We start from the raw sequence: 72,089 nt of genomic DNA, 5'->3' as shown, positions 1-72,089 counted from the left end.
TTTTTTTTTGAAACCAAGGAAGGTCTTGGAACATGTGGGTCTGAGCTTGTAGATGAGACCAAGGTAAGGAGAAAGATGGCATGGATTTATGAATAATTTTGGATCTAGTACTGGAACTGGTGCTTCTAGGTACCTTCCTGGTGGTAGCAGGAATATTCCAACTCCCTTCTCCCTCTGATAATAATATTTCTTAAACACCATGTGATGAGTGCTCAGGTGGTTTGAGATAATCAGAACAGAAACAGTCCCTGTCCCACACGGGCTCAGAGTCTGTGGAAGGGAGAAGAGGTAATAAATCCCCATTTTGCAGATGAGGAAACTAAGGCACAGAGAAATTAAGTGACTTGCCGAAGGTCACACAACAGACAAGTGTCAGAGGCAGGATTGGAAGCAGAGTGACCTAGTGGAAAGTGTGGAAAGAGCACAGTTCTGAGAGTCAGAAGACCTGGATTCTAATTTTGCCTCCACTTGTCTATTGTGTGAACTTGGGCCAGTCACTTCACTTCTCTGGGCCTCGGTTTCCTCATCTATAAAATGGGGATTCTATATGTGTACTCCTTACAACTTAGAATGTGAGCATCATGTGGGACTTGATTATCTTGTATCTACCCCAGTGCTTAGTAGAGTGCTTGGTACATAGTAAGTGCTCAACAAATACCACTATTAATATCATAGAGAAGCAACGTAGCTCAGTGGCAAGAGCCCGGGTGTGGGAGTCAGAGGTAATGGGTTCGTATCCCGGCTCTGCCCCTTGGCAGCTGTGTGACTGTGGGCAAGTCACTTCACTTCTCTGTGCCTCAGTTCCCTCATCTGGAAAATGGGGATTAACTGTGAGCCTCACTTGGGACAACCTGATGACTCTGTATCTCCCCCAGTACTTAGAACAGTGCTCTGCACATAGTAAGCACTTAACAAATACCAACATTATTATTATTATTATTATCAGAACCCACATCCTCCCAGGCCTGTGCTCTTTTGATGAGGTCATAGTACCTTTCCTTATCTTTCTTTTGCCCAGGTGTATATTCTCTTATATACTGAGCTTCTTTATTTAAACACCTTCTATGCGTTTGTCACCTCGCCGGGGAACGGAGGCGCTGGTAGAAGAAACAAGTATTTTCCTACAATACAGAGATATCTCGGCCTTTCCTCCGGAATGGTAGCCATATTCTACCCCAGAGCACTCTGTATTTCAGCAGTAGCCACGTGTGCTATGAGGAGCCTTTATCTCTCTCCTGATTTAAGGATCCTTTCCAAATATCTGTCTATGTGGTTGGGTGGCACAGCCAGGTTTTCCCAATGTTGGAATTCCCAGAGATCCGAATAGCATTATCAGAGGTGCATCTGCGGGTGTCAAACTTTTGACCAACATGATTCCAACACAGAAATGTGAGGCTTTTCCAGGTGTTGCCTCCTGTGTGACCTTGGGCAACTCCCTTCTCTTGCCCTCAGTTACCGCATCTGTGAAATGGGGATTGAGACTGTGAGCCCCATGTGGGGCAGGGACCGTGTCCATCCTGATTTGTTTGAATTTTCCCCATTGCTTAGAGTGCCTGGCACATAGTAAGCGCTTGACAAATACCAGTTATTACTATTATTATTACTATTGGGTTCCAAGTTTTGTATTCATTAAGACAGGACATCCATTGGTTCAGAAGCCAGGACATCCTTGTATTCCTTGTTTTAGTCTCACTCTCAAAAGAAGGGCAGCATGGCCTGGTGGAAAGAGCCGGGCCTGGGAGTCAGGAGACCTGGGTTCTAATTCCAGCTCGGCTACTTGTCTGCTGTGCGACCTTGGGCAATTCATTTAACTTCTCAGTGCCTCAGTTTCCTCATCCGTAAAATGGGATCCAATACCTGTTCTCCTTGTAACTTAGACAGTGAGCTCAGTGTGGCACAGGGACTGTGTCCAACCTAGTTATCTTGTATCTACTCCCAGTGCTTAATACCTTCCTCAGTTCCCACCCTGCAAATTGAGGATTCAATACCTGTTTTCATTCCTACTTAGACTGTGAACCCCAAGTGGGCCCTGAATATCTTATATCTACCCCAGCACTTAGTACAGGGCTTGACACATAGTAAGCACTTAGCAAATCCCACTATTAGTATAACTAACAGTCAGGGAGATGGACGTTAAAGTGAATTATGGGCTCTGGAAGCAGGGGAATAGAAGCAGATGTACAGAAGTGCACAACTCCCTTCTTCAGGACGCTCAGTGGGAATGATTTGGAGGGTTGCTTGGCCCCGTGAAAAGCCGGGAGACTCAATGCGGGCTCTCAGTCAGTGCTTTCATGAGGTCCATTTTGGCAAATTAGAGGCCTCATTCCTCCACACGTTTTAAAAATCAATTTTTATGGACCATTAGCATGTCCAAAATGCCAAAAGAGCCAATGCTTAGGAAAACACTTGGGAAGTATGTTCTGTAAACGCCTCTGGTGAGAACCAGCAGGAGCCAGTGTAAACACATGGATTTTCTGGCACTGACCATTTCCTTCCCTGCGGGGGCATTCTCCAGCACAGTGTGTAGAATCATCAAGCCGTAGCTGGGCTGGGAGGGTCTTGGAGACACTATCTCACTCAAACTCCTGCCTTTGGGCAGAGAAGCAGTGTAGTGTAATGGATAGAGTGCAGATTTGAGAGTTAGAAGGACCTGGGTTCTAATCTCAGCTCTGCCACTTGTCTGCCCATGTGACCTTAGGCAAGTCACTCGACTTCTCTGTGCTCGTTACCTCATCCGTAAAATGGAGATTAAGAATGTGAGCCCCATGAGGGACGGTGTGTTCAACATGATTAACTTGTATCTCAGTTAGAAGAGTTTAGAACAGTGCCTGGCACATAGTAAGTGCTTAAAATGTGCCATTATTATCATTATTGGAATGGATCTGCCCCGATATCAGTGGGTTTCAAGTCCCCTGGGGATCCCCTCATTTCCAGGGTTTGCATATCCGAGACATTCTTTCTGAAAAGAAGACAAAGTGTTTTGGATATCTTTTAGGGAATCTGGACAACTATTTACGCTTCCTGTCAACCCCACCCTTGGCCTAAGAAAGGAAATCAAACATGCTAGGAGGGGGAAAATCATAGTAGGGAAAGTAGGAAAAAACGTAATGTTCACCCACACACAGAAAACTATATAGACTGTCTACCCAGGGCAAGTGAGCTTTTTGAATAATTATGGTTATGTTTATTGTTAAGCACTGTATTATGTTGTGGAATAGATACAGGATAATCAGGTTGGACACAGTCCCTTGCCCACGTGGAGCTCACAGTCTAGTAGGGAGTAGGATTTAATTCCATTTTATAGTTGAGGAAACTGAGGAATAGATAAGTGACTTGTCCAAGGCTCTACAGCAGACAAGTGATGGAACTGGGATGAGAACCCAGGTCCCCTGACTCCCAGGCCCATGCTTGTTTCACTAGGCCAAGGTGTTTTGGATCTCTGAAGAACAATAATAGTGGTAGATGCAATGTAAGCATATTCCCACCTAGGACTCACAGTCTAAGTAGGAAGGAGAACAACTATTATTCCTCCTCTAGATGGTAAAATTATGGTGGGCAGGGAACATGTCTGCTAACTTGAATTGTACTCTCCCAACTCTCCAACTCCTTAGCACCTAGTAAGGGCTCAATAAATATCACTGATTAATTTTATAAATGGGGAATCTGAGGCAAAAAGTTATTTGCCCAAGATCTCACGATACCTCAATCTCGTCTCTCATGTCCATCACCGACTGTCGTTAAAATCCACTCTTTCCCTTCTCTTCCCCGCTGCCACATCAATACAATCACTTATCCTCTCCCGACCTGATTACTGAATCCGACTCTCTTTGCTGACCTCTCAGCCTCCTGTCGCTCCTCACTCCACTCCAAACTCTGCTGTCTGGATCATTTTTCTACTAAAACATTCAGGACACGTTTCCTCATTCCTCAAGAGACTCCAGTGGTTGCCCATCCACCTCATCAAGCAAAAACTCCTTACTACTGACTTCAAAGCTCTCCATCACCTCCAGCCTTCCTACCTCACCTCTCTACTCGCCTGCTACAACCCAACCCTCACACTTCACTCCTCTAATATCAACCTTCTCAGGGTACCTCAATCTCATCTATCTCACTGCTGATCCCTCGCCCACATCCTCCCTCTGGCCTGGAACACTTTCCCTCCTCAAATCTGATAGATAATTACACCCCTCCCGCTTCCTCCCCGACATTCAAACCTTATTGAAAACACATTTCCTCTAAAAGCCCTTCCCTGAATAAGACTCCCTTTCCTCTTCTCCCATTCCTTTCTGCATCATCTTGATTTGTTCCCTATATTCATACCCCCCTCCGAACCCCACAGCACTTATGTACGTATCTGTAGTTTATATTAATGTCTGCCTCCCCTTCTACACTGTAAGCTTGTTGTGGACAGGGAATTTTTATATTCTACTCTCCCAAGTGCTTAGTACAGTGCTTTGCACACAGTAAGCGCTCAAAGAGGATTGAATGAATGAAAATGTCTACCAACTCGTATATTGTTATAGTCTACTCTCCCAAGTACTTAGCACGGTGGCCTGCCCACAGTAAGTGCTCAATAAATATGACTGATAGTAGGAAAGTGATAGAACTGGGATTAGAACTCAGGTATCTGACTCCAAGGCCCAGGCTCTTTTCCCTAACATGTGCTGCTTCTCGAGGTGTGCAGTTGGATCAGAGACATAGAGGTGAAATATGACAAGCCATCATTAATAATCTTTGAAAGTAACCTTCGGTAGAAAATTAAATTTGAAGTGTAAATCTGCACAATGTGAGCATAAGCTTTCACGAGAACAAGAGACTATTAAGTCACAGCCTTGTTACCATCTAGCCCAGGACCTATAGCATGAGATTTACCTGGGTGAAGATTTGTCAGAGAGCAGACTTCACCTTATACGAAAACTGGTTGTATCTTCTCTACACAGTAATAAGAGGATGCTTGGGGAACCAGCTTGATAGTTATTCTTCTTGACAATCCAACCCATCGACTGTACTATTATCCTGCATTTTGCCAGCAGCATATTTTTTGGTCCTTTTTCTCCTCTAGAAACCCATTATGAACCTGCCAACTATGCTGTTTTCTTTGGCCTCCACAACTTCCTCTTTTCTCCCTTTAAACCGTAAGCTCCTCGAAGGTAGACGTCATGCCTTCTACCCATACTTTACTTCATACAGAGCTCAGCAAATGGAATGTGCTCAATAAATCTGCTCAAGAAATCTATCGAGTGATTCTCTCCTACTCCGAGGCCATAGATTGGAGTCCCAGCCACCACCAGAGCAGGTCTCTTCCTTGATGGAGACGCCAGTGAAGGGAAGAGAGATTTTTTTTTTTTTTTGCCCAAACTTACTTTAAGCCAGTGATCTCCAACCATGCTTAGATACTTACCATTTGTTTTGTGAAGAAATGTTTCCTGTGACAAGCAATTCTTGGGCAGTCAAAGCCAGCTTGTTTGGCTCCCTTCATCAGCAGGTCTGCTTTAAAGTCTAATCCTTGATTCCTCTTCTTGGGAGGCAGTATGGTCTAGTGGAAAGGGCCTCGGCCTGGGACTCCTTGGGGTGTCGTCCCTTCTCTGTTCTCTGGACTGTTATACCATCCAGGCTGAGTGATTTAACCTCCGTGAGTATCTGCGTTACCTAATCTGGAAACTTGGAATTATGATACGTGCCTTTTACTAGAAAAAATGAGCACGATGAAAGAGCGATGAAGAATAGGATTTCTCTAATAATAATAATGTTGGTATTTGTTAAGTGCTTACTATGTGCAGAGCACTGTTCTAAGCGCTGGGGTAGATACAGGGTAATCAGGTTGTCCCACGTGAGGTTCACAGTTAATCCCCATTTTACAGATGAGGTAACTGAGGCACAGAGAAGTTAAGTGACTTGCCCACAGTCACATAGCTGACAAGTGGTGGAGCCGGGAGTCGAACCCATGACCTCTGACTCCCAAACCCGGGCTCTTTCCACTGAACCACGCTGCTTCTCTAAATGTACAGTTGTACATATATGAATTTTAGATTCTACCAATCAGTGGTATTTGATAACAATGTCTGAAACTCTGTAAATTTGGAGCTCTGTATGAAGTTAGTATGGATTTATCTGTGAATTGCCCTCAGAAAAGACTCACCCCTTGAGGCCAAGGTAAACAGCTCAGTGCAGTGTTGAAGTTAGGCACGTTATAACTTAAACCCCTGAGAAGTAGATGGAATAGTGTGGCTCCCTGAATGGGAAGACTACGTTCCCATCCCAAAAAGGGTTAGGAAGTTGTGAGGAAAAATTTACCGGACTTTCTCCAACCGTAAATCTTTGATAGTCTGCCTAGTTCAAGAGTGTTCGAAAGGCTTTGATAAATATCACTGCCAAGTGACCTAATTTCCTGCATCAGGAAATGCAGAAGACTTTCTTAGAAACAGGCTGATGGAGACAATATCTACCAGAACTACCACATTATGCTTCTTTCTCAGCTGACCAGGATGATTGTTGGATAGTTATAATAATGATAGTATAACAGTGCTTGGCACCTAGTAAGCACATAAAAAATACTAACATTATTATTAAAAATAATGATAATTAGCATGGCATTTCTTAAGCACTTACTAGAAGACAAAAACTTACTGAGTGTTGGGGTAGGTACAATAATAATGATCATGGTATATTTTCAGTGCATATTATATGCCAGGCTCTATACTAAGCACTAGGATGGATACAAACAAATTGGATTGGACACAGACCCTGTCCCACATGGGGCTCACCGTCTCCATCCCCATTTTACAGATGAGGTCACTGGAGGCCCAGAGAAGTGAAGTCAACTGCCCAAGGTCACATAGCAGACAAGGGGGCAGAGCCAGTATTAGAACCCATTACCTTCTGACTCCCAGGCCAGTACTCTATCCGCTGTCCCATGCTGCTTCTCATGAAGGTCCTATATAGAACTCACGGTCTAAGTAGGAGGGAGACCCCGGTGTTGAATCTCCATTTTGCAGATGCAGAAACTGAGGGACAGAGATGCTAAGTGAATTTCCCAAGGTCACACAGCAGGAAAGTGATGGAGCTGAGATTAGAACCCAGGCCCTTGGACTCCCAGACCTGTGCTCTCTCCACTAGGCCATGCAGCTTTTCAGACTTGGAGAAGATCAGCCTTTTAGAAATCTTCTCATTTTGTGCTTTCAAAGACCACCTACACTGAGCTTTGAGGGAGATTAATAGGAACTTTTAGTCCTTCCTTTCCTGATTATTAGAATTCCTGACTTTCTCTACAGTGGAACCAGTTGATCCAAAATGGAGTAAATAGAATGGGGTGGAGCAGAAATAGGGTTTGTCACTGTCTAATCTGTTTCGATCTATGATATTTTTCTAACTACAGGACTCTGCAAAGATTAGATACTCAGTAAATGCCTTCTGAGTCAGAGCAGATTGTGTGCTGAGTTATTAGTTATGTTATCGTAATTATTAATTTATTCAGTCACTTTGAGTGTTTACTGCGTGCAGAGCACACAGTATTCTACTTGGTACTTGTGTACTCTACTTAGTGTAGTACAGTGTAACAAACACACACATTGCCTGCCCTCAACGAACTTGTAGTCTAGAGTCATAATTATTATCATTATTATACATTATTATATATTATTATAGTCTAGAGTCGTCATTTATCTAATATAGATAATATATCATAATACATCTAATCTATATATCTAATATATTATGTCTATCAATGTATATATAATATATCATAATATAGATTAATTATCATAATTAATTATGGATACTAATTAGCAATGCTTGTGTGTCAATCACTGAAATATGTACTGTAGGAATATAATAGATCAGTCATGAAGACAGTAGCAACTGATTACAACAAGAAGCCAAAGTTCACCCCCAGTGGTATTTATGGAGCACTCACTACGTGCAGAGAACTGTATTGATCGCTCGAATACAGTAGTACACATTTGGTAGAAACATTCCCTGACTGCACCGAGCTTACAGTCCAGAGGACAATTGTCAGACCAAGATTGTTAGGGTGGCTGACATTGAGTTGGATGACTGAGGCCCAGAGAAGTTAAGTGACTTGTCCAAGGCCACACAGCAGGCAAAACACAAAAGGATGAGCCCGGAGCAGTTTTGAGCACAAAGGAGAAAGGACAGTAAGGTTGCAAACAAGAATAGACAATTCCATCACCACCAGGAACTCTAGGACTAATGGCCCTATTGAAGGTGCAGGAAAACTCCCCCTATCCCGTGCCCCACTTTCCTCCAGCAATAATAATAATGATAATAATGTGGGTATTTGTTAAGCGCTTACTATGTGCCGAGCACTGTTCTAAGCGCTGGGGGAGACAGAGGGGAATCAGGTTGTCCCATGTGGGGCTCACAGTCTTAATCCCCATTTTACAGATGAGGTAACTGAGGCACCGAGAAATGAAGTGACTTGCCCAAAGTCACACAGCTGACAAGTGGCTGAGTCAGGATTCGAACCCATGACCTCTGACTCCAAAGCCCGTGCTCTTTCCACTGAGCCACGCTGCAATCAACCTGAGAATGTCAAGCTGACACTAATCATGACCCTTTTGCCGGGATTTTATAGATTCCTGATTAGGGGACACCCCAAAATATGTGGACGGACCTTGGGGACACCCAGACTGATGTGAAAGGTGAGAGACACCCCTTCCAAGGCAGAACTAGAGGGGGGCAAGGAATATTAGAGGGTGTAAAAAGGGGTAAGGGGTGGGGGGATTTATTTTCTTTCTAAAGGCCAGAGTCCACTGGAGATTCCCAGTGTGCGGTGAGGCAGAAAACGGAAGAGTTGTGGACCCTTTGAGTTGTCATCTTGTTCTTGGATTGGTAATCACAGCGGGGCGACAGATGGCTTTCTTCTCCTCTGAGATGGTTCCTTTACTGGAACCCAGGTGTATTATTGACCGGAGATAGCTATCAAGCATGGGTTTTGTATCAGCCTCTCTACTGTTCCTCGAAAATCAGTCAATAGTAAATAATTGAGCACTCCACTTTGCAGATCACTGTACTAAGCTCTTGGGAGAGTACAGTAGAGTGAGATAGGATCCCTGCCTTCAAGGAGCTTTCATTCTAGCAAGTAATCCATTCTGGAAGGCAGCGTGAGTTCACAGCTCCAGCACTGGCTTGGCAAAATATGTGGGAGTTGTCCCTCACTTTGTCACTTGATTGGAATTTAAGGAAATACCATTCTTCTCCTTCAAAACAGATGTTGTCAGCCTTCCCTTTGGTTTCCGGGGGATCCAATCTACTTATTCACTGCTCTCGGACTGCCCTTTTAACTTGCGTGTACGCTGCTAAGCCCCATATTAATAATAATAATCACAGCAACAATAGAATTGTGGAATTTAAGTGCTTTCTATGTGGAAAGCACCTGGGTAGACGCCAGATAGAGGAGCTATTCATGCGAGGGCGCATAATGTTTCACACAGAGTTACTGTATTTTCCTTCAGTTCTGAAGATAGCGATGTCAACAGAAATATAGATTTTTTTCAAATAGGTGGGTGCAGATGTGGTTCTTAAGGCCGTCTGAGTGACCCAAAGTCCCTCCCATTTCTTGGGCTTGTAGAGAAGCAGGGCCTGGGAGCCAGGAGGACCTGCGTTTTAATTCTGGCTCTGCCACTTGTCTGCTGTTGTGACCTCGGGGAAGTCACTTCACTTTTCTGGGCCTGTTACCCCATCTGTAAAATGGAGGTTGAGTGAGCGCCCAATGTGTGATTAGTTTGTATCCACCCTAGCACATAGTGCAGTGGGGCACATAGTAAGCACTTAACAAATACCATTTTGTATCAAATACTGGGTGCTCTGCTCACAGTAAACACTCACTGAATACAGTTGATTGAATGAAATACCACAACTATTAAGATTGCTGATGTGTCCCAGTGGGAAGACCAAAGGACAGGGAGTCTGGAGAACTAATAGTAATAATGCATTAATTGGACTCTTAACAATTCCTATATGACTCTGTGCTCAATCGATACCACTGATTTATTTGATTAGGCACTTACTAAATGTCAGGTGTATACTAAGAGCTGGTGTAGTTAATCACATCCATAGCAGTCTCTATGCCACACACGGGCCTCAGTCTAAAACCAAAGCTCTAATCTCAGATCTTTCATTTGCTAGCTGAGTGACCTTGGGCAAATCACTTAACTTCTCTGTGTTTGTTTCTTCATCTGTAAAAGTGAGGATTAAATTCCTGTTCTCCCCCCCCTTCAGTCTGCCAGTTCCATAGGGGACAGGAGCTGTTTCTGACATGATTATTTTAGCTCTTAGTATGGGGCCTGACATTTATTGAATAATCAGTCAATAAATCACTGGTATTTGTTGAACACTTAAGGTTTTCAGAGCACTGTACTTAGCCTTTGGGAGAGTTGGTAGACACATTCCCTCCCCATAAATAGTTTACAGTTTAGATGGGGGGGGACCATCATTAAAATCAATTATGGATTTGTATATGTGTTATGGGGCTGAGTGTGTAGTGAATAATAAGTGTTTTAAGGGGTACAGATCTAAGTTCATAGGCAATGGAGCTTTATCAGGGAAAGGCTTCTTGGAGGAGATGCAATTTTAATAAAGCTTTGAAGGCGGGGAGAGTGGTGGTCCATCAGATATGAAGGGGGAGGGAGTTGCAGGCCACAGGACAGACCTGAGAAAGAGATCAGTAGTGAGATAAACAAGATCAAGGTACAGCGAGTAAGTTGATGGTAGAGGAGCAAAGTGTGTGACCTGGGTTGTGGTAGGAAACCAACAAGGCAAGGTGGGGGGCTGGCGGGGGGAGCCGGTTGAGTGCTTTAACGCCTCGAGTAAGGAGTTTCTGTTTGATGTGGAGATGGATGGGCAACCACTAGAGGTTCTTGTTGTGAAATGAACACTTCTTTAGAAAAAACATTGGGGCATCATAGTGAATTAAGGACTGGAATGGGGAGAGACAAGAGGCAGGGAGGTCAAGGAGACTGATGCAGTAGTCAAAGAAATAGCAAAATAGTATGATGATTATTATAGTCACCCCATTCCAGGACATCTTAGATCACCAGTTTGGGTAACCTGCTTTTGTCCACTCTCCTCACCCATCCTGCCCGGTGAAAGTGTTATTGAGACAACACTGCTTTCAGCGCTGCTGAATTGAATGCATTTTTTGTGATATTTGATAAGCACCTATTATGCGCCAAGCACTGTACTAAGCAATGAGGTGAGTATAAGCTAATTAGGTTGGACACAGTTCATATCCCAAGTGGGGCTCACAGTCTCCAACCCCGTGTTACAGATGAGGTAACTGAAGCGCAGGGAAGTGAAATGACTTAACCAAGGCCACATAGAAGGCAAGTGGCAGTGCTGGGATTAGAACCCAAGTCTTTTTTTTTTTTAATGGTATTTTGTTAAACTCTTACTATGTACCAGACACCATACTAAACGCTGGAGTAGATACAAGCTAATAATTGCAGTATTTAAGTGCTTACTATGTGTCAGGGACTCTGCTAGTCTCTGGGGTGGGTATAAGCAAATGGGGTTGGACACGGTCCCTGTCCGACTTTGGAAAGTCCATGTCTCACGTGGGTCTCACGGTGTTAATCCCCATTTTACAGATGAGGGAACTGAGGCACAGAGAAGTGAAGTGATTTGCTCAAGGTCACACAGGAGACAAGTGGAGAAGCTGAGGTTAGAACCTGGGCTCTATCTACTAGGCCATGCTTCCTGTCACCCTGCCTCCCACCAAGGAAGCCACGCGGGGTCGGGGGAACTGGGGTATATTGCTGGTCTGTTCCACACCTGGCCCCCCAGAGAAAGGTTTGACCCCAGTAGTTCTCACAGGCTGTCCCGGACCACAAAAAACCACATTTTTTTGGCCACCTTCCTTTCGCAAGTTCCTGTTGTATTGTACTCTCCCAAGTGCTTAGTACAGTGCTCTGAACCAGCTGCCTCCAGACTTTTTCCCCCAAAGCCTTATCGAAGGCACATCTGCAAGGCGCCTTCCCTGACTCATTTCCTCTTCTCCCACTCTCTTCTGCATTGCCCTGACTTGCTCCCTTTATTCATCCCGCCCTCCCACTTCAGCCCCATAGTACTTCTGTACGTATCGATAATTTATTTGTATTAATGTCCATCTCCCCCTCTAGTCTGTAAGCTTGTTGTGGGCAAGGAATGTGTCCATTTATTGTTGCATCCCAAGTGCTAAATACAGTCCTCTGCACACAGTAAGCGCTCAATAAATGACTGAGACTGATTGTCGTGCTAAGAGAAGCCACTTTCCTCCAGAAACAGTTGTTGGTTTGTTTTTTGGTATTCATTAAGCGCTTACTATGTGCCAGACTCTGTTCTGTCATGCCATAATGGGGAAGGACAGGGACCCCATGGACCTGCCAGCTTCCAGTTTCCCTCCCCTCGAGGACTCCTCCAGAATTTTTTGGTCCTGGGCTCCCCAAAGAGGTAACGGGCACGGTTCTTAAACGGCTTGAAGGACTTGAACAGCTACTTCAATCTGAGTCCTCCCAGATCTGGGTAACTCATGGAACCACAAACTCATTTCACCCTTCAAGAGAACCCAAAATATCCTCAGATTCTTAGGATCCCCCAAACCTCAGACTGCTCTGCATCCCCAGGAGTACCTCAGAAACATGTCTGATGTTACTGCAGAAACACGTCTGATGGGTTTCAGTGGAATTGAACACTTTTACAACCCCAAGGAGGAAAAGGATTCCACATTGCTCTGGGTGCTGGGATTCCTGGTTTAACACTGTGAAGCATATTATAGTCTAAATGGAGAAACAACATAGCCTACTGGACAGAACATAATAATAATGATGGTATTTGTTAAGTGCTTACCATGTGCCAAACACTGTTCTAAGCACTGGGGTAGAAACAAAGTAATGAGATTGTCCCACACGGGGCTCACAGTCTTAATCTCCATTTTACAGATGGGCACCGAGAAGTTGTTACTTGCCCAAAGTCACACAGCTGACAAGTGGCGGACCTGGGATTAGAACCCACGACCTCTGACTCCCAAGCTCTTCTGCTAAGCCACGCTGCCTGGGAATCAAGGGACCTGGCTTCTAGTTCTGTTCCTGCCAATTTCTTGCTGTGGGACATTGGACAAATCACTTAAATTCTCAGGGTCTCAGTTTCCTCATCTGTAAATTAGGGATCCAACTTTTTCTGCCTCCTATTCAGAATGTGAGCCCCATGAAGGACAGGGACTAAGTCCAACCTGATAAACCTGAATCTACCAGTGTTTGGAAGATAATAAGCACTTAAATATAATAATAATAATAATGCAATATAGTGTACCAGCAAGATTCTCCCTGTCATTCATTCACTGATTCCTGACTTTCCCTAAAATGTGTATCTCTTGGCAACCTGAAATTTTGTTACTAAGCTGTCAAGAACCCCAGGTGAAAAAATTGTTGCATCAAATGAGTGACCTAGTAGAAAGAACTTGAGCCTGGGAATCAGAGGACCTGGGTTCTAATCCCAGCTCCACCATTTGCTTGCTGTGTGACCTAGAACAGGTCATTTCCTCATGCCTCAGTTTCATCATCTCTAAAATGGGGATCCCCCTCTCTGGACTGTAAGATCACTGTGGCAGGGAATGTGTCTCTTATATTGTTACATGTTACTCTCCCAAGGACATAGTACAGAGCTCTACGCACAGTAATCGCTCAGTAGATATAGAAAACTGACTTTTGGGGATTGAGTACCTGCTCTCCTTTCTACTTAAACTGTGAGCCCCATGTGGGACAGGAACAAGTTTAACCTGATGAATCCGTTTCTAAGCCATTAGTGCGATGTGTGATACAAAGTAAATGCTTAACCGGTGCCACGATTATTAAAATGACAAAATCTGTAATGTGCTGCTTGACCTCTGTAGGCTGTAATGATGAAGCACCCTCCTTAGACCCATCCACTAGAGCCATTTGAACCCCCAGTTCATACGGAAAGCCCAGAAACTTTCTGCAGCTCGGTCAGTTACTTGAGGCAGATTGGCAGGAGACAAAAGGAGAATTCAGCTGTAGCTCCCCAAGAAAAATAGGGTTTGTTCCACAGAGGGATTGCCGAGCGGTTTGGTGGAGTGAAATCTTCCCTCGAGTGATGTTAAACAAATACCGACGAGCACAACACACTTGCGTAAAACATTGGCCGAGGTGGAATGAAACATCTCGCTCTTTCTCGGTCTGAACAACCGTGACCGTAGCTGAGCAGATTGTGTCAACAGTCACTAAAATGCTCTGTTCCTTGCTGAAGAGTCACCTGTTGTCATAGCCAAAACTAATAAGCCGCTTCTCCACACAAGCTACTCCAAAGTCCCTCAGAACAGCAGCATCTCTCAGCTCCTACTGCAAGCCCTACCCTCGTGCCATAAATAGCAGTAATCCATACTTGGCTGTAAGGGCTGTTTTCAACCGGCCCATTAAAAACCATACCAGGCCTGCTGTGGATGAAGAGTTTTTATTCCTTGGAATGCATGTTTAAAGGAAAAAATGCATAGTGCTTAGTATCTCTTAAACAAGACCATGAGTCTATTAAAAAGCAAAATATGGTTTGTTTTATAAAGTCATCAGGCACCCTTTCCAAACACTCCTTAGACTTTTAGCATAGGCTAAGATCCCAAACTGGTAAGGCTAAGATTTGGTCTAAAATTTTCACAGGCCGATTTGTTCCCTAAAATCTTCCCCTTGCCCACCCAATATCGTAACTCTCACCCTTCTCGACCACCTCTCCACGAGAAATCTTCCATCTCTTTTCACAGTCGATTCCTTTGATTTGCATCCGTTCAGTCCTATTTATCGAGCACTTACTGTGCTCAAAGCGCCGTACTAAGTGCTAAAAGTGACCTAGCAGCTTGAGCTATGGTGAAGACATGAGTCGTCTACCCCATCTCTGCCCACCTTCTCAAAACACTAATTCCCACAGTTCGCCTTTCCCAACTGCCGCCTTCTACAACTCACACTCTGATGGCTCCTTCCCCTCGGGCTTCAAACATACTGAATGTCTCCCCATCCTCAAAACAAAACGGGAAGCCTTCTCTGGACATCACGGCAACCAGCTGTCATCCCATCTCCCTCTTCCCATTCCTCTTCAAACTCCTCAAACAGGTTGTCGTCATCGTCGGCCTCCATTTCCTTTCCTCCAACTCCCTTCTTGATCACTATAATCCGGTTTCCAATCCTTCCTGTCATTCATTCATTCAATCATGCCTATTGAGCGCTTACTATGTGCAGAGCACCGTACTAAGTGCTTGGAATGTACAATTCGGCAATAGATGGAGACAATCCCTGCCCAACTACGGGCTCACAGCCTCTGAGACTACCTTTTTTTTTTTTGAGGACAGCAGCATGGCTTAGTGGCAAGAGAGGCTCGGGTGTTGGAAGACTTGGGTTCTAATCCCAGCTCCACCACTTTCTGCTGCGTGATGTGGGGCAAACCACTTCTCTGTGCCTCAGTTCCCTCATCTGTAAAATGGGGGTGAAGAGTATGAGCCCCCCGAGGGACAACCTGATGATCTTGTATCTACCCCAGTGCTTAAAACAGTGCTTGGCAAATAGGAAGCGCTCAACAAATACCATAGTTATTATATTGCTATTATTATTGAGCTCCAACGATCTCCTTGTTGTCAAACCTGATGAACTCTGCTCTGTCTCCATCCTCCTTGATTTCTCCACAGCTTTCTGGTGTTTTTCTGACACCAGCATATCCTTTTATCTCTCTGACTAATTATCCTTAGTCTCTTTTGTCCAATATTCCTCTGCCTACCACCCCCTATTTGTGGATGTCCCTTATGGTTCTGATCTGAGTCTTTTTCTCTTATCATTTTATATCCACTGACTCCTTTGAGGAACTCTTCCTGTTTCATAGCTTCGACCACTACCTCTGTTGTATGACTCCTCAATCCTGACCCTTCTGTCTCCTGGGCACCTCCCAGGGAGAAGCAGTCTGGCCTAGTGGATTGAGCACAAGCCTGGGGGGGGTGTCAATCGATCAGTGGTATTTATTGAGCACTTACTGTGTGCAGAGCGCTGTACTAAACACTTGGGAGAGTACGCTATAATGGAGATGGCAGACACGTTCCCTGCCCAAGATGAGCTCAAAGTCTAGAAGGATTAAAGTCAGAAGGGCCTGAGTTCTAATCCCGGCTCCACCAAACCCGTGTTCTTCCCACTAGGCCGTGCTCTTTCTTCTGCTCCTACTGTTTGAAAATAATGTGGGTCTATCCCCCATGTGTTGTAAACTCCTTGAGCGCGGGGAACGTACCTTTGGATTCTGCCACACAATACTTTTAATAAATTCCACTCATTGACTGATTGATTGGCTCTGACTCAAAAGTCTTCATCCACATAGCTGTATGAATTAAGAACTAACTCATCTCTGCCAGGATCCTATTAGATTGGTAAATTAGTTTTTACAAAAAGCAAAATGTGAGATTATATGAAATATCCAGCTAGATCTTCTGCTGATGTCATAAATATCTGTATTAATGACTGTCTCTCCCCTCTAGATTGTAAGCTCATCATGGGCAGGGAATGTTCCTGCTAACTCTGTTGTACTGTCCCAAGTGCTTAGTACAGTGCTCTGCACTCGATAAATATGAATGAATAAATAATGTGGCAGATACTAGTTTTTTGGCATTAGTAACTCCAGGTGCATAATTTTTGCCCTCAATAACATTTGAGCCATTAATCTGTGTTGAGCACTGTACTCAGTGTTCAGAAGAGTACAGTAGGTTTACTAGATATGGTTCTTGCCTTCAAGGAGCTTACATTCTAGCTGGAGACACACTAAAATAAATTACAGGTAGGGGGAAATGCGAGATTAGTCAGAGAGAGCTTCCTGGAGTAGATGGAGATAGTAGTGGTCAGCCAGATGTGAAATAGGGAGGGATTTCTAGGCAGGGATTCACAAGAATTGTGGAACCTTGTTTAGGTCAGTGATCTCTGACACCTCTTCTTTCATTCGTTCAGTCGTATTTATTGAGCGCTTACTGTGTGCAGAGCACTGTACTAAGTGCTTGGGAAGTACAATTCAGCAACAGATGGAGACAATCCCTGCCCACAACGGGCTCACAGTCTAGAAGCGGGGAGAGAGACATCAAAACAAGTAAACAGGCATCAGTAGCATCATTATAAATAATCATCTCTTCACATTATATTACTAGGTTGTCACAAAATCTTCTGGAACAGCGGGAAGAGCATGGGCTTGAGACTCAGGGGACCTGTGACCTTGGGTGAGTCACTTCACTTCTCCGTATCTGTTTCCTCATCTGTAAAATGGGGATTTAATTTCCGTCTTCTCTCCCTCTTAGGCTGTGAGCCCCTCGTGGGACAGGGACTGTTTCTGACCTGATTATCTTTTATCTACCCCAATGCTTAGTACAGTGTTTCACACGCAGTGCATAGTAAGCACTGAACAAATACCGCAATTATTATTAATATTACTATGAAGAGATCGTATAATCTCCCTCGTCCCTCTTTTTCACCATCAACTATTAAAGTGTGGTCAGTATCAAACCCTACGAGAACGGCATTGAAAGACAAACCTGCAAGTAAGCATTAAATTTACTATCAGTCGACACGTTAATCAGTGCTATTTATTGAGCACTTTCTATATACAGAGCACCGTAGTGAGCACTTGGCAGAGTACGATACAACAGAATTAGCAGACATATTCCCTGCCCATAATGAGCTTAGCCCCCAGAAACATTTTATTACCCAAATTAGGTACACATAAGTAGTAAAATGAATGAAATCAGCATTTTGGCTACTTTCCCGGATAGGGTTACGTGCTCTGAGCAAGCGTGCTCTTTTCAGGCCCATTCCAAGCATCGTTCATCTCGCCTGTCCTGGGTGGAATATGCCTAGGTAACCTGTACTTTATTCATAGAGACGGCCCCCGTGGTTTTTACAGGACCAGTGAGTGCGGCTTTTAAAATTGGCATAAAAGGTAGATGAACATCCTGCTGTTTGCTTCTGAGGAAGTGCTTCCACCGATATTCAGTTCCACATCTACAGAGTGCACCATTCCAGCCAACCAACCATCCCTCAACACACTGTGTTGGTCACGGGGGCATAACAATAATAATAAGCTTAATAATAGTAATACTAATAAGGCCCAAGGCCCGGTAGCGGGCAAATAGCAGAATCAGGACTACAACACGGTTCACCTAGTTCTATGTTCTTTCCACTAAAGCTTCTTCTGGAACATTCCGCTCAGTGAAAGCTTGTGGGAATAGGCTTTCTGATGAGACCCACATTTGTTTCAGGCCTTTCAAACTTCCACAGAGCGCCAGTAACCTTTTCTTCGCTATTCAGATAAAATTATAGAACAGTGCTCGGCACATAGTAAACGATTAACGAGCACCATCATCATGAATTGTACATTCCAAGCGTTTAGTACAGTGCTCTGTGCATAGTAAGTGCTCAATAAATACTATTGAATAGTCATAGTAATATAGTAGTGGTGTAACACTTACGACTGTGTTGTAGAGGCCTGCACACAACAGCATGTAAATAATTGTGAAACAAATTAAGACAGCTAGTATACTTTTTATGGGACTTAAATTTTAATAATAGTAATTGCGATATTTTGTTAAGGGCTTATTATATGGCAGGCACCGTGCTAAGCTCTGGGGTAAGTACAAGGTAATTGAGTCGGACACAGTCCCTGTCCCACATTGGGTTCACAGTCTCAATCCCCATTTTACAGACGAGGTAACCGAGACCCAGAGAAGTGAAGTAACGGGCCCAAGGTCACACAGCAGACAAGTGGCGGAGCAGAGATTAGAACCCAGGTCCTTTTGACTTCCAGCCAGTGCTCTCTCCATTAGGCCATGGCTTCCCAAATGAAAGTTCGTCAGTTTCAAACCCATGTGAATAATTCTGTCCATCACCTAGGTTATTCAATTCATCTATTTAACTATAAGATCTCATCTTTAAGCCGTTTATTCAGCTCTCTTCCTCCTACCTTACCTTGCTTATCTCCTACTACAACCCAATCCCCCCATTTCACTCCTTTACCGCCGATGTAATCACTGTACCTAAGTCTCACCTATCCCAACACCGATTCCTATGCCCACATCCTCCCTCTGGCTCGGCAATCTTTCTCCCTTCGTATCAGACAGTCAGTCGATCAATCGCTGGTATTTATTGAGCACTTTTTATGTCCAGAGCACTGTACTAAATGCTCGGGAGAGTACAATACAACGGAATTAACAGGCACATTCCCTACGTATAACGAGCTTACGATCAAAAAGGGGATCCCACCTTCAAAACCCTCCTGTAATCACACCTCTTCCAAGAGGCCTAAATCCTCAATTCTCCTACCCACCCTCCCCTCTCTGTCATTCATTCAATTGTATTTATTGAGCGCTTACTATGTGCAGAGCACTGTACTAAGTGCTTGGAAAGTACAATATCTAAGCACTTGGCTGTATGCCTCTGAAACCCTTTGATACCCCAGCCCCAACACAGTAATGTCTATATTCTTATTCTTTACTATTTCCCCTATCTGTAATTTATTTTATTGCCTGTCTCCCTCTGTAGCCTGAAGATTCCTCGTGGGCTGGGATCCTAACAATTCTAGTGTATTGTACTTTCCCAAATCCTTAGTACGATGTTCTACGCACAGTAAGTGCTCAATAAATTCCACTGATTGATTGACTGATCACAGACACATCTTCATTATCAGTAAAGTGCTTCCTAAGCACAGAGAATGTAATAAAAGTAATTTTATTTTAGTGTCGGTTTCTGCCACTATAATGTAAACTGGTTATGGGCAGGGATCATGTTTACCAACTCTATTAAATTCTCCCAAGGGCTTAATATAGTGCTCTGCACACAGTAAGCGCTCCTATGGCATCGAGCGATTGATTGGATGAGTCGTGCCTGACTTGTAGAAAAGTTTCATCAACCCGTCTGCCTTCCATAATAAGCCTCAAAAGGAAAGACACTGAAGTCTTGGATCGCAGTTACTCTATCATTGTTGAAACACCACCTCATCATCATCTTTGTTGGGCGCCCAAAATGAGAACGGGTAGCCACAGGACACCTAAATGGCTGCTACATGCAGAGTTACAACGGAAAAATACTAAAAAGGGAGAACAGAAGAAGTATTTTGAAATTCACAGTGAACTGCACCTAAATCAATAAATCAAATCTACATCTCCAGCCATGATCTCTCTCCCTCTCTGCAGTTTTACATTTCCTCTTGCCTTGGAGACATCTCTACTTGGATAGCCTCCAATCAACTCAAGCTTAACAGGTCCAAAACAGAACTCTTTATCTTCCCACCCGAGCCCTGTCCTGCCCTGACCTTCCCCATCCCTGTAAGATGGCGCCACCATCCTTCCTGTTTCCACAAGCCCACAATCTTAACCGTATCCTTGACTCCTCTGTGTCATTCAACCCACATTTTCAATCTATCACCAACTCCTGTCGGTCCCACCTTCTCATCATGGCTAAAATCTAACTTTTCCTCTCCCTCCAAACCGCTATCCCATTAATACAGTCACTCATCCTATCCCGCCTGGATGACTGCATCAGCCTCCTCACTGACCTCCCAGCCTCTTTCCTCTCCCCACTCCGGACCCTACTTCACACTGCTGCCCGGATCATTTGTCTACAAAAACATTCAGGATTGTCACCCCGCTCCTCAGAAAACTCCAGTTGTTGCCCATCCACCTCCGCATCGAACAAAAACTCACCATTGGCTTTAAAGCAGTTCACCACCTTGCCCCCTCCTACCTCACCTCGCTTCTCTCCTTCTACAACCCAGTCCACACACTTCACTCCTCTAATGCTAACCTTCTCAACGCACCTCCGTCTCGCCTATCTCACCTCCGACCCCTAGCCCATGTCTTGCCTTGGGTCTGGAACGCCCTCCCTCCTCAAATCCGACAGACAATTACTCTCCCCGTCTTCGAAGCCTTATTGAAGGCACGTCTCCTCCAAGAGGCCTTCCCAGACTAAGCCCCCCTCTTTCATTTTCTCCCACTCCCATGTGGCCCGTGTGTGACTTGCTCCCTTTGCTCCCCCCCACCCCACAACACCCCACAACACATATCTGTAATTTATATTGTTGTCTATCTCCCCACCTCTAGACTGTAAGTTCTTTGTGGGCAAGGAATGTCTATTGTTGCGCTGTACTCTTCCAAGTGTGTAACACAATGCTCAGCATACAGTAAGCACTCAGTAATTACAATTAAAAGCCAGTGACAGTGAGGGAGTGAACGAATTCAGGCCACCTTGATTTACGATGATCAGAAATTTGGGGATTCACACTTGTACATATAAACTTTGACAGGAGCACAGGGCTGGGAGAAAGGAAGCCTGGGTTCTAATCCCAGCTCCTCCACTCACCTGCAAGTACCTTCACCTCTCTGTACCTCAGTTTCCTCATCTGTAAAATGGAAACTCAATGCCTGCCTTTCCCACTTCTTAGCGTGTGAGTACCATTTGGGACAGAAGCTGTGTCTGACCAGATTATCTTTTGTCTATCCTTATGCTTAGTACAGTGTTCGACACATAGTAAACACTTAACAAATGCCACACTTTTATTATTACTTAACTTCTCAGATCCTCAGTTATCTCATCTGTAAAATGGTTATTCATTCGTTCATTCAATCATATTTATTGAATGCTTACTGTGTGCAGAACACTATGCTAAGGAAAGTAAAATTCAACAGTAGAGACAATCTCTGCCTACAACGGGCTTTGTAAGTACGTATTCTTTCTTTCCTCTTACAGTGTGATCCCCACGTAGGAAAGTGACCGTATCATCTTTGTTTACCTTGTTCTACCCTTGAGCAGAGCCCAGTACTTGGCGAATAATAAACACTGGGTAAATACCACAATTATGATGAATAAAATCAATGGGTTAAAGAAAATGGTACCGACCACTGTAGTTGACATACGCGATGGTGAAGCAGGGCTCAACTGGTTGAATGGACTCAGATGAAAATGAGTGTCTGTCACAACTCTGTCACTCTTGACCTTAACGTTAAGCTGATTATCTACAAACACAAAGACCGTAAACATGTAATATCATCATTGACCATATTTGTTGAGCCACTATCATGTAAATAGAAATGTAATGGTAGTGTATTGAGTGCTTGGAAACCAACAATAAATATGAGATAATAATAATAATTGTGGTACTTCTTAAGCACTTGTTATGTTCCAGGCACTGTACTAAGTGCTGGGGTGGAAACGACCAAATCGGATTGGATGGGTGTCCCATGTGGAGCTCACAGTCTTAATCCCCATTTTCCAGATGAAGTAACTGAGGCACAGAGAAGCAAAGTAACTTGCCCAGTTGCAAAAGAGACAAACAGCGGAGATGTGAATAGAACCCGTGACCTTTTGAGTCCCAGGCCTGTGCTCTATCCTCTACCTCATGCTGCTTCCCACACCATGATCTGCTTCCTGTCCTCAAGCACCTTAGAGTTTAATAGGAGAGAAAAGCAGAACCAAACTGACAAACTACAGGTGAAAGAATAAAGTGAGCTCGTTGTAGGCAGGGACTCTTTATTGTTCTATTGTACTCTCCCAAGGGCTTAGTACAGTGCTCCGCACACAGAAAGTGCTCAATTTTGGAGTGGCATGATCAGTAAGGTGGAGGATTAGTCAGGGATCGCCTTTTCAGTGGAGACCCTAGAAGTCTGTATGAGAATAGTAAATAAGTTCCCAGCTTCCCGTGATGTTTCGCTTTAACCTTGAAGCAATTTAAAGACGTTCATGAGCACAGCAGGAAGGAGGGATGACTGTAGGCTCTATCCAAGAGTCGTATTGTTTCTGAAGCCATCCAGTCGAGTAAATGCAAGGGGGATAAACCCTCATTCTCAGGAATTATTTCCTATTTAAGCCTGTGAGCTAGGGGTTTAGTTCCCTTGAGGGCGGATGGTGATGGGAGGCCATTCAGGTTTGCTGAATGGACTTGGAGGGATGAGATTTTTTTCATAATCCTGGAGCTTAATGGTATGTGTTAAGCGCTTACTATGCATTGGGGGAATGCAAGCAACTTGGGTTGGACACGGTTCCTGTCCCATATGAGGCTCACAGTCTCAATCCCCATTTTCAGATGAGGTAACTGAGACGCAGTGAAGGTCACACATCAGATAAGTGGAGGAGCGGGGATTAGGAACCGTGAGCTCCTGACTCCCTGGCCCGTGTTCTAGCCACTAGACCACGCTGCCAACGGTTCAGTCAGGTAAAAATGAAATCTCGGTGAGGGAGGGAAAGCTGACTCGGCTGCTTCCCCCCTCACCCCCTACATCAAAACTCGGAATCTGCCTCCCCGAAGAAGCAAATCCACTGGGCTTCTGGAATAAATATGGCTATGGAAAAACGTTACAAAACTTAACTTTTGCCCAGAAGGAGCTATTCTGGGACATTTCCAAATCCCTTCAAAGAATTTTGGCCGATGGTGCTGGCTCTTCTGCCTTTAGCGTTGGAGCTTGCGTGTTAATTATGTCGTCTCCGTGAAGGTGCGGTGGAGAGTCCGTGTCATCATTTAAAAAAGTTCTCTGCGGTTTGACCAGAGCTGACCTGGGCCAGGCAGGCTGCCCAATAGTCTCTAAGTTCCCCCGTGTCATTTTCCCAGGAACCTTGTACCTCTATCCTCCCCTGGGTACACAATTTATTGTACTCTTTCGAACAGACTCAAGGAATAAATTGCTTTTTTGGAAGGTTAGCCCTTTTACTTCATTTAAGTAAGTGGAGTTGTCCTTTGGTTTGAGAATGAGTGCGCCAACGAGGAAACAACATCCGTGTGTGAGTGTCTTGGAGAGAGAATCTTTTTCCCCACTGCGCAGTTTCCCGGCAAAAATACGGTAGTGTACATTTTCTGGTCCTTTGCCATGGAGAAGGAGCTTGGCCTAATGGACCGAGCCACGGGTCTGGGAGTCAGAAGGACCTGGGTTCTAATCCTGCCTCTGCCACTTGTCTGCTCTGTGATCTTGGGCAAGTCACGTCGCTTCTCTGCACTGCAGTCTCCTCATCTTTAAAATGGGGGTTGAGACTGTGAGGGCCATGTGGGACAGGGATTGGGTCCAATTTGATTACCTTGTATCTAACCCAGCGCTTCGAACAGGGGCCCAGCACGTAGTGGACGCTTAAGAAATGCCACAATTATCATTATCATTTAAGCCAACGTAGCTCCGACACTGTCTTGCATCTACCCCAATGCTTAGTCCTTGGTACGTAGTGCTTGGCACATAGTAAGTGCCAAACAAATACCAATATTCTTCTTCTTCTTATTATTTGGAAGGATATGATTGAACCTATCTTGCATAATCGCCAGTACTTAGGCATGGAGGGAGTGCTTAACAAATAACAGTATTATTGCTTCACAATTATTATCATTACTATTAGTATTAGTAAGCATGTTGTGGTCAGAGACTATGTCTACCAACTCTGTTGTATTGCACTTTCCCTAGGGCTTGGAACAGTGCTCTGCACACAGTAAGCACTCAGTAAATACCATTGATTGATTATTACTATTAAGAGGGGAGAGATACGTCGTTCTTCCAACGGGACACACCTTTGAGGTGTTTTGAAGTAAGCCACATCTGAAGATGCCCCCTTGCATCTCATATTTATTTCTAGAAACATTTGCCAATGGCTTCTGTAGTCAAATGTAAAGGTGAAATTCTCTTGGAAATAGTAGCCCAGACGCTTAGTAGAGTGCTTGTCATGCAGTAAGTGCTCAGTAAATATCACTGATATTAGAAAGGACCGCGAGGGAATAAGCGCATGGCCAGGACGCAAGATTTATCCACTGTGTTTGTTCTGGTAGGAGTCAAAATGGAAATACCTTTTGAGGGGAAATGCAGTGTGTGTCTGTCATAATTCAGTCGGTTTTATCACATAGTGGTCTGGGATATTTACGTTTAACGTCTGCATTTTATGAGGTATCAGCAGTTCAAGGAATCGGGTTATACAACAATTCTCCTTCCAAAGTTAACCATAAAAAACGTATGCCCAGGCTGTTTCTACTTCTCATTACTCATTGGGAAGGTCTTTATTTTGTAATATCTCACTCTACCCGGTCAAATTCCTTTTAAGGCTTTTATTAAAGAGAGAAAAAAGCTGAGGATTTTGTGCTCTTGACTGGGAAAAAAAAATGGCCGCTAAAGTCTGGCCTTAAGATTTTAATTAGAAATCTTGCGCCTAAGGGAAAGACATTAAAGGGTGATCCATCCTCCGCAGGCAGCTGAAGGGCTCAACTTCTGACGGCATTCCAATAGATGTGATGTATTTCATCGAGACTTCTATCCCTACACCAAAATGCTGAGTGGTCTTCCTAAACTTTACAAATTGACACACTCTGTGGTTTTTCTTCGGAAATTTCCTCATCTGTTTCTCTCTGGGGACCCTCAGCTGCTGTTTCTCCATTCTGGTGTCCTCTGCCTTTCTTTTTCCAGGGTCCTCTCTACCCCTTCCCGCTAGCGATGGTAGCAGGAGGAGGAGGAGGGCGTCTTCTAGTCCGTAAACTCAAAGTCAGGGCAATGTGACTATCGACTCTGTTGTTTTGTCCTTTCCCAAACGCGCACGTTCAGCTCTCGATACCGCGGAATGAGTAGTAGCATTCATTCATTCAATCGTATTTATTAAGCGCTTACTTTGTGCAGATCACTGTACTAAGCGCTTGGGAAAGTACAATACAACAATAAAAAGTGACAGTCCCTGCCCACAACGAGTTCACTGTCTGGGGGGGTGGGGCGGGGGAATACAAGATGATCAGATGTCAGATGTGAATCGCTGTCTAATTAGGAGGGTTAGTAGAGTGCTCTGCTGCACAGAGTAAGCGCTCATTAAATACAATCGAACGAATTAGGAGGAAAAACAGGTATTGAACTCTCCTTTTGCAGATGAGGGAACCGAGGCGCAGAGAAGTTAACTTTCTCTAACTTTCTCAAGTGTTTAGCAGAGTGTTCCGCACACAATAAGCACTCAGTAAATACTATATATATAGTATACTAGTATACAGTATATACTATAGCATATCGAGAAGCAGCGTGGCTCAGTGGAAAGAGCACGGGCTTTGGAGTCAGAGTTCACGGGTTCGAATCCCGGCTCGGCCGCTTGTCAGCTGTGTGACTTTGGGCAAGTCACTTAACTTCTCTGTGCCTCAGTTACCTCATCTGTAAAATGGGGATTAAGACCGTGAGCCCCACGAGGGACAACCTGATTCCCCTGTGTCTACCCCAGCGCTTAGAACGGTGCTCGGCACATAGTAAGCGCTTAACAAATACCAACATTATTATTATTATAGTATAGTAATGCTACATAGTATATATAGTATAATATTATTGTATAGTAATAGCAGTTATGGGCAGGGACTGCGTCCAACTTGATTAGCTTGTATCCCCAAAGCTTAGTAAAGAGCCTGACACATAGTAAACACTTAACAAATAGCATAAAAAAACCCAGAAAAATCAAACAAAAAGAGTGTATTTCAACCCACTTGTAGTCTCAGCATGGCTCGGTGGAAAGAGCCCGGGCTTGGGTGTCAGAGGTCTTGGGTTCTATTCCCGCCTCTGCCACTTGTCAGCTGTATGACTTTGGGCGAGTCACTTCACTTTTCCGTGACTCAGTTACCTCATCTGTAAAATGGGGCTAAAGATTGTTAGCCCCATGTGGGACAACCTGATCACCTTGTATCCCCCCCTCAGCGCTTAGAGCAGTGCTTTGAGCATAGTAAGTGCTTAACAAATGCCATCACTATTATTTACATATGTATGTGTTTTAATAGGGAAGAAAGACATAACGTTGTTTACAGAGCACTCAAAATAAAAGATTGAATATACAATTAAAAACATATATGTATACACTATGTATATCCTTATGGCTTATAAGATTTTTAATTGAATATAAAATTAAAATCTACACCATGTACAAATGTACACATGCTTCTTTAATTGTACATTCAATCATTTATTTTGATTGCTCTGTAAACAATGCTATGTTTAGCATCTCTCCAATCAGAAGTAGGCTCCTTGTCCAGATGGACTGTATCACATACCTGTTTTCTAATTCTTGGGTGCTCAGCACATTGTTCCGCACCCATGGGAGTTCAGTAAATGCTATTACTAATATTACTACTACTATTACTAAAATAAAGATAAAGCAGCAGGTCAAACACTTATTAAAAATAAAAAAACCACAAACTAGTAATTGTGAGTGGCTGTTAAACTGGCCTACTCCAAAAACCAGTTTCATTGATAAATGGATTGATTTTTACCCTGGTTAAAGTAGAACCGGTAGTATTAATGATAATAGTAGGAATGTTAGACCGTGATCTCACTGTGGGCAGGGAATGTCACTGTTTATCGTTGTATTGTACTTACCCAAGTATTTAGTATGGTTCTCTGCACACTGTAAACACTTCATAAATACAATTCAGTGAATGAATGAAAGAATGAATAATAGTATTTATTGTTCAGAGTTTGCTGGGAGCAATGTGCCTTTCTAAACTTTCGAGTAAGTACAACCGAATGAGGTAATGTACACCCTGGCCACAGAGTGCTTAAATTCTAATAATAATAATGATGGTAATTGTTAAGCGCTTCCTAGATGCCAAGCACTGTTTTAAGCGCTGGGGTAGATACAAGGAAATCAGACTGTCCCTCGTGGGGCTCACGGTCTTAATCCCCATTTTCCAGATGAGGTAACTGAGGCACAGAGAAGTTATATACCTTGCCCGAGGTCACACGGCAGATGAGTGGTGGAGCCGGGAACCCCTGTCCTCCGACTCCCGAGCCCGTGCTCTTTCCACTAAGCCACGCTCCTTCATTTCTAACTGGGGAGACAGACATTAAAATATTTACACACTACCATTCTCAATACCTGGTAGGTATTTTAGGAAACAATTGTGTTCCTACTCCATTAAGGGAAAACAGATGAATCCCAAGGACATAGGTACCTATAGGTATATATAGGTAGACTGTAAACCCATCGTTGGACAGGGATTGTCTCTATCTGTTGCCGAATTGTACATTCCAAGCGCCTAGTACAGTGCTCTGCACGTAGTAAACGCTCAGTAAATACTTCTGAATGAATGAATGAATGAATACCATAGAAGGCTTTGAAAAGACTGGAAAGAGTTACAAATAGAAACACTTGCAGCCTTACACTGCTATTTCAATTCCCAAGTTATAATAGAACAAAAGTCTGCACAGGAAAACATCGATATTCTCTTTCCTTGGGATTTTCAGACAATCCCGGGTCTGTAATTCTTTTCAAAATTAATCCGTTAGGCCAGAAGAACTTCCGAGCAGAGAAGCCGTGTGGTTTAGTGGATTGAGCGTGGGCCTGGGAGGCAGAAGGTCATGGGTTCTAATCGTAGCCCCTCCACGTGTCTGCTGTGTGATCTTGGGCAAGTCACTTCACTTCTCTGGGCCTCAGTTACCTCACCTGTAAAATGGGGATTAAAGGTGTGAGCCCTATGTGGGACAGGAACTCTGTCCAACCTGATTACCTTATACCTACCCCAGCGCTTAGAACAGTTCTTGGCGTATTGTAAGTGCTTAACAGGTATGATAATTATTATTATCATTATTTTAAGCCTTGGGTGACACCATGAGAAATCAACCCAGATTCTTGATCTCCCAGTCTATTTTCTCAGCTGTGTGATCTTGGGCAAGTCACTCACTTCTCTGGGCCTCAGTTACCTCATCTGTAAAATGGGGATTAAGGGTGTGAGCCCTATGTGGGACAGGAACTCTGTCCAACCTGATCACCTTGTACCTACCCCAGCGCGTGGCATATTGTAAGCGCTTAACAAGTACAATAGTTATTATTATCATTATTTCAAGCCTTGGGTGACACCATGGGAAATCAACCCAGATTCTTGATCTCCCGGTGTATTTTCTCTTAGTGTTTTATGGGAAAAGGAAGGCACGGGTTCCCTTATCTCCAAATCTGATTTAAGGTCTTAACAACAACAAGAAATGTTAGCCAAATCAAATCTCTTTCATCCACAGCTAGACAAACAATTCAAAGGAAAAATAGAGCAACCCCCTAAGGAGACGGATCCGATATCTTGGATGCCAGTCAAAGAGTTCATTTCATTCTACATTCTGCTAATAAATTCAATATCATGCAAAAAATTCAAATCATCCCACCCAGAATGATTTTTTTCTTGGAGTGGTGACAATTCATTCAGTTCAGGTGATTTCTGCCAACTTTAAACTGTGGCTGAGAGCATAGTATTTATCATTCTGCTTCAGACAGTTGAATAAAGGTTGGATTTCATCCTCTGTAGCCATCAGAAATGCTTAAATGGTATTTTGGAAGTAAAATGGGTTTTAGTGAGGGTTTCTGGGCCAATACCAGCAGATGGGAACATTCTAAAAGCTCTATTTACTTTGAGTTTAGTTTCTGGAAAAGAAACCTCAAAAAAACAGACTGTCTCTTTTTGATGGCCTTCATGGCCCTGAAATTATAAGATGCTGTGACCTTGGCAACGATGTAAATTAAACTTGCCGCTTCGGGACTGTCAAGATGAAGGGACTCCCTAGAAATAACCTGGAGGAGGTTGAAGGGATTTGGAAATTATTTTGTTATAAGGTGGAAATCTAGGACTTTTCATTTTAATGAATTGACATGTCCTTCAACCGCAGTTCTCCGTGTGAGGGTCACTGGGCTCTGGATACCTGTGAGTTCTCCGGGCTGGACACCTTCTGGATCTTCTTCCTTGCAGACGATCATAGACATGAGACCAATAGGGTCTGCTTCTTTTCTGAATATTTCCATTTGCTGGCATGTGCTTAAGAGTGCAGAGTCAGAGTAGCCTAGTACGTGAGCTAGGCAGTCAGAGGACCCAGGTTCTAATCCTGTTTCTGCGTCTTGTCTGTGGTATGACCTTGGGTAAATCATTGACTTTTCTGTCCCTCAGTTACCTCGTCTTTGAAATCAGGATTAAGACTGTGAGCCCTCTGTGGCAGAGAAACTGTCCAGCCCGCCTACCTAGTATCTACTCTAGCACATAGTACAGTGCCAGGCACGTAGTAAGTGCTTAACAAATGCCATTACAAAAAAATCTTTCTCTGAAGCTTGTTTTCTTTCCAAATGTTCAGTCTGTGTCTCTCCACTCCTTTAAAACCCCAAAAGCTAAGAAGCAGCAGGGCCAGCCGGAGAGAGCACGGGCCTGGGCTTTGGAAGGACGTTGGTTCTAATCCCGACTCTGCCAGTTGTCGGCTGTGTGACCTTGGGCAAGTCATTTAACTTCTCTGTGCCTCAGTTTCCTCATCCCTAAAATGAGGAGGATTAAGACTGAGTGCTCCAAATGGGACATGGACTGTGTCCAACATGATCAGTTTATATGTCCCCCAGTAATAATAATAACGTTGGTATTTGTTAAGCGCTTACTACATGCCGAACACTGTTCTAAGCGCTGGGGTAGATACAGGGTAATCAGGTTGTCCCACGTGAGGCTCACAGTTTGAATCCCCATTTTACAGATGAGGTCACTGAGGCACCGAGAAGTCAAGTGACGTGTCCAAAGTCAGACGGGTGGCAGAGCCGGCATTAGAACCCATGACCTCTGACTCCTAAGCCCGGGCTTTATCCGCTGAGCCACGCTGCTTCTCTTGCTACAGTGCTTAGACCATAGTCTAAGCTTAACAGATACCAATAAAAAGAACCTCCAATGTCTCTGCATCCGGCCCCACATCAAACGGAAACTCCTTCCCTTTGGCTTTAGCCAAACTCAACGAGCTGACCCGCTCCTACCTTACCTTAAATCGCTTATTTCAGTCCAGCCCGCACACCTCGCCCCTCTGAGCGCAGCTTACTCACTGCGCTCCAAGCTCTTCTATCTGGCTGTCGTCCTCCCCCTGAGCCCACGTCCTCTTTCTGGTCCAGAGCTCCCTCCCCCTCCGTCCCTGCTCTGCCATTTGTCAACTGTGTGACCGTGGGCAAGTCCCTTCACTTCTCTGTGCCTCAGTTACCTCATCTGGAAAATGGGGATTAACTGTGAGCCTCACGTGGGACGACCTGATGACCCTGTATCTCCTCCAGCGCTTAGAACAGTGCTCTTGGACTGTGACTCCCTGGCTTGGGAGTCAGAGGTCATGGTTCCGAATCCCGGCTCAGCCACTTGTCAGCTGTGTGACTCTGGGTAAGTCACTTCCCTTCTCTGGGCCTCAGTTACCCCCTCTGTAAAATGGGGACTAAGACTGTGAGCCCCACGTGGGACCACCCGATCACTCTGTATCCTCCCCAGCGCTTAGAACAGTGCTTTGCACGTAATAAGCACTTAAGTGCCATCATTATTATCATCATCGCTAAGTGCTGGAGTAGATACAAGCAAATCGGATTGGTCACCGTCCCTATGGGGCTCGCGGTGTGAATCCCCATTTTACAGATGAGGTGACTGAGACCGGGAAGTGACTTGCCCAAGGTCACACAGCAGAAAAGTGGAGGAGCCGGGATTAGAACCTACAACTTTCTGACTCCCAGGTCCGTGCTCTCTCCACTAAACCAGGTTGCTTCCCCTGTGCAAATATGAACTGTGGGACCGAGGGGGGCGGTGAATAGCAAACGCCAGAAGTCACAGATACGAGGGCATGGATGACACAGAAGGGAGAGGGAGCCGGGGAAAAGAGGGCTTAATCGGGGCAGGCTTCAGGGAGAAGATGTGACTTTCGATAATAAGACTTGGAAGTCGGGGAGAGTGGCCGTCTGGCATATATAATAATGTTGATATCTGTTAAGCGCTTACTATGTACAGAGCACTGTTCTAAGCGCTGGAGGAGATACAGGATAATCAGGTTGTCCCACGTGAGGCTCACAGTTAATCCCCATTTTCCAGATGAGGTCACTGAGGCACAGAGAAGTTAAGTGACTTGCCCACAGTCACACAGCCGACAAGTGGCAGAGCCGGGAGTCGAACCCATGACCTCTGACTCCCCAGCCCGGGCTCCTTCCACTAAGCCACGCTGCATCTTCTAAGTGCAGAACACTCTACTAAGCGCTTGGGAGAGTGGAATACAACAGAGTGGGGGCGTGATCCCTGCCCATAATAAGCTTACAGTCTATGGTCCAATAACATTATCAATGATGACAATAAAATATATGACCCATAAATTATGTATTTTACTGTCTGTCTCCCCCTCTAGACTGTGAGCTTGTTGTGGGCAGGGAACGTGTCTGTTACTGTGTTGTATTGCACTTTTTCAAGTGCATAGTACAATGCCCCGAAGAGAGTGAGTGCAGCGTGGCTTAGTGGAAAGAGCCTGAGTTTGGGAGTCAGAGGATGTGGATTCGAATTCAGGCTCCACCACTTGTCTGCTGTGTGACCTTGGGCGAACCACTTAACTTCTCCGTGTACCGTTTACCTCATCTGTAAAATGGGGATTAAGACTGAGAGCCCCAAGTGGGACAACCTGATTACCTTGTATCTACCCCAGCCCTTAGAATAATAATGTTGGTATTTGTTACGCACTTACTATGTGCAGAGCACTGTACTAATCGCTGGGGGAGATACAGGGTAATCAGAACAGGGAACAGTGCTTGGCACATAGCACTTAACAAACACTGTTATTATTATTATTGTTATTATTTTCACCAACGGCGTCGATTGATTGACTTCCAGAAACTCAGCTTCATTGCTTCTTATGGGGCCAAAGGAAGAAAACCTACATTGCTTTGCCCTTCCGGAGTCCAAGACTGCCTGTTAACTTTGTATTGTTTTGTTGTACGTCTCCCCATTTCTAGACTGTGAGCCTGTTGTTGGGTAGGGATTGTCTCTGTTTCTGAATTGTCCTTTCCAAATGCTTTATACAGTGTTCTGCACACAGTAAGCTCTCAAAAAATGCGACCGAATGAATGAACATGAGAATTAAGCTTCACCCCTGTGGTTTTTCGAATGATTCCTCCAAGGCAGGGCACGACGACCGGGAGAACGCCCACTGGCCTCCACACCCTATCCACCGAGGACCCTAACTCGTATTTATCGTTGACATGGCAGGCGATGAGGCCGTTCATAATCGGCCACTTCATTCAATCAGTCAGGCTTATTGAGCGCTTACTGTGTGCAGAGCACTGTACTAAACGCTTGGGAGAGTAAAATATCGCAAGCAGACACATTCCGTGCCCGCAACGAGATTACAATTTAGAGCAGGGAAGACAGACATTATTATAAATAAATGAATGACAGCTATGGGCATAGGCCCTGAGCGGCTGGGGTGGAGGGGAAGAACAAAGAAAGCAAGTCAGATGGGTGTGGGGGAAGAGGAAAAGAGGGATGAGTCAGAAAAGGCCTCGATGTTGGCCGACTTGGACACTGAGGCAGCCCTCGTAGGCTTGTGCTCTGGGGAGTCACTCCTGAGAATTGGCCCGTCCCCAAGATAGACCAGTTCACGGTGGAGGGTCTGGATCCCCCAAGCCGGTCCACGGACCAGTAGAACGCTGGCGAAAAACACTTTAGCGAAGAAGAGGGTCTGAAAGGCTCATTAGAGCCCCTGTCCAAAAGCATGGTGGGTTGCGAGTAGATTTATACCAATGAGTTGTGCTCAGTGCTTATGAGGGGAATGGAAAGAGTAACGGCGTGTCAAGGGGGGTGCGTATTCTCTCCCAATTTTGGGTTAGCTTTGGTCTTCCCACCCACTAGATCATATAGTGCTGGGCTGCCTCTCGCCTATCTCCATTTAGCACGGGAGCAATATCTCCTCCTGGGCCGTAACGTCGGTGATTTATTTGTAACCACAGAAGACGATGTTCTAAATGCTTAACAGGTTTCCAGCCGGAGCATCGATTTTTTCTTCCCTAGTCCTTCTAGGTCTCTATGGTTTCCATTATAATATGCTAAATATATTATGATGAGCTGTTTACCTTGGGCTGCAGTTGGAAACGCTCGGCATGCTTGTACTTTGACAAATAAAGCCCCGGTTGACAGACTCCAAATTTATGAGGGTCGGGAAGAAATGAAGTGTGCAAAAAGGTTTGCGCTCCAAAATGATGTTAGAGTCTGTCTTCCGGAACTGGCGCCTAAGTTTTGAGAAAGAGTAGAGGGCCAGCTTTTACCTGCAAAATTACTAAGATATTTCAGATGCAACTCAAATAACCCATTGTCGTTCAAGAAGGTGAGGACACCACCACCTCCTTCCTGAGAAAGCAAGTTCCTTGAGGACGGAGATCGTGTCCATTTACTCTCCTGGACTCTCCCAAGAGCTTTATACAGTTCTCTGCACACAGTAAACCTTCGAAGTTGTTGTTGTCTTACGCTGTCGATTCGCGTCCGACCCACAGAGACCCCATGGACACGTGTCTCGCGGAGCGCCCCGCTTCCACCTGCAATGGTTCCGGGAGCGAATCTAGAGGGTTTTCTTGGTAAAAATACAGAAGTGGTTGGCCACTGCCTTCTTCTGTACAGTAAACATGAGTCTCCACCCTCCGAGTCTTTCCCGTGACGCTGCTACTCGGCCCCGGTGAGTTTTGATTTGTAGCCGATGGCCCGCCACTCGTTAGCCACCGGCCAAGCTAGGAATGGACTGGACAGGCCTCTGCTTGACTCTCCTTCCTGTAGTCGAGACTGGTGGAGGACTGGAAACTCTCCAGATACGACCCTGAGAGGGGAAACCTTCAATAAGTGCCATTTATTCACTGATGGATAGTAGAAGTAATAGAATTTATTGAGCAGCCAGTAAGTAATGATGCACTGTACTAAGAACTGGGGAACATTCTAAGGGTACACGATCTGGGTAAAGAGCAGGAGCCCGGTCTGCCATCTCTCTTGCTGGAAGATTCTGGAAGGCAGAGACTGTGTAAAAATATATGAATTATGTCTCAATCACTGCCTCACGCAAGCTCTGGGAATAGAAGCAGCGTGGCTCAGTGGAAAGAGCACGGGCTTTGGAGTCAGGGCTCATGAGTTCGAATCCCAGCTCTGCCACTTGTCGGCTGTGTGACTGTGGGCGAGTCACTTAACTTCTCTGTGCCTCAGTTCCCTCATCTGTAAAATGGGGATTAAGACTGTGAGCCCCATGTGGGACAACCTGATTCCCCTATGTCTACCCCAGCGCTTAGAACAGTGCTCGGCACATAGTAAGCGCTTAACAAATACCAACATTATTATTATTATTATTAGCTACTTTGACACTTTTTTCTCCTATCTGTACATAATATTGTCCCAGGTTCTCCTTTTAGACTGTAAACTCAATAAGGGCAGTGATCGTATCTTCTCAGTCGAGTGCTCTGTATACAGCAAGCACTCAATATTGATTGAATGCTTTGCAGTCCAAGGGACCGTAGCCTTTGCTTAGTTCTTCTTCCAGATAACGGTCCATGTGCTTCAGGACTCCCAATTTCAGTGATTGAAAAACAGAAGACAGAAATCGAGACTGCAAGCTCGTTGTGGACAGGGAATGTATCGGTTATATTTTCTTATTATACTCTCCCAAGTGCTTAATACAGTGCTCTGCATGCAGTAAATGCTCAATAAATGCAATTGACTGACTGACTGAGACCTGTCTCAAGTGAATGAGAAATGCCCCACAACTCGAAATCAGAGCGTCCCGGGCAGGGATTTCATCAAATGACAATATTGACATCCCCCACATTTCCCATCTGGAGTTCATTCAGAGAAGCAGTGTGGCTCAGTGGAAAGATCACGGGCTTAAGAGTCAGAGGTCATGGGTTCTAATCCCAGCTCTGCCACCTATCAGCTGTGTGACTTTGGGCAAGTCACTTCACTTCTCAGTGCCTCAGTTACCTCATCTGTAAAATGGGGATTAAGACTGTGAGCCTCACGTAGGACAACCTGATTCCCCTGTACCTCCCCCAACACTTGGAACAGTGCTCGGCACATAGTAAGCGCTACCAAATACCAACATTATTATTATTATTATTAGATTAAAGCTTCAAAAAGAGCTGGATTTTCCAAGCTGAGATTCTCCCTGCACCGATAGAAAGTGAAATCCAATGTCACTTTAAATAATTGAAATTATACTACTCTGAATATAAATGACATACAAGCTCATGAATGCCCAGAAATACGTTCTTTTGTCCCTGTCTGTGAACTTCAGTCGTATAGCAGTGTTGAGAGGAATCCATGTGTCTGGACTTCTATATGCCACGGAGGGGGGTAATAAAGGATCCATTTCCCTCCTCATCCCCACCCCCCAACGACCTATTGTCTGAAAATTTTCCCAGGGAAATCTAGTGCAACAGTTTACATTAGTGAAACTTAATGGTCATATTGAGCGGTGAACCTACTACAATGGATAGCATGTAAATGTATATGTTGAGGAAGACACACACCCAAAGCGAAGAACAACATTTATTGAGCCCTATTGTTCGCACAGCTCTGAATGAGCTACTTGGGGAACGTATACTAGAGCTAAAGACCCAGCCCTGCCCTCTAATTCCCCAGGAAAGCCTCAGAGCCTTGTAGATTTTTGTCACATTGCAATTTTCTCTTGCATTTTAGATTCCTTCGTTCAGTCGTATTTAGTGAGCGCTCACTATGTGCAGAGCACCGTACTGAGCGCTTGGAATGTACAATTCGGCAGCAGGTCGAGGCAATCCCTGCCCAACGACGGGCTCACAGCCAGATAATCAGCATGTTTGTTTAGCTTAGTAGTTTAGGCAGCTTCTTTTAATAAAGTTAGAGCTATGCAGTTTGACATTAGGAAAATGTATTTCAATCTCCCAGAACACAGAATGCTAAGCTTATAGCATTAGAGTTTCCATTCCCATGAGGTACGTTCTGGCTTGTCCACAGGACTAGTTTCAAAATGACCTATTTGAAGAGTGGTGACACGTAAGGAGTTAATATATCTGTTTTCATTTCTAATAATAATAACTGCGGTACCTGTTAAGCATTTACTATGGGCCAAGCAGTATACTAAGAGCTGGGGTAGGTACGAGCTAGTCAAGATATTTTTTAGGTGGGTGGAGGGAGGCTGGTATTTGTTAAGCACTTATTAAATGCTAAGCGTTCTACTAAGCGCGGGGTACGTACCGGATATTCAGCTTGGACACGGTCCCTGTCGCACAGTCTCAAAATGGGGAGTTGGACTTAACCCCCATTTTACAGATGTGGACACTGAGGCACAGAGAAGTTAAGTGATAGACCAAGGACACACAGCAGAGAAGTGGCAGAAGTAGGATTAGAACCCAGGTCCTCTGACTCCCAGGCCCACGCTCTTTCCACTAGGCCACACCATTTACAATCATTTGTTTCAGCTTAATGATGGGATTTCTCAGTTAGAGTCGCCATCGACCATTTACTTAGTGTCTTGCACTGGGTCGGACACTGGGGACGGTAGATCATCTGGTCGGACGCAGGGCTCATGAGCTCAGAATAAGGGAAAGCAGGAATATTATCTTCATTTTACTGATGAGAAAACTGAAACCCAGAGAAGTTAAGGAACTTGCTCTAGGTTACAGAGCAGGCAAGTAGCAGAGACGGGATTCGAGCTCAGGTTTTGACTTCCAATTGACTTCCACATCCCTGCTCTTCCCACCGATAATAATATTAACGACGGCATTCGTTAAGCTCTTAGTATGTGCAGAGCACTGTTCTGAGCACTGGGGAGGATACAAGGTGATCAGGTTGTCCCACATGGGGCTCATAGTCTTAATGCCCATTTTACAGATGAGGTAAGTGAGGCACAGAGAAGTTAAGTGACTTGCTCAAAGTCACACAGCTGACAAACGGCAGAGCCACCATTTGAACCCATCGGGCTTGGGAGTCAGAGGTCATGGATTCGAATCCCGCCTCTGCCACTTATCAGCTGTGTGACTGTGGGCGAGTCACTTCCCTTCTCGGTGCCTCAGTTACCTCATCTGCAAAATGGGGATTAAGACTGTGACCCTCACGTGGGACAACTCGATTACCCTATATCTACCCCAGTGCTTAGAACAATGCTCTGCACTTACCGCTTAACAAATACCGATATTATTATAAGTTAATCAAATTTCCCAAGAGCTAAGTCTCAGAACCTTTGGGTGTGTTTATGTTCAATTAAGCAGTCTTCACCTCCAATCCCTTGCTCCGAACGGATTGGAAATAATAATGTTGAAATCGATTTGCAGGGCCCTGATAGTCAGCGGGCTGGTATCTCAGCAATCCTCTCTCTATCCTTGTGAAATATCAAGAGCGCAGCCATCCTCTTCTCTGGTATTCAGTTGACTCCCAGGTGAAAAAGGATTGCCCGGTGGTGGTATCGAAAGAATATTTCCCATGCGCTCAACAGGGTGGGGGCTATAAGATCATTAGATCAGACCCCTGTCCTGTCCTACATGGGCTCATGGTCTAAGAGGTAGGGAGAGCAGGGATATCATTCATTCATTCATTCAATAGTATTTACTGAGCGCTTACTATGTGCAGAGCACTGTACTAAGCGCTTAGAATGTACAAATCGGCAACAGATAGAGACGGTCCCTGCCCATTGACGGGTTTACAGTCTAATCGGGGGAGACAGGCAGACAAAAACAATAGCAATTAGTAGAATTGAGGGGATGTACGTCTCATTAACAAAATAATTAGGGTAATATAAATATATACAAACGAGCGGACGAGCACAGTGCTGAGGTGAGGGGACGGGAGGGGGGAGGAGCAGAGGGAAAGGGGGGAAAAGGGGGCTTAGCTGAGGGGAGGTGAAGGGGAGGTTTGAAATGGGGGAGTTTCCCACTTTACAGATGGATCAACTAAGGTTCAGAGAGGCTGAGCAATCAGTCAGTTAATATTGGTATTGGTTAAGCGCTTACTATGTGCAGAGCACTGTTCTAAGCGCTGGGGGAGATACAGGATAATCAGATTGTCCCACGTGAGGCTCACAGTCTTCATCCTCATTTTACAGATGAGGGAACTGAGGCACCGAGAAGTGAAGTGACTCGCCCCAAGTCACACAGCTGACAGGTGGCAGAGTCGGAATTCAAACCCGTGACTTCTGACTCCCAAGCCCGGGCTCTTTCCGCTGAGCCACGCTGCTTCCCTACTGTATAACTAAATACAATTAAATCAGTTGTATTTACTGAGCACTTTTTATATGCGCAGTGCTGTACTAAACATTTTATGTACAGGGAATATGTCTGTTTCTTATAGTAGTGTACACTCCCAGTGCTTAGTACAGAACTCTGAACATAATAATAGTAATATAACAATGATATATGTTAAGTGATTACTATGTGCCAAGCACTGTTCTGAGCTCTGGGATAGATACAAGGTTTTTTTGTTTTTTTTTTCAGGTTGTCCCACGTGGGGCTCACAGTCTTACTCCCCATTTTACAGATGAGGTAACCGAGGCATGGGGAAGTGAAGTGACTTGCTCAAAGTCACACAGCTGACAAGTGGCAGAGTCGGGATTAGAACTCCCAACCTCTGACTCCTAAGCCCGGGCTCTTTCCACTGAGCCACGATGCTTCTCGTAATAATGGCTCAATAAATACAATCAAATGAATAAATGTGTTGGTTGAGCACAGTAGAGCCGAGTCGGTAGCCACGGTCCCTGCCCACAACAAGCAGAAGCAGCGCGGCTCAGTGAAAGAGCCCGGGCTTGGGAGTCAGAGGTCTTGGGTTCGAATCCCAGCTCTGCCACTTGTCAGCTGTGTGACTGTGGGCAAGTCACTTCTCTGTGCCTCAGTTACCTCATCTGTAAAATGGGGATTAACTGTGAACCTCACGTGGGACATCCTGATTACCCTGTATGTCCCCCTGCGCTTAGAACAGTGCTCTGCACATGGTAAGCGCTTAACGAATACCAACATTATTAGAGTCAGGACTCTACCTGGCCTACTTAGAGCTCACCTTCGCCAAGACTGAGCTTTCCTTTTCCCTCTGCTGCCCCTCTGCCCTCCCTTCACCTCTCCTCATCTAAGCCCCCCTTTCCCCCCCTTTCCCTCTGCTCCTCCCCCTCTCCCTTCCCCTCCCCTCAACACTGGGCTCTTCCGCTCATTTGTATGTATTTTTATTACCCTATTTATTTTGTTAATGAGATGTACATCCCTTTGATTCTATTTGCGATTGTTTTTGTCCGGCCGTCTCCCCCGATTAGACTGTAAGACCGTCAAAGGGCAGGGATTGTCTCTATCTGTTGCTGAATTGTACATTCCAAGCACTTAGTACAGTGCTCTGCACATAGTAAGTGCTCAATAAATACTATTGAATGAATGAATGACTCAAATCTGGCTCTCTTGACTCCCTGCCCCGTGCTCTTTCCACTAGGCAACACTTTCTCTCGATTGTCCCGGGCATCTACCGGGGTCAGAGGTAAGGCAGGCAACACTGACTCCCAACTGACTGTCTGACAAACCCTCTTTCCACTGGAATTGGGCTGGAGAGACCTACGCGACCATAACACGTTCTTTTCCCTCAACATGTTTTATAGAGTTGGGAGTAAGTCAAACGCTTTCTTCACTCTTTTATCATATAGTCCTCTTTTCTTTCTACGCCCCTGCTCTCTCTGGAGTGAAATACTGAGAGGGAAGCCCGTGGGCTCGCTGAATTATGGAAGTCAGAGAGAAGGCATTTCATGGCACCGGAGACCGTGCTTTGATTTTCCCCAAATACTCGGCTCCGGTTTGGTATTTGTTCTGTTTTTGAGAAAGAAAAAAAATAAGTGTCTCCATGTATCTTTTTGATGAAGTAAAACAGAACCAGCTGTAGTTAATCTGCTCACAGAGATACTATAAATACCTACTTGACTATAAAAGCAAAGCTTCTCCTGTGTGAGGAGGAAAAAACCCCCTGAAGCTTAGAAGAAGGGGTCAATATTCTGAACGAGTCTTACTTAATAGTGGTATTTAAGTGCCTACTTTGTGTCGGGTACTGTTCTAAGCGCTGGGGTAGATGCAAGCCAATCGGGTTGGACTCGACCCCTGTCCCATATGGGGCTCACAGTCTTCATCCCCATTTTGCAGATGAGGGAACTGAGGCTCAGAGAAGTGAGGTCCAAGGTCACGGGACAGACAAGCGATGGAGCCGGTAAGAGAACCCGGGTCCTTCTAAGCCGCTAAGCCATGCTGCTCGGCACTTGTCAGGGGCCCTCGGTTTGGTCTGCCTATCAACCTCCGCACAAAACAAAAACCTCTCACACTAGGCTTCGAGGCTGTCCATCCCCTCGCCCCCTCCTACCTCTCCTCCCTTCTCTCTTTCCACCGCCCACCCCGCACGCTCCGCTCCTCCGCCGCCCACCTCCTCGCCGTCCCCCGTTCTCGCCTATCCCGCCGTCGACCCCCGGGCCACGTCCTTCAGCTGTCCCGGAACGCCTTCCCTCCTCACCTCCGCCAAACTCACTCTCTTCCCCTCTTCAAAACCCTAATTAAAGCTCACCTCCTCCAAGAGGCCTTCCCAGACTGAGCTCCCCTTTTCCCTCTGCTCCCTCTACCCCCTCTTCACCTCTCCGCAACTAAACCCTCCTTTCCCCCCTTTCCCTCTGCTCCTCCCCCTCTCCCTTCCCCTCGGCACTGTACTCATCCGCTCAACTGTATGTATTTTCATCACCCTATTTATTTTGTTAATGAGATGTACATCACCTTGATTCTATTTATTTGCTATTGTTTTAATGAGATGTTCATCCCCTCGATTGTATTTATTGCCATTGTTTTTGTCTGCCTTCTCCCCCGTTTAGACCGTAAGCCCGTCAAAGGGCAGGGACTGTCTCTATCTGTTACCGACTTGTACACCCCAAGCGCCTGGTACAGTGCTCTGCACATAGTAAGCGCTCAATAAATACTACTGAATGAATGAATGAATGAATGAATGAATGGTCCAAGTCCGAATGAGAGCCAGCACCTCGCAGCAGGTCATTAGGTTTAAGAGAACCCAGGGGAAGCCGCTCCGGGACCCGCATCGTACGAGAACGTGGAGTTATTGAAGGGTAAATGTTAAAACCAAGAACAAGCAAGTCCACCAGAGGCGGCTTCGTGGCAGACCGTGGGAGGCGATCACCGTAGACTGGGTCAAGATGGGTCCGAGGTGGCGGTGGCTTAGTGGAAGAGAGCACGGGCTTCTAATCCCGCCTCTGCCACTTGTCTGCGGTGTGACTGTGGGTAAGTCACCTTACTTCTCTGGGTCTCAGATCCCTCATCCGTAAAATGGAGAGTAAAAGGGTGAGCCCCACTTGGGACACCCTGCTTATTTATCCTGTATCTGCCCCAGAGCTTAGAACTGTGCTTGGTTCATTGTAAGCGCTTAACAAGTACCACAAAGAAAATAATAATAGTAGTAATAATCGGCAAATGACCGATGGTCTGAGGAGCGGCCGCCCTCCGAGACCTTCCGGCTCCACTGTAAGAGCCCGGATCGAAGTCGGTGGCCCATCCTTTCCCTGACAGTTCCCGTCAATGGAGCTGGTAGTACTTGAAAATATCTCTATAGCCTGTCTTTCCCCTCAGTGGGCAAGTGTGGCCTACTGGCAAGAGCCCGGGCTTGGGAGTCAGAGGATAATAATAATGTTGGTAGTTGTTAAGCGCTTACTATGTGCCGAGCACTGTTCTAAGCGCTGGGGTAGACACAGGGGAATCAGGTTGTCCCACGTGGGGCTCACGGTCTTAATCCCCATTTTACAGATGAGGTGACTGAGGCACCGAGAAGTGAAGTGACTTGCCCAAAGTCACCCAGCTGACAAGTGGCCGAGCCGGGATTCGAACCCATGACCTCTGACTCCAAAGCCCAGGCTCTTTCCACTGAGCCACGCTGCTTCTCTATGTGGGTTCTAATCCCGGATCCATCACTTGTCTGTTGTGTGACCTTGGTCAAGTCATTTAACTACTTTGGGCCTCAGTCACCTCATCTGTAAATAATGATAATAATAATAATTCTGGTATTTGTTAAGCTAGCAAATACCTCCCCTCCCCTCACCCCCCACCCTCTGCTCTCCCCCCTTCCCTCAGCACTGCGCTCATTTGTATACATTATTACCCTATTTATTTGGTTAATGAGGTGTATATCTCTTTGATTCTATTTATCTTGATGATGTTGTCTTTGTTTTGTTCTGTTTTGCTTTTCTGTCTCTTCTCCCCCGTTTAGACTGTGAGCTCGTCATTGGGCACGGATGGTCTCTATCTGTTGCCGAATTGTCCATTCCGAGCGCTTGGTGCAGTGCTCTGCACATTGTAAGAGCTCAATAAATACTACTGAATGAATGATTTAAATGCTCACTATGTGTCAGGCACTGTACTAAACGTTGGGATGGATACAAGAAAATCACTTCTTCTGTAAAATGAGGATTAAGGCTGTAAGCCCCATGTGGGACAGGGTCTGTGCCCAACCTAATTACCTCGTATCTACCCCAGAGCTTAGAACAGTGCTTGGCGCATAATAAGCACGTGACAGATACCATTATTATTAGCGTCCGAGTTCCCTGTGGACAGGGCACATGTCTTCATTCCATCATTTTTATTGAGTGCTTACTGTGTGCAGAGCACTGTACTAAGCGCTTGGGAGAGTACAATGCAACCTATGCAGCTGATGAACTTCTCAATCATTTAGTTCAGTGTCCTGAGGGGCCGCTCAATAAATACCATGTTGACTCTGACTACTAGTGGTAATGTTCCAGACTGAGCCGTTCACGACAAGCGTCCGGCCGAAGCCTCCTTGCTAAGCCCAAGTCATTAGGTATCTAATCCATTCATTCATTCGATAGTATTTATTGAGCGTTTACTATGTGCAGAGCACTGTACTAAGCGCTTGGAATGTACAATTCGGCAACAGATAGAGACAATCCCTGCCCACTGATGGGCTTACAGTCTAATCAGTGAAGCGGTGTGGTTCAGTGGATAGAACGTGGGCCTGGAAGTCAGAAGGACTTGGGTTCTAATCCTCGCTCCGCCACATATCTGCTCTGTGACCTTGGGCAAGTCACTCAACTTCCCTGGGCCTCAGTTACCTCATCCATAAAATGGGGATTAAGACCGCCAGCCCTTTGCGCACCTTAGATTTGGTCTCATGTTTGATGGGTTTTTGTCATTTTCAATCTCATGTTTAATGGGCTTTTATACTTTTGAAAATGACCTACCTCCTTCTGTGCAGGGAACATGTCTACCAACTCCGCGGTACTCTCCCAACTGTTTAGTACAGTGCTCTGCACACCATAAGTGCTCAATAAATAGGATCGATTGACTAACTGATCATTAGAGCTGACAGTAGAAATCCATGTTTTTTTGGTCAGAGCTCAAAAATTAGTTGGCTTCTCAGAAACTGAGAAAGCTCTGGGAGGTAGAGAGAAATGAACCGAAATAGAAAATCTCTCCAAGGTGCGAAATCCCGCAGAACGGGACTCTAGGTTTTCACTCAGGTGCAACTGAAGAAGTGTGAACTCCCTGGAACTCTGAATCACCCAGCTGATAGCATAATCACCGTTGGGTCCGTGGAAGCTCCGCCTCCATTCGATCAATCAATACTCTCCATTCGATCTATAATCAATACTCTATATCGACTGATCGATCAAGCGTACTTCCTCAGGGCTTACCGTGCATAGAGTCTACTACTAAGCACTTGAGCACTGAACTGGCTCTGTACGAGTAGCCGGGAAGTCTACCCAGCCTAACATTAGTAGCCTGGTAGTTTCAACTCTAAAGACTATCATTTTAGTTTGACAGAGATGCGGTCTTGCTGATCTGAGGCCAATCATTTTCCTAAAAAACTGTTGGATTCCACTGCGGCTTAGAGTGCGTGTATAACACACGAAAAATATATAATATTAATGTCGGGAAGACATCCATAATCTCATTCACCTTGAAGCAGTGCTCTTTCCTGGAAAGAGATCAGGCCTGAGCATCAGAGGACTTAGTGTCTAATCCCGTTCCACCATTTGTTTACGGTGTGACCTTGGGCAAGTCGATTAATTATCTATGCCTCGGTTTCCCCAGCTGTAACGAAGGGATGAAATTCCTGTTCTCTCTTTTGCCTTTAGACTGCGAGCCCCATTTTGGACATGGATTTTTCACAGCTGATTATCTTATATCTACCCCAGTGTTTAGTAGAATGCCTAGAAGATGGTAAATGCCTAACAAGTACCATAAAAAAAAAATAATCTCAGCCAGCCTGTTGTTTAGGCTAGAGACCCATGCCAGTGGTATGCAGAGTGATGTAGTGGATAGATCACGGGCCTAGGAGTCAGAAGGTCATGGGTTTTAATCGCGACTCCACCACTTGTTGGCTATGTGACCTGGGACAAGTCACTTCCCTTCTCCGTGTCTCAGTGACCTCATCTGTAAATTAGGGATTGAGACCGTGACCCCCTCACGTGGGACAGGGACCGTCTCAACCCGATTTGCTTGTATCCCCTCCAGTGCTTAGTACAGTGTCTGGCACATAGTAAGTGCTTAACAGATCCCACAGTGATCATTACTATTTCCTGTGTAGCTTGTCTCTCGTTTTCCTCGGACAACTAGAAGTACTAGCAGAAGAGATCTGCGTGGTCAAAGCAGCGAAATCAAGCATCTAAATCCTCTTGCAGAGGTCCAAGAAGCCTTCCACGAGGCATTGAGGATGTTTATTACTTCTGTCACTCAGCAGGGAAGCAAGAAGAGTGTTGAAAGTGTTCCTTCCTCGGACCGGCTTAATCCAATAGCGTCTGACGTTGGCAAGGCGCTGCTCCGACAGAGGTTGGAGAGATAAGTAGAAAGGGGCAGCTGTTTAGTCTGAAGGTAACCATCCTCGAGATTTCTGATGGTTTCTGGCTGGCCACCCTCCAGTCACTCCGTGCGATGCTTTCCCTCTTCTGAATCAGGAACCGAAAGCGAGAGCCGTGTAAAAATAAGAATAATGATGGCATTTGTTAAGCGCTTACTATGTGCAAAGCACCGTTTTAAGCGCTGGGGGGATACAAGGTGATCAGGTTGTTCCACGTGAGGCTCACAGTCTTGATCCCCATTTTATAGATGAGGTCACTGAGGCCCAGAGAAGTGAAGTGACTTGCCCAAAGTCACACAGTTGACAAGTGGTGCAGCCGGGATTAGAACCCATGACCTGTGACTCCCAAGCCCGGGCTCTTTCTACTGAAAAGAGGGATGCTCACGTGTGGTTCTGATCCCTGTCTTTAATTCCATCCAGATGTGTCTTCTGGTATTTTCGTCGGTCTGCACCCCTCTTTCTCGGTGGGGAAAGGGGTCATTCTGCTAAGAATCTTCTCAGGACGGGGGGCTCTGTCCGACTGGGCCCTAGGTGGATCTGCACAGTTATTTGCAGAAGGCCACGGTCATTAAAGGGTCCAGATAAAATCGTGTGTATATTTACGCCCTTACCACGCTCCTATGAACCCTTTAGGTTACGAAAATAAACAGAGTTGACTGGGATTCATCTGGGAAGCAGTCAGGGTTTCTTGTCCCTGGGTGCTTCGTCTGCCTGGTGCCTTTAAACTGTGGAGGCCGAGCGTGTTGGAGCTGGAAATGACGATTATGACATTTAATAACAGTTTAATACGTGCTAAGCTCTGCGGGAGATCCACGTCCCTGTTCCACGTGAGGTTCCCGGTCTCTCTTATCCCCATTTTACAGTTGGGAACCCGACTGTGAGCCCCGGAGAGGTTAAGGGAGGTTAAGGAAGCAGCGTGGCCTAATGGAAATAGCCCAGGCCTGGGTGTCAGGGAACCTGGGTTCTATTTGCAGCTCTGCTCCTTACCTGTTGTGTAGACCTTGGGAAAGTCATTTAACTTCTCTGTACCTCGGTTCGCTCATCTTCAAAATGAGGATTCAATACCTGTGCTCCCCCCTACTTTGAATGTGATTATTTTGTGTCGACCCAAGTACTTAAGACAATGTTTGGCGAATAGGAAGCACTTAAATATGATTATTATGTTGATGCTGAAGATGATGATGCTGATGTTCGGGCACTTGTCCACGTTCACACAGCAGACCAATGTCAGAGTTGCAGACTCAAACCTGGAGTCTCCTAACTTCCAGTCCCACCGGTCTTCCATTTTCAAAGAAATTACAAGAGCTCACTTGCTGCTATTTATAATGTTGGTATTTGTTAGGCGCTTACTATGTGCAGAGCACTGTTCTAAGCGCTGGGGTAGATACAGGGTAATCAGGTTGCCACGTGAGGCTCACAGTCTTAATCCCCATTTTACAGATGAGGGAACTGAGGCACCGAGAGATTAGTGACTTGCCCACAGTCACACAGCTGACAGGTGGCAGAGTTGGGAATCGAACCCATGATCTCTGACTCCCAAGTCCGGGCTCTTTCCACTGAGCTACGCTGCTATTATTCATTCATTCAATAGTATTTATTGAGCACTTACTATGTGCAGAGCACAGTACTAACGGCTTGGAATGTACAAATCGGTAACGGATAGAGATAGTCCCTGCCCTTTGACGGGCTGACGGTCTAATCGGGGGAGACGGACGGACGAGAACAATAGCAAATAGAATCAAGGTGATGTACATCTCATTAACAAAATAAATAGGGTAATGAAAATATATACTGTTGAGCGGATGAGTACGGCGCTGAGGGGAGGGGAAGGAAGAGGGGGAGGAGCAGAGGGAAAGGGGGGAGAAGAGGGTTTAGCTACGGAGAGGTGAAGGGGGAGTAGAGGGAGCAGAGGGAAAAGGGGAGCTCAGTCTGGGAAGGCCTCTCGGAGGAAGTGAGCTTTAAGTAGGGTTTTGAAGAGGGGAGGAAGAGAATCCGTTTGGCGGAGGTGAGGAGGGAGGGCATTCCTGGACCGCGGGAGGACGTGGCCCGGGGGTCGAAGGCGGGACGGGCGAGACCGAGAGACGGCGAGGAGGTGGGCGGCGGAGGAGCGGAGCGTGCGGGGTGGGCAGGAGAAAGAGAGAAGGGAGGAGAGGTAGGAAGGGGCGAGGTGACGGAGAGCCTCGAAGCCTAGAGTGAGGAGTTTTTGTTTGGAGCGGAGGTCGATAGGCAACCACTGGAGGTGTTTAAGAAGGGGAGTGACATGCCCAGATCGTTTCTGAGGGAAGATGAGCCGGGCAGCGGAGTGAAGAATAGACCGGAGCGGGGTGAGAGAGGAGGAAGGGAGATCGGAGAGAAGGCTGATGCTATAATCCAGCCGGGATATAACGAGAGCCCGTAGCGGTAAGGTAGCCGTCTGGGTGGAGAGGAAAGGGCGGATCTTGGCGATATTGTAGAGGTGAAACCGGCAGGTCTTGGTAACGGATAGGATGTGTGGGGTGAACGAGAGGGACGAGTCAAGGATGACACCGAGATTGCGGGCCTGCGGGACGGGAAGGATGGTCGTGCCATCCACGGTGACGGAGAAGTCTGGGAGCGGACCGGGCTTGGGAGGGAAGATGAGGAGCTCAGTCTTGCTCATGTTGAGTTTTAGGTGGCGGGCCGACATCCAGGTGGAGACGTCCCGGAGGCGGGAGGAGATGCGAGCCTGAAGGGAGGGGAAGAGGACAGGGTCAGAGATGTAGATCTGCGCGTACTCTCCCAAACACTCAATACAGTGCTCTGCACGGAGTAAGCGCTCAATAAATAGGATTGACCGACAGACCGGCTGATCCTCCGAGGCGGGAGGGAAGGTGGCGATTACCTATGGTGTTTTTGAGAAGCAGCGTGGCTCAGTGGAAGGAGCATGGGCTTGGGAGTCAGAGGCCATGGGTTCGAATCCCCACTCTGCCACTCGTCAGCTGTGTGACTGTGGGCAAGTCACTTAACTTCTCTGTGCCTCAGTTACTTCATCTGTAAAACGGGGATGAAGACTATGAGCCTCACGTGGGACAATCTGATTACGCTATATCTACCCCAGCACTTAGAACAGTACTCTGCACATAGTAAGAGCTTAAATACCATCATTATTATTATTATTATTATTATTCTCTGGGCCTCAGTTACATTGCTGTAAAATGGGGATTAAGACTGGGAGCCCCATGTGGGACAGGGACTGTGTCTATCCCGATTATCTTGTTTATTACAGTGCTTGGCACATAACAAGTGCCATGTCAGTTTGGTCTTGGTTGGCACATAACGAGCTTAGAGTCTAGAGAGGGGGAGAGACATCGATAGAAAGAAATAAATGACAGATATGAACGTAAGTGCTGTGGGGCCGGGCAGGGGAAAGAATGAAGGAAGCAAGTCAAGGCGATGCAGAAGGGAGTGGGAGAAGAGGAAAGGAGGGCTTAGGCAGGGAAGGCATCTTGAAGGAGATGTGGTCACCAAGTCCTCCCAGGACACCTTTGACCCACGCAAATAATCATTTGTGGGAATCCCATGGAAGCAATTTAAGATTTTCCAGGTGGTGGGGGAGCATCAAAGGCCCCCCAGTATCCATGGAGCAATTTATCAATCTTCTGGGGGCTCTGCATGGGCAGCAGGACCTCAGGGAAAACCTTGGGATGGGCAAGCAGGAGACTCCCATTCTAGTCCTAGCACTGCCATTGATCTGTTGCGTGATGATACAAATAGTAGTCGTAATAATAATGATTACAAAGCACTAGGTGCTAAACACTATTTTAAGCACTGGGGTAGATACAAAAGAATGACATCAGCTAATAATAATGTTGGTATTTGTTAAGCGCTTATTGTGTGCAGAGCACCGTTCTAAGCACTGGGAGAGATACAGGGTCATCAGGTTGTCGCACGTGAGGCTCACTGTCTTAATCCCCATTTGAAAGATGAGAGAACTGAGGCACAGAGAAGTTAAGTGACTTGCACACAGTCACACATGGGGCTCCCAGGCTATTCAAGAGGGATCAGGTTGTCCCGCGTGGGGCTCACGGTCTTCATCCCCATTTGACAGATGAGGAAACTGAGGCCCAGAGAAGTGACTGGCCCAAGATCACACAGCTGACGGGCGGCGGAGTCGGGATTTGAACCCATGACCTCTGACTCCCAAGCTCAGGCTCTTGCCATTGAGCCACGCTGCTTCTCTGCATTGAATGAATGAATGAATGAATGATAATTTCATCTTCCTGTCTTGATTTACTGACTAAGGTCCTGGTGGTCCTCAGTGGTGCTCATTACCCTATTTATTATGATAATGAGATGTACATCACCTTGATTCTATTTATTTGCTATCATTTTAATGAGAAGTTCATCCCCTTGATTCTATTTATTGCCATTGTTTTTGTCTGTACGTCTCCCCCGATTAGACTGTAAGCCCGTCAGAGGGCAGGGACTGTCTCTAGCTGTTACCGATTTGTACATTCCAAGTGCTTAGTACAGTGCTCTGCACATAGTAAGCGCTCAATAAACACTATTGAATGAATGAATGAATGAATGAATGAAGAAGAAGGACAGGTATTGAATCCTATTTTACAGATGACGTAACTGAGACATAGAGAAGTTAAATGATTGTTTTAAGGATGCACAATGGGCAAGTGAAAGAGCTGGGATTAGAACCCAGGTCCTCCGAATCCCAGTCTCATGCTCTTTCCAGTCATTCATTCATTTAATCATATTTATCGAGTGCTTACTGTGTGCAGAGCACTGTACTAAGCACTTGGGAGAGTACTATATAACAATAAACAGACACGTTCCCTGCACACAACGAGCAGACAGTCTGAGGAGAAGGGGGAGCAGAGGTGTGGGGGGGGGGGCAGGCATGTTACTTCCGCTAGGTCATGCTGATTTGACCTGGGATAAATCACTTAACCGTTCTTTGGCTTTGGTCATCTGTCTTTAAAATGGGACTCCCAGTTGGTGATGCATGTGTTATAAAATAATAATAATAATAATGTTGGTATTTGTTAAGCGCTTACTATGTGCCGAGCACTGTTCTAAGCGCTGGGGTAGGTACGGGGTAATCAGGCTGTCCCACGTGAGGCTCACAGTTAATCCCCATTTTGCAGATGAGGGAACTGAGGCACAGAGAAGTTAACTTGTTAGCTTCTTTTTAGAGAGGCAGTTAATCAATGCGACTTATAGAGCATCAGCTGAGTGCTAGGTGCTGTCCTAAGTGCCTGGGTGAGTACACCAGTAGCAAGACACAGGTCTCCTGCACTCAAGAAAGTTATCATTACCCTATTAATTTTGTTAATGAGATGTACATCACCTTGATTCTTTTTATTTGCTATTGTTTTAATGAGATGTTCCTCCCCTTGATTCTATTTATAGCCGTTGTTCTTGTCTGTCTGTCCCCCCCCGATTAGACCGTAAGCCCGTCAAAGGGCAGGGACCGTCTCTATCTGTTGCCGATTTGTCCATTCCAAGCGCTTAGTACAGTGCTCTGCACAAAGTAAGCGCTCAATAAATACTATTGAATGAATGAGCGATCTAACTGGGAAAAGCAGTAAAATATATTTGCTTATCGTAGAGAGCTGCCCCCTCTCAGGATGGCACCTGGAAAGTTTCCAGTCCTCTACCAGTCTCGGCTACGGGAGGGAGAGTCAAGCAGTGGCCTGTCCGTTCCATTCCTAACTTGGGCAGTGGCTAGCGAGGGGCACGCCATCGGCTACGAGTCAAAACCCACCCATGCTGGGCAGCGGCCGCACGGGAGAGAGTCGAGGGCGGAGACTTGAGTTTACTGTGTGGAAGGAGGCGATGGAAAACCGCTTCCATACTTTGACCAAGAAAACTCTGTGGATCCACTACCAGAAGGATTGCAGATGGAGAGCGGGGCGTTCTGGGAGAGATGTGTCCGTGTCGTCGCTATGGGTCCGAAACGACTCGACGGCGAAAGACAAAAGAGATGCAGGAATACCATTCAGGACGACTATTTATGTAGAATAGAATTCATGAATCATAGAGAGGCAAAATGGCTTTATCCTAGTAATTGTGCTATTTTAAGTGCCTACTATGTGCCAGGTATCATACTAAGCACTGGGGCAGATACGAGGTAATTGGGTTGGACACAGTTCCAGCCCCACATAGGACTCACAGTCTGAATCCCCATTTTTCAGATGCAAGTAACTGAGGCCCAGAGAAGTGAAGTGACTTACCCAAGATCACCCAGTAGAAGAATGGCGAAGCCGGGATTGGAACCCAGGTCCGTCTGAAGTCGAGGCCGATGCTCTACCCACTAGGCCATGATGCTAGTGCTAGTGGAGGGAACATTGGCCTAAGAGGGTGGGGACCCCACTGCACCTCACCTCAGATATCCCCATCATCGTCCCTTGAGGACCTGCGATACCTTAAACTGTGGCTTCAAGCGCATAAATGAAAACCTACTGGAGGCTCCAGACATCGTGTAGCTAATGTGCTTAGCACTGGGATGGAACAATAGTTGTTCAACATTTTTTTGTTCTCTAAACCTCCCTTGGGGCCCATTTTTTTGCCAGTTAACCCTATAATCCACAGGGTGGTGTGGGCTCAGCTCCAGAATTGGGGGTTGCAGTAAGCTTAATGTCCACGCTGCTCTAGAACAAGAGAGAGAAACCTTACTCTCTCCCTTTTACATCTCACAGGGCCAGAGGGTTAGATAAACAACTTTAACTGAAGCCCACGGACATGCATTCATTCATTCATTCATTCATTCAATCATAGTTATCGAGCACTTGCCGTGTGCGGAACGCTCTACTAAGCGCTTGGGAGCGTCTAATAAGAAACAGGCACATTCCCTGCCCATATCGAGCTCATAGTCAAGAGGGCTTTCGAATGAGAATCGGCCACCCGTTCTTTTTTTCCGGGAAAGACTTTACGGAGGAGGTGGGCTTTGGAGAGGGGATCGGGGGTTGGGACAGGAATAATATTTGGCCTGTGGGGAAAGGGATGTCTGAGACAGAGGGCTTGGTGAAGGGGAAAGAAGGAATGTCTCCAGAGTCAGTAGAAAAAAACCATTAACCGGAGCAAAGGTCGCGGGCAGAAAAGTCGTGGGAGGTGAGAGATGTTATGGACCCCAAGACGGACAGCTGAAGAACTTGAAACTCACCATCCTGCGAATGCACATTTCTTCTGGCCACACAATGTGGCACTTAAATAGCGATTGCTCTTTTGCCCTTTCCTAATGAAAGCAAGTTTGAATATTAACCTACTTAGCGCAACCGCGGCCTAGTAGAATGCAAACGTAAAATATAACCTTAACTAACCAACTTGAAGCAATTAACAAGCATCATCGTATAATTATTCCCGGCTTCTCCCCTCGTGAAGTCCTCCCGGGCTAGCGGCGGAGAAAGCGAATGAAAAGCTTTGGATTTTAATCCTGAGAAAGAATTGGCTTGCCCGTCGATTTGATGTATTTAGTTAACGCCTAAATAAGAGAAGTATGAGCGAGAGTGAATGGAGCCTTATGACATCTTTGGATAAAACGAGCTACATATGCTGACCGTATTCATTTTTGATCGTTTCCTTAGGCCAGTTAAGGAGCACGGGCAGATTTCATTTTTGCCAGTAGGAGGGAGTAGCAGTTTTACTCTGACTGCACATTTCTGTAATATAATCGGATGTGTGGGAGTGCAAGAATATTCTAAAGAGGTCTGCAGTCGTGCCACAGGACCCATCGATTTTCTTTCCAGAAGCAAGAGATTCCAAGGAAAACCCAGTGTATTAATATTGAAGCACGTTGGAGTAAGTTCTTTGAGGTGAAAGCATCTATCAAGTACAGCACTCTGCCATTTCCCTCCAACTACAAGCATATAATGAACAAAATGTAAAGATTTCTTCTGAATAGGGGTCTAATAATAAACAGATGGCCAGCAAAGCCCGTACGGCAAAAAGTTATCAACAAGTATGCTGTTGTGTAAGCCCCGAATGCGGTTTTAATATTTCACTCTAACACTTATCACGGAGATCTAAATAAGGTGGTTGAAGTTAAACAGAACATATTCTCCAAATGTGTTTATACCACTAGAATCTCGAAGATATATTTACCAAAGATGGATCAGCAAGTGTCTTTGTGTACGGGAGGTTTTTGAAAGGAAAAGGGGGGGAGAGTTAAGAGCTACTCGGCACTTTCCCCTCAACCCAGGATTTCTAATGAATTGTGAAATAGATTTTGTTCAACGTACAATGGATCACTGTAAATTGATGAGCAATTGCTCGACTGATAAAGGAAGTTAAGACCTCAAGTTGCTCCTTTTGGAAGATTCCTTGATCATTTATTTCAGTCTCTGTCTTCCCTGCTAGGTTTCTAAGCTTCTTGTAAGCACAGGCCTCATGCTTACTAATTGTTTTTTACTCTACTGAGATAATAGGACTGTGAACTGTATGCAGTAAGCACTCAATAAATTCTACTTGATAATAGTAATAATGTTGGTATTTGTTATGCACTTACTATGTTCAGAGCACTGTTCTAAGCACGGGGGTAGATACAGGGTCATCCCGGTCCTCTCCCAGACTTCCCTATCACCGTGGACGGCACGACCGTCCTTCCCGTCTCTCGGGCCCGCGATCTCGGTGTCATCCTTGACTCGTCTCTCTCGTTCACCCCACGCATCCGATCCGTTACCGAGACCTGCCGGTCTCACCTTTACGATATCGCCGAGATCCGCCCTTTCCTCTCCACCCAGACGGCTACCTTACCGCTACGGGCTCTCGTTATATCCCGGCTAGACTACCGCGTCAGCCTTCTCTCCGACCTCCCTTCCTCCTCTCTCGCCCCACTCCGGTCTATTCTTCACTCCGCTGCCCGGCTCATCTTCCCGCAGAAACGCTCTGGGCCTGTCACTCCCCTTCTTAAAAACCTCCAGTGGTTGCCTATCGACCTCCGCTCCAAACAAAAACTCCTCACTCTAGGCTTCGAGGCTCTCCGTCACCTTGCCCCTTCCTACCTCTCCTCCCTTCTCTCTTTCCACCGCCCACCCCGCACGCTCCGCTCCTCCGCCGCCCACCTCCTCGCCGTCCCTCGGTCTCGCCCGTCCCGCCGTCGACCCCCGGGTCACGTCCTCCCGCGGTCCCGGAACGCCCTCCCTCCTCACCTCCGCCAAACTGATTCTCTTCCCCTCTTCAAAACCCTACTTAAAACTCACCTCCTCCGAGAGGCCTTCCCAGACTGGGCTCCTCTTCTCCCTCTACCACCACCCCCTTCACCTCTCCGCAGCTAAACCCTCTTTTCCCCCTTTCCCTCTGCCCCTCTCCCCTTCCTTCCCATCCCCTCGGCTCTGTACTCGTCCGCTCAACTGTATATATGTCCATTACTCTATTTATTTTGTTAATGAAATGTACATCGCCTCGATTCTATTTAGTCGCCATTGTTTCTACGAGATGTTCTTCCCCTCGACTCTATTTATCGCCACTGTTCTTTTCTGTCCGTCTCCCCCGATGAGACCGTAAGCCCGTCAAACGGCAGGGACTGTGTCTATCTGTTGCCGACTTGTTCATTCCAAGCGCTTACTACAGTGCTCTGCACATAGTAAGCGCTCAATAAATACTATTGAATGAATGAATGAAAGGTTGTCCCACGTGAGGCTCACAGTCTTCATCCCCATTTTACAGATGAGGTAACTGAGGCACAGAGAAGTTAAGTGACTTGCCCACAGTCACACAGCTGACAAGTGGCAGAGCCAGGATTAGAACCCATGACCTCTGACTCCCAAGCCCGGGCTCTTGATGAGAAGCAGCTTAGCCTAGTGGAGAGAGCACTGGATCAGGAGCCAGAAAACCTGGGTCCCAAACCTGGCTCCTCAACTTGCCTTATCATTATCATTATTATTATTACTATCCTTAATAATAACAATAGTAGACCCCTTTAAAGGACTGCACCTGGAGAGTTTCCAGTCCTCTACCAGTCTCAACTCTGGGAGGGAGAGTCAAGCAGAGGCCTGTCCGTTCCATTCCTAACTTGGCCAGTGGTTGGCGAGTGGCAGGCCGTCTGCTACGAGTCAAAACTCACCCGGGCCGGGCAGCGGCGGCCTGGGAGAGAGTCGGGGGCAGAAGCTCAAGTTGACTGCGTGGAAGAAGGCCATGGTCAACCACTTCCGGATTTTTACCAAGGAAACTCTCTGGATCCACTACCAGAACGATTGCAGATGGAGGTGGGATGTCCTGGGCGAGATGTGTCCATGGAGTCGCTGAGGGTCGCAAACGACTCGACAGCATAACACGAGACAAGTAGTAATTAATGATAGTAGTGTTTGTTGAGCACTTACTCTGTGCCGAGCACTGGGGTAGATACAAGATAATCAGGTTATTACATGAATTGTACATCGCCTTGATTCTATTTAGTTGCCATTGTTTTTACGAGATGTTCTTCCCCTCGACTCTATTTATCGCCATCGTTCTCGTCTGTCCGTCTCCCCCGATTAGACCGTAAGCCCGTCAAACGGCAGGGACCGTCTCTATCTGTTGCCCACTTGTTCATCCCAAGTGCTTAGTACAGTGCTCTGCACATAGTAAGCGCTCAATAAATACTACTGAATGAAAAGTTGGGCACAACCCCTGTCCCACATGGGGCTCACAATCTAAGTAAGAGGGCAGATTCTCTGTCACTAGGAGGCAATAGCAGTTTTCCTGCTTCTCTGTGCCTCAGTTTTCTCAGCTGTAAAATAGGGATTAAATATTTATCCTCTCTCCCACCTTAGGCTCTGAGCCCCATATGGGACAGGGACTCTACCTGAGAGGATTGTATTTTGTCTACTCCGGTACTTATCACCATGTTTACCACTTATCAGTTAGTGGATTCACTTCCCACATTCTTCTCAATCTTTGAGTTCTCTCTCCAGGTTTCACAGGGAGAGAGGTGTGTGAATCTGGTCTATAAACCCCCCCAAATCACCAATATACACCCGCACACTTGCGGGCTCAGAAATAGTTTCCCGAACCTGTGAATCAACAGGCAGAAAGAAGGAAGCGAGTTGCGGCCTTTTTGGAAAGTTTCTCCATGAAGCACTGACACCATGCTTGATCCTTTTACAAGCTGTTTGCTGTTCTAAGTTTGCTGAAGACTTGTGATTCCTACTTTCACCTTGTTCTCTCTGGCTGCAGTCCTATCTGAGAGACTCTTTCCCAGGTTACATCAAACCTGGGCCTCCAGGGACAAATTGCTATTTTGGCAAATGGGATTTTTCAGCTGCAGAGTTACTGCTTTTTGTTTGGTCTTTTTTTTTTTTTTCCGACTGAAACTGTAGTGCAACCTGAGCAGAGATAAATGAAGCTTATCACATTTAGTGTCCACGTGTGTCCTGTATCCTCTCATTTGAGCTCAAGGGCTTCAACCTTTATTGTCAGAGTCAGTCGGGTGATCAGATGATAATAATGACAGTTTGTGGTATTTGTTAGTGCTTTCTATGGGTTGAAGCATCAGAGTAAATAGAGAACAATCAGATGAGACTCAACCCCTGTCCCATACGGGACGGAGAAGTTAAGTGACTTGCCCAAGGTCACACAGCAGACAAGTGGCGGAGTTGGGATTAGAACGCACTTTCTCTGACTCCTCCTGCTACTAGGGCATGCTGCACGCCTAGAGATGCAGAAGCTGAGACACGGGGCAGTTAAGTGACTTTCCACAGTCACACAGCAGGCAAGACAGGAAGCCTTGCCTAATGGAGAGGCCACGGGCGTGGGAATCGGAAGGATCCGGGTTCTGATCCCAGCTCCTCCATTTGTCACCTGTGTGGTTTTGCGAAAGTCACTTAACTTTTCTGTGCCTCTGTTACTTCATCTGTAAAATGGGGATTACAACTGTGAGCCCCATTTGGGACATGGATGATGATCAAACTGATCATCTTTTATCTACCCCAATGCTTAGGACAGTGCCTAGCACATAGATTGTCACTGTTTATTGTTGTATTGTACTTTCCCAAGAGCTTAGTACAGTGCTCTGCACACAGTAAGCACTTAATAAATACGACTGAATGAATGAGTGAATAGTTAGCGCTTAACAAATGCCTTAAAAAAAAAAAAATGGGCAGAGCCGGATTAGAAATCAGATCTCCTGACTCCCAGGCCTCCGCTGGTTCTACAGGGCCAAACTGCTACTATTCAGTGTTTAACCTTGAGGAAAGAAAGTGAATAGATGTTAGAGGAAGGTGTTCTCTTTGTCTAATCGTTCATTTATTCTTTCGATCGTCTTTATTGAACGCTCACTATATGCAGAACACTGTACTAAACTCTTGGAAAGTACAATTCGGGCAACGGAGAGAGACGATCCCTACCCAACAACGGGCTCGCGGTCGAGAAGGGTGGAGACAGCCAACAAAACAAAACAGGTAGACAGGCATCAATAGCATCAAAATAAATAAATAGAATTATAGATATGTGCACATCATTAATAAAATGAAGAAAATAATAAATACGTACATATATACACAAGTGCTGTGGGGCAGGAAGGGAGGGTAATAATAATAATAATAATGTTGGTATTTGTTAAGCGCTTACTATGTGCAGAGCGCCGTTCTAAGCGCTGGGGGAGATACAGGGTAATCAGTTCGTCCCACGTGAGGCTCACAGTTAATCCCCATTTTAATAATAATAATAATAATAATGTTGGTATTTGTTAAGCGCTTACTATGTGCCGAGCACTGTTCTAAGCGCTGGGGTAGACACAGGGGAATCAGGTTGTCCCACGTGGGGCTCACAGTCTTCATCCCCATTTTACAGATGAGGGAACTGAGGCACAGAGAAATTAAGTGACTTGCCCACAGTCACACAGCTGACAAGTGGCAGAGCCGCAGAGGGAGAGAGCAGGGGCGATGGGGAGGGGAGGAGGAGCAGAGGAAAAGTAACTCTGGGGAGGCCTCCTGGAGGAGGCCCCAGCTTCCCTATTATTTTCCCAGGTAGAGACTCCAAAATCCTCTTCCACGTAACCCTTCTGCTGAATGACAAATAATGAAACCCATAAAACTAGAGGTCAAGTATCGACAGGAATTTTTCATCAGCAATCCCCCCAAAATAAATAAATCCTCGGACCGACAGCGTTAAGTCGAAGGTTAGGGTGAGGGTTAAAGTGGGGTTTAGGGTTTGTACTCTCTGACACTCAAAATAGTGGATACAATCTCACAGTCAACAGCACCTTAGCGGAAACTGCTAATCCTAGAGTTACCAGGAGCGATAAGTTTAAGTTGAGAAGGAGTGCTGCGCAGTGGAAAGAGCACGGGCCTAGGAGACAGAGGACCTCGGTTTACAGATGATGTAACTGAGCCCAGAGAAGTTAAGTCACATAGCAGGCAAGAGAGGAAACGTAGCCTAATGGAGGGACCGTGGGCCTGGGAGTCAGAAGGATCTGAGTCCTAATCCAGCTCCACCACGTCTGCTGTGTGATCTTGGCCAAGTCACTTAACTTCTCTGTGCTTCTGTTACATCATCTCTAAAATGGGGATCAAGACGGTGAGTCCCGAGTGGGACAGGGACTGTGTCTATTCCGATTACCTCGTATCTACTTCGGAGCTTAGAGCGGTTCCTGGCACGTGGCAAGCACTTAAGGAATACCATTAAAATAAGAAATAGGCAGGTCGATTGATTTGGTTGAAACTTGATTTGAAATCGGGCCTTGAACTTAATGCGTGGCATACCTTCCCATTCTCATCACTTATTTGTATTAATATCTGTCTACCCCTCTAGAACAGAGGTGGAAGAAGAGGGCATCCAACACCTCTTTTCCTTGAAGTAGGAAAGCAGTGCCCACGAAGCAGCTCTCTCCTAGCTCCTCGGGAACATCTCGTGCTGCCCGAAGTTAGTTTCCCCACGGTACAGGAAGAGCAGAAGTCTCGTGTGCATTTTCTTTTATTGAAAAAAAAAAAAAGACAAAAGAGAAATCGGGCCGGAGGCAGCAGCAGTCTGAAGCAGGGGCAGCCCACACACCAGGCCAGCGAGCGCTGTGGCCATTACTTGGCCGTGCGAGGCTATTTGAGAAGAGAGGACTCCAAGATGGTGTCTGATTACCTCATGTGAGTGGCAGGGGGAGGCGGCACCTTATTGGATCGTAATAATAATAATAATAATAATGATGTTATTTGCTAAGCTCTTACTATGTGTTAAGCCCTACTTCTAAGCCCTGGGGTAGATCCAAGTTGATCGGGTTGGACATAGCCCCTGTCCCACGTGGGGCTAGGAGCTGGAATTAGATCTCAAGCCCTTCTGTCTCCCAGACCTGGGCTCTATCCATTAGGCCACCCTGCTTCTCTTTTGCCTCCTCGTCTCTATTTTCATATGACATTTTTGCTCCATGAGAGTCACTCCTTTCTTAATAATTATTGTGATATTCGTTAAGCGCTTATTATGTGTCAAGCACCGGGGGAGATACAAAATAATCAGATCAGACAAAATCCCTGTCCTAGACGTGGCTCACAGTCTAAGGGGGAGATGAGGAAATTGAGACCCAGAGAGGTTAAGCGGCTTGTCCAGGGTCACACTGCAGGTGAATGGCAGAATTGGGATTAGAACCCAGGTCTCCTGACTCCCAGGTCCACGTTCTTTCCATTAAGCCCCGTTCTCCTTGGTTGATAATATTGGGCCTTGCTAGTCTATCTTCAGCAATCGACTCCCAGCTTTCATCTGAGGCTCTTGTCTTTCTGAGTGTTAGCTTTCACGTGCCTACCCACAGACTAAATTACTGAAGAAAACTGGAACCAGGTAACGGCTCGTCCCTACTCATGCTTGATTTCCAGGGGAGAATGAAACAGTTGAACAGATTTATGCTTTGGAGGCTTTCTGAGAGAAGAACAGATGAATTCTGAGGGATAAGCACGGCCAATGAGCTCTCCAGAGAATGGAGAGAACGTGGGCTTGAAGTTTTAAGGAATCCATTTCAGAGCGCTGCCCATCTGGACGCTTAATGGGACAGGATGTCCTTAAGCAACTGGATACGATCCTTATGATTTCTGACTCTCGTTTCTAATGCTGGTTGAATATGGATTTATGGTTCGGTTTATGGCCTGAAATAAAACTGATTTATTTTAGAGACTAATTTGAAAGCGGGGCCATTTGCTGAATAACCGAACAGCTGTTTCTCTATTATTTGTTACACGGTGTAAACAAAACATCCCTGAATTTTGACTCTAATGAGCTCTGATTCTGATAGGCAGTAGGTGAAATGAATACAATCCTGAGCAAACTGCGATTGTCGTTTTCCATCTTTGGGCTTTAAATCTTTACTCTAACCCACAGGATCGATGCCTACCTCAGACGAACCCCAAGACAGGTTTAGTAAGGTCAGCAATCTAAAGCACGTGATGCTTGTTAGGGAGGAAGAAAATCATAGCCCATTACGGGGTATTCTGTTCTCCTTTCCCAGTATATATTTCATGAGTGACTCTGTAGAGAGAGAGAGCACGATAGCAGAATTTTGCCAGATTAACACGAAGTTAGATGTTCCAGTCAATATCCCCTAGGTCTTCTCTATAGTCAGTCAGATATTTTGCAAATAATAATAATCGTGGTATTTAATGTTGGTATTTGTTAAGCGCTTACTATGTGTCAGTCACTCTGATAATGATAATGTTGCTATTTGTTGAGTGCTTACTATGTGCAGAGCACCGTTCTAAGCGCTGGGGGAGATACAGGGTCATCATATCGTCCCACGTGAGGCTCACAGTCTTACTCCCCATTTTACAGATGAGGTAACTGAGGCACAGAGAAATTAAGTGACTTGCCCACAGTCACACAGCTGACAAGTGGCAGAGTCAGAATTCGAACCCATGACCTCTGACACCCAAGCCCGGGCTCTTTCCACTGAGCCACGCTGCTTCTCAAGCTCTGTACTAAGCTCTGGGTTAGATACAAGGTAATAGGTTAGGACCCAAGCTCCTGTTCGACATGGAGCTCACAGCAAATCGTTTCTGAATGAAGGCTTGAGACGTGGAAACAATACGGCCTAGTAGATGGAGCATGGGCTTGGGAGTCAGAAGGTCATGGGTTCTAATCCCGGCTCCACCACTTGTCTACTGTGTGACTTTGGGCAAGTCACTTCACTTCTCTGTGCCTCACTTACCTCATCTGGGCAAAGGGGATTGACTGTGAGCCCCATGTGGGACATGGACTGTGTCCAGACTGAGTAACTTATATCTATCTCAGGGCTTAGCACAGTGTGTGGTCCACAGTAAGCGCTTAATAAATACCACAGTTATTATTACCGTTATTGTTATAACCCAGTCATGTATAGAAATTATTAATGCTACCACTCCCAGAGAGGTGTAGCCTAGAGAACTTGGAGACCACAGCTTGTTCCCAGACAGAACTCATTTAATCCCACTCCCTCCATGCACTGGGGTGTGCGCGGGAAAGAGGTGGGAGTCCTGGGCCGCTGGAGTCGGTTAGACAGCGGACCTGGACTTTGGAACCGGTAAGGGCCAGGTAGAGTTGGCAGCATGGTACAGTGGATAGAAACAGGCCTCTGAATCACAGGGTCCTGGGTTCTAATCCCTGCTCTAACCCTTATCTGCTGTGTAGCCTTGGGCAACTCACTTCACTTCTCTGGGCCTCAGTGACCGCATCTGCGAAATGGGGATTAAGACTGTGAGCCCCACATGGGACAGGGACTGGGTCCAACTCAGTTTGCTTCTACCCACCCGAGGGCTCGCTACGGTGCCTGACACGTGGAAAGTGCTTAACGATAATAATAACATTTATGGCATTTGTTAAGTGCTTATTATGTGCCGAGCACTGTTCTAAGCGCCAGGGTAGATCGAGGTGATCAGGTTGTCCCACGTGGGGCTCACAGTCTTAATCTCCATTTTGCAGATGAGGGAACTGAGGCCCAGAGAAGCAAAGTGGCTTGGGCAAAGTCACACAGCAGAGAAGTGGAAGAGCCAGGATTAGAATCCCCATCCTTTGACGCCCAGGGTCTTTCAACTAGGCCATACTGCTTCTCTACTACTATTATTATTAAGTAGGGTGCTTCATGAGGGCATGGAGACACCTGCTGAACACCACAAAGATGCTTTGAAGTGGAACCATCGTTATTATTATTAAGTTGAATTATCGTTATTATCGAAAGCCATTAAGATAAGCGGAGCTGAGGCATCTTCCCCAAATCCCACTTCTGGTCCGGGCCATGATAGGAGCAGAGGCAGGGAGGGCGGCCAGAACAGAGCAGCAGCAGTTAGCACAAGAAACACTGGACACCACCAGCTACCCACCACCGGCCAGCGGCTCCAGAGCTGCGCTGTCGACAGGTTCCATTCCGGGCGGCCACAGAGGAAACTCTAAACTGAAAGTTCGTAGTGGGCAACGGATTTGTCTGTTCATTTTTATACTGTACCCTCAGTACTTAGTGCTCAGTACAGTGCTGTGTGCGTGGTCAATAAATATGATCAGATGCATGGAAGAACAGTAAACGCTCGGTAAATACGACTGAAAAGTTTCCAGAGGATCCTGAGCTCCAGAGGCAGCCAGGCCGGGGATCCACTCTCTCATTTTTTACCGCATCCTACCGGCTGCGTGGGATCGTAAGATCTGTATTTACGTGTCTATCTGGGCTATGTGTTTTGGAGAATGTGAGGGAATGGCACTGGACGATGGTTTCTGGGTGGCTTAGTGGAAAGAGCCCGGGCTTGGGAGTCAGAGGTCGTGGGTTCTAATCCCGGCTCCTCCATCACTTGTCAGCTCTGTGACTTCGGGCAGGTCACTTAACCTCTCTGTGCCTCAATCTCCTCATCTGTAAAATGGGGATTAAGACTGTGAGCTCCACGTGGGGCAACCTGATTACTCTGTTTCTACCCCAGCGCTTAGAACAGTGCCTGGCACCTAGTAAGTGCTTAACAAATACCATTATTATTATTATGATGATGATTATTATCATATATGGATCCAGGAGACAAAGAGAGAGAGAGTGTGTGTGTGTGTGTCTCTGCATTTATCTGCATTTGAAAAGCAGGATTGTTTAGTGGATAGAGCCTGGTCCTGGAAGTCAGAAGATCATGGGTTCTAATTCCAGCTCTGACACTTGTCTGCTGTGTCACCTTGGGCAAGTCACTTAACTTCTCTGTGCCTCAGTTATCTGTAAAATGAGGAAAGAGACTGTGAGCCCCAAGTGGGACGGGGACTGTGTCCAACCCAATTTGCTTGTATCCACCTCAGTGCTTAGGTACAGTGCCTGGAACATAGTAAGCGCTTAACAAATACCAAAATTGTTAGCATTCTCATTAGTAGTAGTATTATTTCCCTGTTTTCCTTTATTTCTGTCTCACTGCCAGTCTCTGTTTATTTCCACGTCTTCCTATCTCCTGAGGAACCCCTTCATCTCACCATTTCGCGTCCCCCTACCTGATTTTTCTCCTCCTCAGATCCCCAAAATTCAGAATGGCACTCTTCCATATTTTATTTCACTGTTTGGCAGAAGAGAATGAAATGATTCAGAGGGAAGCAGCGTGGCATAGTAGATAGAGCATGGGTCTGGGAGTCAGAAGGTCATGGGTTCTAATCCCAGCGCTGCCGCTCGTTTGCTGTGTGAGCCAGGAGAAGGCACTTAACTGTGGTGCTTTTAAGTGCTTACTATGTACCGGGCACTGTACTAAGCTCTGGGGTAAATACAAGGTAATTGGATTGGACGCAGACCCTGACCCACATGGGGCTCACAGTTTTCATCCCCATTTTACAGAAGAGGTAACTGAGGCACGGAGAAGTTAAGTGACGTGCCCAAGGTCAGACAGCGGACAAGTAGTAGAACTGGAATTAGAACCCAGGACCTTCTGACTCCCAAGCCTGTGCTCTGTCCACTACAGCATGCTGCTTCCCCTTCTCTGTGCCTGGTACCTCATCTATAAAATAGGGATTAAGACTGTGATCCCATGTGGGACATCGACTGCGTCCAACCTGATTAGCTTGTATCTATCCCAGTACTCAGTACGGTGCCTGGCAAATAGTAAGTGCTTAACAAATACCTAAAAGAAAGAAGAATTTAGAGTAGGCCTGACATCATTTTTTTTTTTTAATTTGGAGAGCAGTTTTATTTTTCCAAAGCACTTTCCCTCGAAGCAGTGCGGCTCAGTGGAAAGAACACGGGCTTGGGAGTCAGAGGTCATGGGTTCGATTCCCGGATCTGCCGCTTGTCAGCTGTGTGACTGTGGGCAAGTCACTTCGCTTCTCTGTGCCTCAGGTACCTCATCTGTAAAATGGCGATGAAGACTGTGAGCCTCACTTGGGATGACCTGATTACCTTGTATCTACCCCAGCGCTTAGAACAGTGCTCTGCACATAGTAAGCGCTTAACAAATACCACCATTATTATTATCTTGCCTGATCTCCAAATTCAGTCCAGCCTGCACACTTAGTCCTCTAACACCAACCAGTCACTGTACCTGGATCTCGTCTACCTCGCCGTCGAACCCTCACCCTCATCCTGCCTCTGGCCAGGAACTCCCTTCCCTTTCATATCCAACAGAGGAACACTCTCCTCACCTTTAACTCTTTATTAAAATCACACCTCCTCCAAGAGGCCCTCCTAACCAAGCTCTCTATTTGCCCCGCCCTCTCATCCCTCTGCGCTTCCTATTCACTGGTCTATGCGCTTAAGCATTTTGATATTGGTAATTTATTTTAATGTCTTTTCCCTCCCGTAGACTGTAAACTGCTTATGGGAAGGGAGTGGGTCTACCAACTCTTTTGAATTGTACTCTCCCAAATCCTTATTAGAGTTCCCTGCACACAGTAAGTGCTCAGTAAATACCACTGACGGACCGATCTCGGTTTGCCCTCACGACGGCCCCATGAAGGAGGCTGAAGCAGATATCATTAATCCACCGTACAGAGGAGGAAATCGAGACACAGAGAGGTGAAGTGACTTGCCCCAGGTCTCACGGCAAGCAGTGACAGAGCAGAGACCCGGTCCCAGGCCTCCTTCTGCTGACTCTGTACTCTCTAGTCCTTAGAAATGAGCAGGTAGGTGCCATTTCTCATTCATTCATTCATTCAATAGTATTTATTGAGCACTTACTATGTGCGGAGCACTGTACTAAGCGCTTGGGATGAACAAGTGGGCAACAGATAGAGACGGTCCCTGCCGTCTGACGGGCTGACGGTCTAATCGGGGGAGACGGGCAGACGAGAACGATGGCGATAAATAGAGTCGAGGGGAAGAACGTCTCGTAAAAACAATGGCAACTAAATAGAATCAAGGAGATGTAGACTGTAAGCTCGTCAAACGGCAGGGACTGTCTCCATCTGTTGCCGACTTGTTCATTCCAAGCGCTTAGTACAGTGCTCTGCCCATAGTAAGCGCTCAATGAATACTATTGAATGAATGAATTAACAAAATAAATAGGGTAATGTAAATATATACAGTCGAGCCGACGAGTACAGTGACGAGGGGAGGGGAAGGGAGAGGGGGAGGAGCAGAGGGAGATGGGGGGAAAAGAGGGTTAAGCTGCGGAGAGGTGAAGGGGGGCCGGTAGAGGGAATAGAGGGAGAAGGGGAGCTCGGTCTGGGAAGGCCTCTCGGAGGAAGTGAGCTTTAAGTAGGGTTTTGAAGAGGGGAAGAGAAGCAGTTTGGCGGAGGTGAGGAGGGAGGGCGTTCCGGGACCGCGGGAGGACGTGGCCCAGGGGTCGACAGCGGGACGGGCGAGACCGAGAGACGGCGAGGAGGTGGGCGGCGGAGGAGCGGAGCGTGCGGGGTGGATGGTGGAAAGAGAGAAGGGAGGAGAGGTAGGAAGGGGCGAGGTGACGGAGAGCCTCGAAGCCTAGAGTGAGGAGTTTTTGTTTGGAGCGGAGGTCGATAGGCAACCACTGGAGGTGTTTAAGAAGGGGAGTGACAGACCCAGAGTGTTTCTGCGGGAAGATGAACCGGGCGGCGGAGTGAAGAATAGACTGGAGCGGGGCGAGAGAGGAGGAAGGGAGATTTTTTTTTTCTGATTGACTTGCCAAGAAAGCCCATTTTTGCCAGGTAACTGAGAGGGTGTCCTTAGCAAACACGGAAGGAAATACTGAAAGATTGGGCTGAGGAAGGTGACATGATTAAATGGGTAAATAATGCAACTAGTCTGGGCTTGAAACATTTCTGGCAACTTGGGTATCTATACTCAGTTCCCCTATATGTGGGGATTTACATTTTTGTGTGATATAGCAGCATGGTGTAGTGGATAGAACCCTAAGGGCAGAGAAAACTAGATACCCATATATTAATTAATAAATCAGTAGTACTTATTGAGTGCTTACTTTCTGCAGAGCACTGTACTAAGCTCTTGGAAGAGTAGCATAGTGGTTAGTGGACACAATTCCTGCCTTCAGGGAGCTTATAATTTGGCAAGACCTTCTAGAAGAAGGTCTAGAGAAGCAGCGTGGCTCAGTGGAAAGAGCCAGGGCTTTGGAGTCAGAGGTCATGGGTTCGAATTCCGGCTCGGCCACTTGCCAGCTGTGTGACTGTGGGCAAGTCACTTCACTTCTCGGTGCCTCAGTTAGCTCATCTGTAAAATGGGGATGAAGACCGTGAGCCCCACGTGGGCCAACCTGATTCCCCTGTGTCTACCCCAGCGCTTAGAACAGTGCTCGGCACATAGTAAGCGCTTAACAAATACCAACATTATTATTATTATTATTATTAGAAGGAAGAGCAAAGTGAGATTTTCAAGTATTTCAGATTTTCTTATCCAAGTTTGATGACGATTGTTGTTTGTTCACCTCCCTTTCCTCAGTCTCACAGTTGTTATGTGCACATCCATAATTTATTTATATTACTGTCTGTCTCCCCTTCTAGATTGTAAGCTCACTGTGGGCGGGGAACGTGTCCATCAAGTCTGGAGAAGTAGCATGGCTTAATGGATAGAGCACGGGCCCAGGAGTCAGCAAGATCTAGGTTCTAATCCATGCTCTACTAGGTGTCTGTTGTGTGATCTTGGGCAAATAATAATAATAATAATGTTGGTATTTGTTAAGCGCTTACCATGTGCAGAGCACTGTTCTAAACACTGGGGTAGATACAGGGTAATCAGGTTGTCCCACGTGAGGCTCATAGTTAATCCCCATTTTACAGACGAGGTAGCTGAGGCACAGAGAAGTTGAGGGACTTGCCCACAGTCACAGAGCTGACAAGTGACAGAGAGGGATTTGAACCCACGACCTCCGACTCCCAAGCCCGGGCTCTTTCCACTGAGCCACGCTGCTTCTCTAGTACATTTGCTTCTCTAGTACAGCAAATGACGTAACTTCTCTGGGCCTCAGTTACCTCAATTGTAAGATGGGCATTAAGAATGTGAGCTCCATGTGGGACAACCTGATTAGCTTGTAATCTGCGTCAGCACTTAGAACAGTTCTTGGCACATAGTAAGAGCTTAACAAATACCATTATTAGTAGTATTATGTCACATCCTTAAGCATTCATTCAATTGTATTTATTGAGCACTTACTGTGTGCAAAGCATTGCATTAACAGCTAATTTCAAACTCTTCTAAAAAACCCATCTGCATGCTATTTACTGTGTGTTCATTTTTAAAACACCACATGCTTGCTTGTCCAAGACATTCTCCATCCAGGGGCCCTCAAATTCCTCAGGCATCACCACACTGCTGCATGGCTCCTACCCAATTTCAAGATATCTTAATTCAAATGTTTTTCTGACTGAGATTTTCTATGTGGTTTAGCCTGGATCAGAGCCTCAGAAGACCGCTTTGTCAGTGAGCCTTCCCTTCACACATACCTGATCGAAGTTGTCTATTTGTAATACGCATTTGGCATTCAGAAGCCTCAGTGGACTCCGATTTTGTTTAAAGAGAACCTGGAGACCTCTTTATACTATTCTTTTTTTCTGAAAAATAAATAAGTAAACCAGGAAATTAAAGATTTCCTGGCCAGAACACACTTATGGGGCAGATAGGGTTCTAAAAAATCGAAATAGAAGCCAGTTAGTGTGTCTTTTCTTCTCCTCTCATTAGACCAATATAATACCCAGTCTCATCTTTTATGGTGCAGTTCATTTACTCATTTGTATTTATTGAGCATTTACTATATGCATGTCTATGTCACTGTACTAAATGCTTGGAATGTACAATTTGGCAACAGATAGAGACAATCCCCGCCCAACAACAGTTCAGCACATCAGTGTAGTTGCTGTGTGATTCGGGTAATTTCTTATTATGCTATTTGCTTTTTCACATAGATGATGGTGTGTATTATTTTCTCAGTCTTTACCTTATGTAATACAAGTCTATCCTTGACCTTATTCTGAATATTGGAAACACGAAGGAAAAAAAAAACCTCATATGATCTAATTGGGCCTCAGATTAGCAAGCCACACCAGGTTGTAAAGGAGATGAGTGTTTGACCCTTTAAAGCGGACATAAGCTTTCCAAGTCTGTGATTTGTCCAGCAGAATCTCTGTTTTAGCGGGCAGGCAAACTGAGATAGTTGCCTGGAAACTGCAAATCAATGTATTCGACTGCAACTTTTGTGCATCCTTTTGTTGTATGACTAACAGAGAGGCAATTTATTCAACACCCATTAGGTCCAATGCACTGTTCTATGCATTTGGAAAAGTACAACAGAAGTCTAAGGAAATGTTCCCTGATTACACTCTGATTGGAGAGATAGGTGGAAAATATATACAAATTTAAAAAAGTAGTATTTCCTAAGTTCTGTACTGACAAGCACTATGCTAAGCATTGGGGTAGATAGGAAATAATCAGGCCCTACATGGGGCTCACAGTCTAAGTAGGAGGGAGAACAAGTATTAAATCCTCATTTTGCAGATGAGGAAACTGAGGCATGGAGAAGTGAAGTGACTTTCCCAAGGTCACACAGCACACAGGCGGCGGAGTCGGGATCAGAAGCAGCATGGCGTAGTGGATAGAGCACGGGCCCGGGAGTCAGACTTTCATGGGTTCTAATCCCAGCTCCACCACTTGTCTGCTGCGTGTTCTTGGGCGAGTCACTTTACTTCTCAGATACCTCATTTGTAAAATGGGGAAGGAGACTGTGAGCCTTGCATGGGAAAGGGACTGTGTCCAACCTGATTTGCTTGTATTCACCCCAGCGCTTAGTACAGCGGCTGGCATTCGTTCAGTCATTCAAGCAATTGTATTTATTGAGCACTTACTGTGTGCGGAGCACTGTGTCAGGCGCTTGGAAGATACAATTCGGCAACAGATAGAGACAATCCCTACCCAACAACGGGTTGGCACATAGTAAATGCTTAATAAAGACCATAAAGGAAAGAAAGAAAGAAAAGAAAAAAACCCAGGTCTTCTGACTACCAAGCCCATCCTTCTTCCACTAGGGCATGCTGCTTTAGTAATAATCGAATGTAAGAGAGAGCAAACGCATAGAGGTATAAATTAAACCATTAGCCCGAGCCAAGCCACCACCCAGCAGGGATCAGGGTTGAAAGACGGATGGGATGATGCTTAGACTTCAGGTCATGTTTCCTCATATCTTCTCCCACCTGCCAAAGGGAATCAGCATGGCGTAGTGGAAAGAGCACGGGCCTAGGAGTCAGAAGGTCTTGGGTTCTAACCCCTGCTCTGCCACTTGTCGGCTGCGTGACCTTCACTTCTCTGTGCCTCACTGACTTCATCTCTGAAATGGAGTATGGAGACTGTGAGCCCCACATGGGACAGGGACCGTGTCCAACTTGAACTGCTTGTCTCCTCCCCAGAGTTTAGTACAGGGCCGGGCTTATAATAGCGCTTAAAAAATACCCTCAGGATTACTACCAGTCTGCCTTGGTGAGTCGGCCTCCTTGTCCTCGCTGCAAGCTGAAATTGTCAAGGATGAGTGCTCCCTGAAGCCTACGTCCTCCTCAAGTAATAACTGTACCAATCTCATTTTGGGGTTCAGAAAGAAAAAAATGTCAATAGTGTCGTGGGAATCCAGACGGGTTTGCTGGTTCCTCTCAGGGGACATTCATCCATTCAATCGTATTTACTGAGCGCTTACTGTGCGCAGAGCACTGTACTGAGTGCCGGGGTACAATAGAGCGTTACAGAGAGACAATCCCTGCCCACAACGAGTTCCCAGTCTGGTCAATGTCTTTCCGTCTGGGAGCCGAGCCAAATCCCTCGGAATGTGCTCTTGGATCAGATGTGGGATTTGCCCCACCCTCCGCCCCTGAGCACTTAGTTACATATCTAGCAATTCCGTATTTCCATTTACTTCAGTCTCTCTCTCCCTCCATCGATCAATGGGTCGGGAATGTGTCTGCCGAGGCTGCTGAACTTTCCCAAGCACTTAGTTGCTGTGCTCTGCACCCAGTAAGGGCTCCCAAAATGCCTCTGATTGATTGAATGATAGGAAGTTTTTTTTTCAATATTCGTGTTATCATGATAAAAAATTAATTTGCATTGTGTTACTAAGGGGCCAGACTGTAAGTAATTCTTACCAGTGTATTTTTCCTCAGGTTGGTATAGTATTTTGCCTAAAGTAGGTATTGAAGAAATATTAATCAATCAGTGATATTTGTTGAGTGCTTATTGTATGCAGAGTACTGTAGGAAGTGTTTGGGACAGTCCAGTAGAGTTAGAAAACATGGTCCTTGACATCAAATTTCTCTTAGTCAACCATATTTATTGAGCACTCACTGTGTGCAGAGCATTATACTAAGCACTACATTCAATCAATCATTGAATCAATCAATCAATCATCAAGCATACATTCATTCAATCGTATTTATTGAGCGCTTACTGCGTACTGAGCACTCTACTTGAAAAGTACAATTCGGCAACAGAGACAATCCCCGCCCACCACGGGTTTGTAGTCCAGAAGGGAGGAGACAGATATCAAAACAAGTAAAGAGGTATCAGTAGCATCAGAAGCACTTGGGGGAGTACGATATAAAAATGTTACAGACACATTCCCTGCCCACAAAGAGCTTGCAGTCTAAGTGCTGGGGTAGATCATCAGTTTGGACACGTTCTTGCCCCACGTGGGGCTCAGTCTTAACTGGATGTGCTTGGGAGAGTACAACAGAGCTGGTAGACACTTACACCGCCCATTTGATTGAGGGAGAAGGAGACCGACGTGAAAATAACTGAGGCACAGAAAAATTAAGTGACTTGCCCAAGGTCACACAGCAGACAGATGGAGAGCTCGGGACTAGAACCCAGGACCTTGTGACTCTCGGGCCTGTGAACTATCCATTAGGTAATGATGCTCATTTCTTTCTTTCATTGCTATTTTTCCTTTGCCTGTGTGCCAGGTGGAAGAGATTTTTCTTTCTTCTTCTTCCTGCCACAACCTACCCAGGGATGAAATTTTACTGTCAGCAGCATCTTCAAACATGAAAGTGAGCTAAATATATTCATTGCTTTAGAAATGAAACTCTTTCATCATTAGGTCTCATTATTAGATGAATATAATAGTCCACATATGACTACCTTCGTGTCTTTTATCTATTTTGTATTCTTCTCTTCACTGAAGCCATATATGTTGAATAAATCATTTTTCCCAGGAGGTCTTCTGTTTTCTCTGAAAATTGAAATTCCCAGGATCGATCCGTTTTCT

This window comes from Ornithorhynchus anatinus, chromosome 3, assembly GCF_004115215.2.
Source record: "Ornithorhynchus anatinus isolate Pmale09 chromosome 3, mOrnAna1.pri.v4, whole genome shotgun sequence".
NCBI classification, from domain to species: domain Eukaryota; kingdom Metazoa; phylum Chordata; class Mammalia; order Monotremata; family Ornithorhynchidae; genus Ornithorhynchus; species Ornithorhynchus anatinus.
Note: the sequence above shows the minus strand (reverse complement) of the source record.